The 72089-nt window shown below is 45.3% G+C and overlaps 1 protein-coding gene and 1 long non-coding RNA gene across 2 annotated transcripts; both read right to left on the minus strand.

Moving 5' to 3' along the window:
• Positions 1–10317: 10317 nt before the first annotated feature.
• Positions 10318–25123, minus strand: LOC137316323 (NACHT, LRR and PYD domains-containing protein 3-like). Its single transcript, XM_067980387.1, has 9 exons — positions 25003–25123; positions 24515–24686; positions 24344–24409; positions 13238–14975; positions 11596–11682; positions 11261–11431; positions 10930–11100; positions 10617–10784; positions 10318–10445 (listed from the first exon to the last, which is right to left on the minus strand). The coding sequence occupies exons 2-9, from the start codon at positions 24618–24620 to the stop codon at positions 10358–10360; spliced, it is 2595 nt and encodes an 864-aa protein (XP_067836488.1). The 5' UTR covers positions 24621–24686; positions 25003–25123; the 3' UTR covers positions 10318–10357.
• A 4250-nt stretch (positions 25124–29373) lies between these two features.
• LOC137316324 (uncharacterized) lies at positions 29374–36546 on the minus strand. The gene is made up of 3 exons (XR_010961533.1): positions 36475–36546; positions 34530–34700; positions 29374–29463 (listed from the first exon to the last, which is right to left on the minus strand). It is a non-coding gene; the product is annotated as an uncharacterized lncRNA (long non-coding RNA).
• Positions 36547–72089: the final 35543 nt, after the last annotated feature.

Genomic DNA, 72089 nt, shown 5'->3' on the forward strand with positions numbered 1-72089 from the left:
TAAATGGCCGCCTTGCCCCGCAGTTAAATGGCCGCCTTGCCCCTCAGTTAAATGTCCGCCTTGCCCCACAGTTAAATGGCCGCCATGCCCCTCAGTTAAATGGCCGCCTTGCCCCTCAGTTAAATGGCCGCCTTGCCCCGCAGTTAAATGGTCGCCTTTCCTCACAGTTAAATGGCCGCCTTGCCCCCCAGTTAAATGGCCGCCTTGCCCCTCAGTTAAATGGCCGCCTTGCCCCTCAGTTAAATGACAGCCTTGCCTCTCAGTTAAATGGCCGCCTTGCCCCGTAGTTTAATGGCCGCCTTGCCCCTCAGTTAAATGGCCGCCTTGCCCCTCAGTTAAATGGCCGCCTTGCCCCTCAGTTAAATGGCCGCCTTGCCCCTCAGTTAAATGGCCGCCTTGCCACTCAGTTAAATGACAGCCTTGCCCCTCAGTTAAATGACAGCCTTACCCCTCATTTAAATGGCCGCCTTGCCGCTCAGTTAAATGGCCGCCTTGCCCATCAGTTACATGGCAGCCTTGCCCCTCAATTAAATGGCAGCCTTGCCCCTCAGTTAAATGGCAGCCTTGCCCCTCAGTTAAATGTCCGCCTTGCCTCACAGTTAAATGGCCGCCTTGCCCCTCAGTTAAATGGCCGCCTTGCCCCTTAGTTAAATGGCCGCCTTGCCCCTCAGTTAAATGGCCGCCTTGCCCCTCAGTTAAATGGCCGTCTTGCCCCGCAGTTAAATGGCCGCCTTGCCCCTCAGTTAAATGGCCGCCTTGCCCCGCAGTTAAATGGCCGCCTTGCCTCACAGTTAAATGACCGCCTTGCCCCCCAGTTAAATGGCCGCCTTGCCCCTCAGTTAAATGGCCGCCTTGCCCCTCAGTTAAATGACAGCCTTGCCCCTCTGTTAAATGGCCGCCTTGCCCCTCAGTTTAATGGCCGCCTTGCCCCTTAGTTAAATGGCCGCCTTGCCCCTCAGTTAAATGGCCGCGTTGCCCCTCAGTTAAATGGCCGCCTTGCCCCTCAGTTAAATGGCCGCCTTGCCCCTCAGTTAAATGGCCGCCTTGCCCATCAGTTAAATGACAGCCTTGCCTCTCAGTTAAATGACAGCCTTACCCCTCATTTAAATGGCCGCCTTGCCGCTCAGTTAAATGGCCGCCTTGCCCCTCAGTTAAATGGCAGCCTTGCCCCACAATTAAATGGCAGCCTTGCCCCTCAGTTAAATGGCAGCCTTGCCCCTCAGTTAAATGGCAGCCTTGCCCCTCAGTTAAATGGCCGCCTTGCCCCTCAGTCAAATGGCCGCCTTGCCCCTCAGTTAAATGGCCGCCTTGCCCCTCAGTTAAATGGCCGCCTTGCCCCTCAGTTGAATGGCCGCCTTGCCCCTCCGTTAAATGGCCGCCTTGCCCCTCAGTAAGATGTCCAGCTTGCCCCTCATTATGATGACTGCGTTACTGGTGTCCATTTTGTTTCAGGTTCATGACATTGGAGTTGTTGTTCATAGTTTTAAGGTTTCATGGTAACTATGGCACAAGAGGAGGCCTTTCGGCCCACTGTGCCTGTGCCAGCTCTTTGAAAGGGCTGTCAAATTAGTCCCATTTCCCCCTTTGCTCTTTCCCCACATCCTTTATGGAGGCTTTGTAATAGTAGTTGTATTATGCAAATACATATATATGTAATAATGCAAATTGATGTTGTAGTAGTTGCTGTAAGATATAAATACAAGTTGTTGTCGATAAAGAGTGTCTCTCAATCATTTACAACTTAGATTCTTCTCCTTTATAAACTGGGCTTTGTTTCTGTGTAATTGAATGTTGCTGAGAGATTGTCCCTGTAACTGATGAGGGATCTTGCCGTGCGTTCGGTTTTTTAAAAAACGTTTTGCTTTGGCTCTTTTAAATGTCATGAATTTGTTTGAACTCTTTGGCTGTTTGGAAAAAGCCACAAACTGTAAGTTGACCACAAACTACAGGCTTTCTCTCCAAAGGGCACTGACCGAGGCCTTTAACATAGGCTGCACCCAATGAGACTCACGTGAGTTTTGTCTGGGTCACTGTGGGATCAATGGGAGCACTGTGGGGTCACAGGTTGCTGTGGGATCACTGGGACACTGCAGGTTCACTGGGGTATTTTAGGATCACTGGGACACTGTGGGATCAGTGAGATCACTTTGAGAGAACTGTGGCACTTTGGGATCACTGAGACACTTTGGATCACTGCGGCAATATCACTGGGTGCACTGTAGGATCACTGGGTCACGCTGCGATCACTGTGGGATCACTGGGTGCACTGTAGGATCACTGGGTCACGCTGCGATCACTGTGGGATCACTGGGTGCACTGTAGGATCACTGGGTCACGCTGCGATCACTGTGGGATCACTGGGTGCGCTGTGGGATCACTGGGTCACGCTGCGATCACTGTGGGCTCACTGGGTGCACTGTGGGATCATTGGGTCACGCTGCGTTCACTGTGGGATCACTGGGTCACGCTGCGATCACTGTGAGATCAGTGGGTGCACTATGGATCATTGCGACACTGTGCATGACTGAGGCACTATCACAAATGCACTGTGGTATCAATGGGTCACCCTGCAATCACTGTGGGATCACTGGGTGCACTTTAGATCACTGGGACACTGTGGATCAATGGGGCACTATTACTGGGTGCACTGTCGGATCACTTGGTCACTGTGGGAACACTGTGGGATATTTAATTACCCAGATGGGCCGAATGGCCTGTTTCGGTGACGTGCTGAATTCTAAGTAATATTTGTATAAATATATATTGTATTGTATTTTATATTGAAAAAGTAGCTTTGTAAAGTAGAAATAGTAGTCGGGCCGAATGGACACTGTACTGTGCTGTACTGTACATTCGATGTTAAAAAAATATACACATAATATTAGATTATGTGTTGTATTATATTTTGTACTCCAGAAGTTGTTGTCAAATAAGAAATTCAGGGGAACTTCTTTATCCAGATGGGCTGAATGGCCTGTTTCTGTGCCGTGCTGTATTCCATGTAAAATATATATAAAGATATGTACGGGGTTAAATTCGATAACCCCCGAATCCGGGCGCGGGGGTCGATAAACCCCCGAGTGATTAACCTGCACCCTGTCGTTGAGATGCAGACAGTCCGTGAGATTGGTGCTGCCTGGTGATTCACCTGATTCCTGCGAGCAGTCAGGCCTGGCTGCGCTGTTGAGCAGATTCTCACCAGCAGGGGGGCCCCGATATTGTGTGAGTGGTGAGCACCTCTTCAAGGCAGGCTGCACCTCACAAAGTCAAACATTTGATTCAGATATAATCCTCCGGGGTCATTTCTTCTCGTACAGTTTTGATTGGCAGCTTCTCTTGAATTAAACAGACCATTGCTTAAAATGACTGGCTCCCAGTCACTGTTTTGAAGTCATTTATCAGCCTGTCTTTTTCAAACTGGTGAGTCTGTTTGGAATCTCTGAGAATGTTAATCAAGTCGACAGTTTCCATCGTTCGGGAGAAAAAGAAAACAAAGAACCAGGATGTTCGAAAGTTCGGTCACAGTTTCGTATAGTATTTGTGAATTTTTTTTTTCCCAATAAGGATCTGGTTCAGCTTTACAGTAAAACTGTTGTCTTACTGCGACTATTTGTTTGTTCTCTTACTGTTTCATCAATTTGTTTTGCAGTTAAAGTCTAAAACAAGATCCAGTGTAGTGTGAATCTGTCACCCTCTGAAGAGCAGGCACTATTCGGCACTGGATAGAACGAGTGAGCTGAGACAATCTGAAGGGGTTTCACTGTTCATTACCTGGAGCCCTTCAAATGTTACATTGATATCAGGACAAGCGGAAACACTGAGACATTGGGAGTTATCAAGCTTAGAAATACAGCTGATTTTAAATCAGCAAAATTTCACTTCATTAAAGTTGGCAAAAAGGCAACTATCTCTGAACTGTCGCCACTATCTGAAAAACACGGACATTTTACTGATCGGGGAATAATGATCTTGTTCAAAAAATACAAATTACAAATGAATTGAAATCTTTTAAAAATAACGATCTGATATAAAGCATTCTCCAACCAAACAAAAGCACCAAGCATTCCCAGGACATTAAGAGATTACGTGAGTGGGTAAAACTGTGTCAAATGGAGTTCAATGTGGGGAAATGTGAGGTCATCCACTTCGGATCTAAGAAAGATAGTTCAGAGAGTTTTCTAAATGGTGAGGAGCTCGGAACTGTGGATGAGCAGAGAGATTTAGGGGTCCAAGTACAGAAATCATTAAAAGCTAGTGGACAGTTACAAAAGTAATTGAAAAGGCTAATAGAATGTCGGCCTGTATTTCAAGAGGGCTGGAATATAAAGGGGTGGAAGTTATGTTCCAGCTGTACAAAGCTCTGGTTCGAGCCCATCTGGAGGACTGCATTCAGTTCTGGGCACTGACCCTCAGGAAGGATATTTTGGCCTTGGAAGGGCTGCAGTGCAGATTCACCAGAATTTTATCGGGGCGAAAAGGGTTAAATTATGAGGACAGGTTGCATCGTCTGGACTTGTATTCCTCTGAATATAGGAGATTAAGGGGTGATCTAATCGAGGTGTTTAACATGATTAAAGGAGTTGATAGGGTCGATGGAGAGAAACTATTTTCTCTTGTGGGGAAGTCCAAAACAAGGGGGCATAACCTTAAAATTAGAGCTCGGCCGTTCAGGGGTGATGTCAGGAAGCACTTCTTCACACTAAGGGTAGTGGAAATCTGGAACTCTCTCCCACAAAATTCTGTTGAGGCGGAGGGTCAATACGACATTTCAAAACGGAGACTGATAGAATTTTGTTCGCCAAGGGTATTATGGATTCAGGAACCAAGGAGGGTAGATGGAGTTAAGATACAGTTCAGTCATGATCTATTTGAATAGCGGAACAGGTTCAAGGAGCTGAATTGTGCACTCCTGTTCCTATGTAACAGGCTCGTGGTGCTGAATGACCTCCACCTGTTGCTATGTAACAGCCTTGAGGGGCTGAATGGCCTCCTCCTGTTCCTACCTAATAGGCTCGAGCGGCTGAATGGCCTCGTCCTTTTCCAGTGTAACAGGCTCGAGTGGCTGAATGGCCTTCAGTTCCTGCATCAAGGGCTAATTGGGCTGATTGGCCTCCTCTTCCTGAGTAACAGGCTTGACGGTTTGATTGGCCTACTCTTGTTGCAATCAGACAGGCTTGAGTGGTCGATTGTCCTCCTGTACGCGTGTAACAGGCTTGAGGGGCGAAATGTCCTCGTCCTGTTCCAGTGTCATCGGCTTGAGGGGCTGCATGTCCTCCAGTTCCTGTATAACAGGCTCCAAGGGCTGAAAAGCCTCATCCTGTTCCGACCTAACAGGCTTGAGGGGCTGATTGGCATCCTGTTACTGTGTAACAGGCTCAAAGGGCTGAATGGCCTCCTCCCATTCCTGTCCAACAGCCTTGAGGTGCTTTCAGTCATTTCATCCAAGGTGGCTGCTGTATTCGACGTAATTTTGTCCAAGATGACCGTCATACCTCCGGCCATTATGCCCAAGATGGCCACGGTGCTTGGCGCCATTTTGTCCAAGATACCTACCGTACTTGCCGTCATGTGGTCCGTGTGTAAATACAAACATATTTATATATAAATGTAATAAATACAGGTTGTTGTTTTATAGTACTAGTTGTTGTGGTGGTGGTCTAAACATAAAGACTGCTACTCTGAGATCATTCCGAGGTGACTGGGTGCATTCTGTTATCCCTGGGTGCACTCTGGGATCACTCTGGTGTGAATCGTTGCACTCTGGGATCAATGGGTGTACTCTGGATTCACTGTAGGGTCACTGTGGGATCACTGGGGACGCTGTGAGGGGTACTGGCCGCCATTTTGTCCAAGACGGCCGCATTACTTGCCGCCATTTTGTCCAAGATTGTCAACGTATTTGCCGCCTGCTGGCCGTGTGTAAATACACATATATATGTCATATATATATATATATATATATATGTAGCAGTCTTTATATTTAGACCACAACTACACAAATTGTATTTCAAAGATATATATATGATACATATCTTTGAAATACAATTTGTGTAGTTGTGGTCTAAATATAAAGACTGCTACTCTGGGATCACTCTGGGGTGACTGAGTGCGCTCTGGAATCCGTGGGCGCACTCTGCGATCAATCTCGGGTGACTGGGTGAATTCTCGGAACACTCTGATGTGATTACATTCACTCTGGGATACTGCGAGCAGTCTGGGATCAGGTTGGGGTGACTGGGTGCACTCTGGGATCACTCTGTGGTGACGAGGTGCGCTCTGGAGTCACTGTGTGTTCACTGGAACATTCTGGGGTCACTGTCATATCACTGTCAACAATCTGCGTGGTAATTTCCGCCATTTTGTCCAAGATGGCCGCCGTACTTGCCGCCATTTTGTCCAAAATGCCACCCTGCTGGCCGTGTGTAAATACATTTATACATAGCAGATATATATATATTATATATTATAACTACAAGTTGTTGTTATTGTAGTAGTTGTTGTGGTGGTGGTCTAAATATAAATCCTGCCACTCTGGGATCACTCTGGGGTGACTGGGTGCACTCTGGGGTCCCTAGTGCACTCCGGGATCACTCTGAGGTGACTGGGTGCACTGTGGGATCTCTGGGTGCAGTCTGGGATCACACTGGGGTGATTGAGTCCGCTCTGGTGTCACTGGATCATTGTACGGTCACTGTGGTATCACTGGGGACATTCTGCGCGGTATTTTCCGCCATTTTGTCCAAGATGGCTGCCGCACTCGCTACATTTTGCCCAAGATGGCCACCCCACTTGCGGTCGTTTTGTCCAAGAAGGCCGCCTTCGTTGCCGCCATTTTGTGCAGGATGGCCGCCGTATTTTCCGTTGTGTTGTCCAAGCTGCCACCTTGCTGGTCGTGTGTAAATACACATAAATAATATATATTATGTATATAAGTATTTGTTTTTGCACTAGTAGTTGTTGTGGTGGCAGTCTAAATATAAAGACTGCAACTCTGGGATCCCACTGGGGTGCCTATTGCCTCCCCTACAGGGGACCGACAGAATCCTTCCCCAGAGGGGGCCAACCGAGGCCTCCTCCCGAGGGGACCGACCGAGACCTCCCCAAGAGGGGACTGATCGAGGACTCCCGCAGTGGGCACCGACCGATGTCTCCTCAGGAGGGGACCGACCATGGTTTCCCCCATAGAAGACCGACCGAGGCCTCCCCCAGAGGGGACCGACCGGGGCCACCTCCACAGGCTGCACCCAAACAGGTCCCACCTGTTTATTGCCCTGGGGTTTAATTTCCTCTCTGGGACCTGGTTTTGGGGCCTCGGTTTAACATGTTCCTGTTCGATTGAGACCGATGTCCAGAATTGAATGATGCAAAATATTGCACCCTGAACTGTCCAACATCTCGCAGTTCAGATTGATCAGCTCACCTCACCGACCATTAATTAGGATGGCCACAAGCGACTGAGTGAATGGATTAACGCTTTCTTACCAAATCTTCAAAGGAGAAGTCAGACAGCAAATCATGCACAACAATGTTTTATTAACTTGGAATTCATAATTATCATTATTTAGCCATTGAGTATAACAATAATAATTACATATAAACAGAGCCACCTAACAATGTTAATAATAAATAATTAATAGGCAGATAATTAACACAATGAATAACCAATTGTAAAAGCAGCTGAGAGGATCACCGGAATTCAGCATCAGCTGGATCACTGATTATCACATTATAGGTTAGATCAGTGTCTGACACGGCTGCAGATTGGCGAGACAATTTAACCCCATTCGATCGCCAGCTGAGGCAAGAGATGAGAGCATAAATTCACCTCGGCCATCAGAGCACAACGAGCGATAGCGAATTGGAAGCTCGGTGTCCACTCCGCCTGATTTTATTTGCCACAGACTGTTGCTTTCACCGATGAGATGTTAAACCAGGGTTCCCTCTGTCACCTTCAGTGGACGGAACAGATGCAGCAACAATAACACAAGAAGAGATGGGGAGTCCCTGGTGTTCCGATCAACATTGATCCAATGTTGACTCGGTGTCCCACTGCAGCCCAGACTGAGCCCCACCCTGGGCCCTTCCTGTCTGCACATTGACCCAGTGTCCCACCGCAGCCCAGACTGAGCCCCACCCTGAGCCCTTCCTGTCTGTAATTGATCCAGTGTCCCACTGCAGCCCAGACTGAGACCCACCCTGGGCCGGTCCTGTCTGTACATTGACCCAGTGTCCCACTGCAGCCCAGACTGAGCCCCACCCTGGGCCCGTCCTTTCTGTACATTGACCCAGTGTCCCACTGCAGCCCAGACTGATCCCCACCTTGGGCCCTTCCTGTCTGTACATTGACCCAGTGTCCCAGTGCAGACCAGACTGAGCCCCACCCTGGGCCCTTCCTGTCTGTACATTGACCCAGTGTCCCACTGCAGCCCAGACTGAGCTCCACCCTGGGCCCTTCCTGTCTGTACATTGACCCAGTGTCCCACTGCAGCCCAGACTGAGCCCCACCCTGGGCCCTTCCTGTCTGTACATTGACCCAGTGTCCCACTGCAGCCCAGACTGAGCCCCACGCTGGGCCCTTCCTGTCTGTACATTGATCCAGTGTCCCACTGCAGCCCAGACTGAGCCCCACCCTGGGCCCTTCCTGTCTGTACATTGACCCAGTGTCCCACTGCAGCCCAGACTGAGCCCCACCCTGGGCCCTTCCTGTCTGTACATTGACCCAGTGTCCCACTGCAGCCCAGACTGAGCCCCACCCTGGGCCCTTCCTGTCTGTACATTGACCCAGTGTCCCACTGCAGCCCAGACTGAGCCCCACGCTGGGCCCTTCCTGTCTGTACATTGATCCAGTGTCCCACTGCAGCCCAGACTGAGCCCCACCCTGGGCCCTTCCTGTCTGTACATTGACCCAGTGTCCCACTGCAGCCCAGACTGAGCCCCACCCTGTGCCCTTCCTATCGGTACATTGACCCAGTGTCCCACTCCAGCCCAGACTGAGCCCCACCCTGGGCCCTTCCTGTCTGTACATTGACCCAGTGTCCCACTGCAGCCCAGACTGAGCCCCACCCTGGGCCCTTCCTGTCTGTACATTGACCCAGTGTCCCACTGCAGCCCAGACTGAGCCCCACCCTGGGCCCTTCCTGTCTGTACATTGACCCAGTGTCCCACTGCAGCCCAGACTGAGCCCCACCCTGGGCCCTTCCTGTCTGTACATTGACCCAATGTCCCACTGCAGCCCAGACTGAGCTCCACCCTGGGCCCTTCCTGTCTGTACATTGACCCAGTGTCCCACTGCAGCCCAGACTGAGCCCCACCCTGGGCCCTTCCTGTCTGTACATTGACCCAGTGTCCCACTGCAGCCCAGACTGAGCCCCACGCTGGGCCCTTCCTGTCTGTACATTGATCCAGTGTCCCACTGCAGCCCAGACTGAGCCCCACCCTGGGCCCTTCCTGTCTGTACATTGACCCAGTGTCCCACTGCAGCCCAGACTGAGCCCCACCCTGGGCCCTTCCTGTCTGTACATTGACCCAGTGTCCCACTGCAGCCCAGACTGAGCCCCACCCTGGGCCCTTCCTGTCTGTACATTGACCCAGTGTCCCACTGCAGCCCAGACTGAGCCCCACGCTGGGCCCTTCCTGTCTGTACATTGATCCAGTGTCCCACTGCAGCCCAGACTGAGCCCCACCCTGGGCCCTTCCTGTCTGTACATTGACCCAGTGTCCCACTGCAGCCCAGACTGAGCCCCACCCTGTGCCCTTCCTATCGGTACATTGACCCAGTGTCCCACTCCAGCCCAGACTGAGCCCCACCCTGGGCCCTTCCTGTCTGTACATTGACCCAGTGTCCCACTGCAGCCCAGACTGAGCCCCACCCTGGGCCCTTCCTGTCTGTACATTGACCCAGTGTCCCACTGCAGCCCAGACTGAGCCCCACCCTGGGCCCTTCCTGTCTGTACATTGACCCAGTGTCCCACTGCAGCCCAGACTGAGCCCCACCCTGTGCCCTTCCTGTCTGTACATTTACCCAGTGCCCAATTGGGGACCATCCAGCCCCGGATATCCGGCAGAATCAGCGCTGTGGGACCGGGTGACTGAGTCTCGTGACCCTGTCGCTGGGCCTCTGACGTCACAATGGGAGACGACGCTCGCTCAGCTCGAGCTGGAAACCGTTAAAGGGCCGTTCGGATTTGAACCTGGAGCGCGGCCGGTTAAAGGGGAGGGACAGAGAATCGGCCAAAAATGTTCATGTAATGAGACCAAGAATGGTTAAATATTGAAATGTTCATATAATGAGACCAGCAATGGTTATAAATTGAAATGTTCATATAATGAGACCAGGAATGGTTATAAATTCAAATGTTCACATTTCCACACTCAGTCCGGGTCTCGTTCCCTGCAGCGACTTCAGCTGATTCCTTCCATTTGGACTGAACCGATTCCCACTCAGCCTGAAACAGATTAAAGATTAAATAGGAAATAAACAGATTGAACAACCGTGTAAATTCCAGGGAGACTGGGGTTAATATTTCAATAATAATTACAGACAAATATTACCCATAAAAGGGACTGAATCATATTGATATTTTATTCATTACATTAAACATTAACACAAAACTCACCCGATCCACTCCAGACTCCTGCGGGTCAGTATGAGGGAGCGGAGAGGGGGGACAGATCGGTCTGTGAAGGAGTTTGATCCGAGGGACAGATCCGTCAGTGACCGGTTTGTACTGAGAGCGGAGACGAGATCCTCGGTACAAGAATCTGTGAGATCGTTACCATACAGACTGGGGATCAGAGAGAGAGGGAAATTACAGGAATCAGGGTAAATTCCCAGTATTTATTTGCATTCTTATTACTTATACTGACATTAATATACCGTGTTCAGCATCCAGTTATTATAAACACAATCTCACACAGTCTGATACTTACCGCATTTCCTGTATTTTACAGTCCGAGTTCCTCAGAGCCGCAGACAGCAGATTCACTCCTGAATCTCCCAGTTTATTATTACTCAGATTCAGAACAGTCAGTGACCGGTTTGCACTGAGAGCGGAGGCGAGAGCCTCGGTGCAAGAATCTGTGAGTCCGTTACCCCATAACCTGGAGATCAGAGAGAGAGAGGAGAGAGACGAACAGAGATAACAGGAGTCGAAGTAAATTCCCAGTATTTATTTGTAATATTATTATTTATACTGACATTAATGTACAGTGTTCGACATCCAGTTATTATAAACACAATCTCATACAGTCTGATACTTACCACAGTTTCTGTATTTTACAGTCCGGGTTCCTCAGAGCCGCAGAGAGTAGTTTCACCCCTGAATCTCCCAGTTTATTGTTACTCAAGTCCAGAACCGTCAGTGACCCGTTTGCACTGAGAGCGGAGGAGAGATCCTCGGTGCAAGAATCTGTGAGACCGTTGTACCATAACCTGGAGATCAGAGTGAGGAGAGAGAGACAGAGACGAGCAGAGATAACAGGAATCAGAGTAAATTCCCAGTTTTTATTTGTATTATTATTACTTATATTGACATTAATGTACCGTGTTGGACATCCAGTTATTATTAACACAATCTCACACAGTCTGATACTTACTCCAGTTCCTGCATTTTACAGTCCTGGTTCCTCAGAGCCGCTGACAATAGTTTCACTCCTGAATCTCCCAGTTTATTTCTCCCCAGTCTAAACACAAACAGACAGAGAGTGAGAAACAAACTGAATCCAATCCCCGATCTGATACAAATTTTCACTGATATTACAGGAAACACTGAAAAATCTTCGGGAAATTAATAACCAGATTTCCCTGTCACTGACAATTAATCTTACTCTGCCCAACTCCGCATGTATTCAGGGACTGTCAGGAAATGTATTTAATAAATAAAGTGCTGTCTGTGTGAAGCCATTAAATGTCCCTCAGTCTGTTCTCATTCCCTGATGATCAGAATTACCCTCCTGGAGGTCAGTGACCGTTCCTGTCATGTTTGGGGAAACTTGACTCATTTCTGCTGTTTCTGAAATCCCAGATTTTATGGGAATGCGGCGATTTACCCCGAATTAAATGATAAAACGGTGATTACCTGTACTTTATGCAGTATTATACTAATCTGCATAATATTTCGGGGTGAGTTATGTTATGAAACGGCGTGAACTGCTGGTGCAAAATCCATCCCACGTGATTTTATATAACAAGGAGAGTTTATTCTGTCCAGTTACAAATTTTAAATGTCCCTGTACAAACAGTTTATAGGGAGGGGAGTCTCTCTCTTTATTCCCATTAAACTGGCTCTACATTTATTTCAGGTGAAACGGGCCAGACAGATTATGGGGAATTTTCTGAAGTTCCCTTCCCGAGCGGGGCCTCATACACCGGGGGCAGATTATGGGAAATTCCTGGTTCACTTCCCCTGGTTAATCCAGGAGCCACTCGCTGTGTGTGAGGCCCCACCGCTGGCCGGTGTGTGTCTGTACTCCTGGGCTAATATCCCACAACCCTGTAGATTTGAACCCTTTTACCAGCAGATTTTAGTTCCAAATCCACTGAAGTGTCGGCCTGAATTAATGAGCGAGGGGCCTGAATCCACGACCTTCTGACTCAGAGGCACGAGTGCTGCCAGCTGGGTGAAGAGATGGTGGATGTATTGGAGAGTGTGAAAGGCTGGGTCATTGATGAGTTAAGATAACGGACCGACGTCCTGCGGGGGAAGCTCAGCTCGCCCATTGGAGGTTAACTGCCCGAAAGCTGTGTTTTGCTCTTTGTCAATGAAAGTTTGGTGTTTCAGCTTCCCTCTCCTATACACGTTGACAGTCCGGTGACTGTCACTTGCCCCCACACCTCGGTAAGAGGGTGGGATGCTCCGACACACAAACTGCTACAGTTAGTGTCGGTCTGCGGGTAAGTAACAGTCAGAGAGAGCCTCTTCAATGGACGCATCTCAGGCAGTGAGAAAAACAGCAATAAATATCATTTATTGCAATTAAATTCTCAGACTCTTTCAGTGACCTGTATTTACTGATCCGATAAAGACTGCAAAATCACGACTTGTTCACAAGGATCCATTTTAGATTCTCCAGTCCTCAGGGAATTACTAACCGATCCTCTTATCATTTGTCATATTTGTGTTGAATCTGCTTCTCTCTGGTTTAACTGAACTGTTCGTTTCCCTTCATTACGGAGCAACAATACAATCCATGATTGTTCTACAATTGGCCTAACAGTTAGAGACAAATAAACAGTTACCTCAACACCTGGCATTTGTGCAGCACGGGTCCCAGCCGCTGGAGTCCTTCACACTGAATGGAGCAGTTCCCCAGATCGAGGTGTTTTATTGCATCACAAAGTCCAATGATATGAGACAGCACTGCACAGTCAATCGGGGTCAGTCGCAATCCATTAAATGTAAGTGTTTCCACAGATCCCACTGTGGCCCGAGCCAGTGTTTGATTCTGAGACTCAAACAGGTAGTGGAATGTGTTCATGAGGTCCCTTTTACCAGTTTCACTCGCTATGTTTCCAATCTCTCCTTCAACCTTCTCCTTCACCCAGTCAATCACTCCGCAGATTGTTTGATGAAGAAATGGACCCAGAAACTCCTCCAGGAGCCGAGCTGACTGTGAGGAGGAGAGACCAACAACAAAACGGACAAATATCTCAAATCTCCCATCTTCCTTGCTGTGGGCTTCACTGAGGAGTTTCCGGATGTCCCCTGGATCTGGAGTCAGGAATTGTGCGAGTGCAGCTACAAACTCCTGGATGGTGAGGTGCGGGAATGTGTAAACCACACTCTGGGCAGAATCATCTCTCTCCAAAAGTTCCATCATGAACCCAGACAGGAACTGGGAAGTTTGCAGATTGTACTGGATCAAATCTCCATTTCTAAACACAATCTTCTTCTCGGAGACTCCAGTGAAGGCCATCTCACCGATCTTCAGTAACACATCCCGGGGGGATTCAATCTCTCGGCCATGGTTTTTCAGAATGTTGTAAATATAGTAGGAATATAGTTGGGTGATGGTCCTGGGAACTCGCTGCTGTTTCCTGTCTCTCTGTGTGAAGAAGGGACCCAGTGACAGACCGAGGATCCAGCAGTAGGAAGGGTTGTAACACATGGTGTACAGGAGCTCGTTCTCCTCCACATGTTTGAAAACAGCTGCTGCCACCACCTGATCTTCAAAAAACTTGTTGAAATATTCCTTCCGTTCCTCACCAACAAATCCCAGGATTTCAGCCCAGACACTGATCTCAGCCTTTTCCAATAAATGTAATGCAGTGGGGCGGCTGGTCACTAGCACTGAACATCCTGGGAGCAGCTTGTGCTGTATTAAACTGTACACAATGTCAGACACTTCACACCAGTCTTCAGGATCTGTGCACATGTACTGAGGTTCTGTATTTCTCCGATTATCAGCAAAATCGATACTGTCCTTGAATTCATCTAAACCATCGAATATAAACAGTAACCTCTCTGGGTTCTTCCAGAGCTCTCCCAGAATATTCCCAAAGTAAGGATACAGATCCAGTATCAGATTCCTCAGATTTATTCTGCAGTTAATAGCGTTCAAATCCCGGAATTTAAAACTGAAAACAAATTGAAAGTGTGGGTATATTTTCCCAGTGGCCCAGTCATAAACAATCTTTTGTACCATTGTTGTTTTTCCAATCCCCGCGACTCCGCTCACTGCTGCTGAACTCCCAGATTTGGATTTTCTCCCAGAAAAACTGCTCTGGAACAATTGATCAGTTCGGATTTTTTCAAGTTCTCTCCGGAGATGTTTCTCTCTCCACTCTTCATGGTCTCGGCCTCTTGCCAGCAGTTCATGTTCTACAAGTGTCCGATCTCGAACAGTAGAAATGACCGTTAGCTCAGTGTATAGAGTGACCAGCTGGAAAATCTTAACCTTCTCCTTTATTAGGATCGTGTTCACTCTCAGTGTTTCAGTTTGGACCCGGATTTTTTCCTTGTGTTTCTGTTGAGCATCTTCAATTAGAACAGACACAGAATGGTTATCAATGTTAGTTGTATTGAAATAAAAGCAAATTCTCAATATCACTTTACTATTCAGTAAAATGTTGCGAGATTTAATTCCCAGCTTCAATAGAGGTGCGAGCAGGAAATTAAACTCAGTTACTGAAAACCTCGTTTGAAAGTGAATAATGGTGGAGAAAAGTTTGAAATCCTCACTTGATACTAATATTGACTGAACATGGAGACTTCTATGAACTTGATATTTTCCCTCTGATGCTTAATACTATCAGCCCTGCCCTCGTTACAAATCCAAACGTGATTCTGGTATACAAAACTTGAGGTTCTAGTGGAATAATTTATGAAACCGTCAGTGGTGCTGACCCTCTGTGGAAATGGGAAATAGGTTATTCTGTGCATTAGGAGAGGGGCAGACTGTGAATGAACAGAAGTTCCACTGTTATTCTATCAGACCTCGGGCAGGTTATCTGGGATATTGTGGGCACTGGGAGAGGGACAGACTGTGAATGGACAGAAGTTCTACTGTCATAGCATCATGTTTTGGTCAGGTTATCTGTGGTATTTTATGTACTAGGAAAGGGACAGTCAGTGAATGGACATAAGTTCCACTGTTATTGTATCAGACCCTGGGCAGGTTAACTGGGATATTGTGGGCACTGGGAGAGGGGCAGACTGTGAATGGACAGAAGTTCCACTGTTATTGTATCAGACCCTGGGCAGGTTAACTGGGATATTGTGGGCACTGGGAGAGGGGCAGACTGTGAATGAACATAAGTTCCACTGTTATTTTATCAGACCTCGGGCAGGTTATCTGGGATATTGTGGGCACTGGGAGAGGGACAGACTGGGAATGGACAGAAGTCCCACTGTTATTGTATCAGACCTCGGGCAGGTTATCTGGGATATTGTGGGCACTGGGAGAGAAACAGACTGTGAATGGACAGAAGTTCCACTGTTAGTGTATCAGGTCCTGGACAGGTTACCTGGGGTATTGTGGGCACTTGTAGTCACTGGAGGAATATTATTGCAAGTGTGAAGCCACGGAGAGGAATAAGACGATGACAGAAGTTAAGTTGCTGTTGATTCAGGACTGGTGCAGGTTATCTGGGGTGTTGTGTGTATTGGGAGAAGGTTAGATTGAATAGGCAGGAGTTAAGTTGCTATTGATTCAGGACTGGTGCAGGTTATCTGGGGTGTTGTGTGTATTGGGAGAAGGTGAGATTGAATAGGCAGGAGTTAAGTTGCTGTTGATTCAGGACTGGTGCAGGTTATCTGGGGTGTTGTGTGTATTGGGAGAAGGTTAGATTGAATAGACAGGAGTTAAGTTGCTATTGATTCAGGACTGGTGCAGGTTATCTGGGGTGTTGTGTGTATTGGGAGAAGGTTAGATTGAATAGGCAGGAGTTAATTTGCTGTTGATTCAGGACTGGTGCAGGTTATCTGGGGTGTTGTGTGTATTGGGAGAAGATTAGATTGAATAGGCAGGAGTTAAGTTGCTGTTGATTCAGGACTGGTGCAGGTTATCTGGGGTGTTGTGTGTATTGGGAGAAGATTAGATTGAATAGGCAGGAGTTAAGTTGCTGTTGATTCAGGACTGGTGCAGGTTATCTGGGGTGTTGTGTGTATTGGGAGAAGGTTAGATTGAATAGGCAGGAGTTAAGTTGCTGTTGATTCAGGACTGGTGCAGGTTATCTGGGGTGTTGTGTGTATTGGGAGAAGGTTAGATTGAATAGGCAGGAGTTAAGTTGCTATTGATTCAGGACTGGTGCAGGTTATCTGGGGTGTTGTGTGTATTGGGAGAAGGTTAGATTGAATAGGCAGGAGTTAAGTTGCTATTGATTCAGGACTGGTGCAGGTTATCTGGGGTGTTGTGTGTATTGGGAGAAGGTTAGATTGAATAGACAGGAGTTAAGTTGCTATTGATTCAGGACTGGTGCAGGTTATCTGGGGTGTTGTGTGTATTGGGAGAAGGTTAGATTGAATAGGCAGGAGTTAAGTTGCTATTGATTCAGGACTGGTGCAGGTTATCTGGGGTGTTGTGTGTATTGGGAGAAGGTTAGATTGAATAGGCAGGAGTTAAGTTGCTGTTGATTCAGGACTGGTGCAGGTTATCTGGGGTGTTGTGTGTATTGGGAGAAGATTAGATTGAATAGGCAGGAGTTAAGTTGCTGTTGATTCAGGACTGGTGCAGGTTATCTGGGGTGTTGTGTGTATTGGGAGAAGATTAGATTGAATAGGCAGGAGTTAAGTTGCTGTTGATTCAGGACTGGTGCAGGTTATCTGGGGTGTTGTGTGTATTTGGAGAAGGTTAGATTGAATAGACAGGAGTTAAGTTGCTGTTGATTCAGGACTGGTGCAGGTTATCTGGGGTGTTGTGTGTATTGGGAGAAGGTTAGATTGAATAGGCAGGAGTTAAGTTGCTATTGATTCATGACTGGTGCAGGTTATCTGAGGTGTTGTGTGTATTGGGAGAAGGTTAGATTGAATAGGCAGGAGTTAAGTTGCTATTGATTCAGGACTGGTGCAGGTTATCTGGGGTGTTGTGTGTATTGGGAGAAGGTTAGATTGAATAGACAGGAGTTAAGTTGCTATTGATTCAGGACTGGTGCAGGTTATCTGGGGTGTTGTGTGTATTGGGAGAAGGTTAGATTGAATAGGCTGGAGTTAAGTTGCTGTTGATTCAGGACTGGTGCAGGTTATCTGGGGTTTTGTGTGTATTGGGAGAAGATTAGATTGAATAGGCAGGAGGTAAGATGCTGTTGATTCAGGACTGGTGCAGGTTATCTGGGGTGTTGTGTGTATTGGGAGAAGGTTAGATTGAATAGGCAGGAGTTAAGATGCTGTTGTTTCAGGACTGGTGCAGGTTATCTGGGGTGTTGTGTGTATTGGGAGAAGGTTAGATTGAATAGGCAGGAGTTAAGTTGCTGTTGATTCAGGACTGGTGCAGGTTATCTGGGGTGTTGTGTGTATTGGGAGAAGGTTAGATTGAATAGGCAGGAGTTAAGTTGCTATTGATTCAGGACTGGTGCAGGTTATCTGGGGTGTTGTGTGTATTGGGAGAAGGTTAGATTGAATAGGCAGGAGTTAAGATGCTGTTGATTCAGGACTGGTGCAGGTTATCTGGGGTGTTGTGTGTATTGGGATAAGGTTAGATTGAATAGGCAGGAGTTAAGTTGCTGTTGATTTAGGACTGGTGCAGGTTATCTGGGGTGTTGTGTGTATTGGGAGAAGGTTAGATTGAATAGACAGGAGTTAAGTTGCTATTGATTCAGGACTCGGGCAGGTTATCTGGGGTGTTGTGTGTATTGGGAGAAGGTTAGATTGAATAGACAGGAATTAAGTTGCTGTTGATTCAGGACTGGTGCAGGTTATCTGGGGTGTTGTGTGTATTGGGAGAAGATTAGATTGAATAGGCAGGAGTTAAGTTGCTATTGATTCAGGACTGGTGCAGGTTATCTGGGGTGTTGTGTGTATTGGGAGAAGGTTAGATTGAATAGACAGGAGTTAAGTTGCTGTTGATTCGGGACTGGTGCAGGTTATCTGGGGTGTTGTGTGTATTGGGAGAAGGTTAGATTGAATAGGCAGGAGTTAAGTTGCTGTTGATTCAGGACTGGTGCAGGTTATCTGGGGTGTTGTGTGTATTGGGAGAAGATTAGATTGAATAGGCAGGAGTTAAGTTCCTGTTGATTCAGGACTGGTGCAGGTTATCTGGGGTGTTGTGTGTATTGGGAGAAGATTAGATTGAATAGGCAGGAGTTAAGTTGCTATTGATTCAGGACTGGTGCAGGTTATCTGGGGTGTTGTGTGTATTGGGAGAAGGTTAGATTGAATAGGCAGGAGTTAAGTTGCTGTTGATTCAGGACTGGTGCAGGTTATCTGGGGTGTTGTGTGTATTGGTAGAAGGTTAGATTGAATAGGCAGGAGTTAAGTTGCTATTGATTCAGGACTGGTGCAGGTTATCTGGGGTGTTGTGTGTATTGGGAGAAGGTTAGATTGAATAGGCAGGAGTTAAGTTGCTGTTGATTCAGGACTGGTGCAGGTTATCTGGGGTGTTGTGTGTATTGGGAGAAGGTGAGATTGAATAGGCAGGAGTTAAGTTCCTGTTGATTCAGGACTGGTGCAGGTTATCTGGGGTGTTGTGTGTATTGGGAGAAGATTAGATTGAATAGGCAGGAGTTAAGTTGCTGTTGATTCAGGACTGGTGCAGGTTATCTGGGGTGTTGTGTGTATTGGGAGAAGGTTAGATTGAATAGACAGGAGTTAAGTTGCTGTTGATTCAGGACTGGTGCAGGTTATCTGGGGTGTTGTGTGTATTGGGAGAAGGTTAGATTGATTAGGCAGGAGTTAAGTTGCTGTTGATTCAGGACTGGTGCAGGTTATCTGGGGTGTTGTGTGTATTGGGAGAAGATTAGATTGAATAGGCAGGAGTTAAGTTCCTGTTGATTCAGGACTGGTGCAGGTTATCTGGGGTGTTGTGTGTATTGGGAGAAGATTAGATTGAATAGGCAGGAGTTAAGTTGCTGTTGATTCAGGACTGGTGCAGGTTATCTGGGGTGTTGTGTGTATTGGGAGAAGGTTAGATTGAATAGGCAGGAGTTAAGTTGCTATTGATTCAGGACTGGTGCAGGTTATCTGGGGTGTTGTGTGTATTGGGAGAAGGTTAGATTGAATAGGCAGGAGTTAAGTTGCTGTTGATTCAGGACTGGTGCAGGTTATCTGGGGTGTTGTGTGTATTGGGAGAAGGTTAGATTGAATAGGCAGGAGTTAAGTTGCTGTTGATTCAGGACTGGTGCAGGTTATCTGGGGTGTTGTGTGTATTGGGAGAAGGTTGGATTGAATAGGCAGGAGTTAAGTTGCTATTGATTCAGGACTGGTGCAGGTTATCTGGGGTGTTGTGTGTATTGGGAGAAGGTTAGATTGAATAGGCAGGAGTTAAGTTGCTGTTGATTCAGGACTGGTGCAGGTTATCTGGGGTGTTGTGTGTATTGGGAGAAGGTTAGATTGAATAGGCAGGAGTTAAGTTGCTGTTGATTCAGGACTGGTGCAGGTTATCTGGGGTGTTGTGTGTATTGGGAGAAGGTTGGATTGAATAGGCAGGAGTTAAGTTGCTGTTGATTCAGGACTGGTGCAGGTTATCTGGGGTGTTGTGTGTATTGGGAGAAGGTTAGATTGAATAGGCAGGAGTTAAGTTGCTGTTGATTCAGGACTGGTGCAGGTTATCTGGGGTGTTGTGTGTATTGGGAGAAGATTAGATTGAATAGGCAGGAGTTAAGTTGCTGTTGATTCAGGACTGGTGCAGGTTATCTGGGGTGTTGTGTGTATTGGGAGAAGGTTAGATTGAATAGGCAGGAGTTAAGTTGCTGTTGATTCAGGACTCGGGCAGGTTATCTGGGGTGTTGTGTGTATTGGGAGAAGATTAGATTGAATAGGCAGGAGTTAAGTTGCTGTTGATTCAGGACTCGGGCAGGTTATCTGGGGTATTACATACATTTCTATAATCACTTTTTCACAGGTAACGATTACTGCCATTCTGTAGGTACAGAGGAGAATCAGAATGATGATGTAAGGTATTCGGACTTTAGGTTGAGGGAGTGGTGAGAGGGTTTCGTGGATTTTGTTTGGGCAAGCGAATTCGGGATTGAAATGTTTCAATGGAATTCCCAACATTAGTAAGAACATAAGAAATAGAAGCAGGTGTAGGCCATACGGCCCCTCGAGCCTCCGCCGCCATTCATTAAGGTCATGGCTGATCTACCTTAAATCCACTTGCCCACCCTGTCCACATATACATTGATTCCCTTCGTGTCCAAAAATCTATCGATCTGATTCTTGAATATACTCAACAGAAACAGGAAACAGGCTCACAATCAACAAAATAATTAATAACAGAGAAGGGAAGTCAGGATAATTGTCTAATCCAAAGGGCCAGAGATCCTGGCAAGGACACAAAAGGGGCAGAGTCAGTGGGGTCAAGAGATAATTGAACGTGATTTTGTGGATACACTGAGAGGAGGGGTCGTTGGGGTCATCTCTCTGAAAGGGACAGGCTTATTTGGGCCAAATGGCTTTTTCCTGTCTCTAATCATTCTCCTGTTATATTGTGTTTCAGAAATTGCGAACATTTTTTCAGCCGTTTGCACCTACATTGAATGTGCTTTTATAACAGTCCTGTCATATCACCGATTAGAATTAATAATACACATACTGCCCGCATCACTCAGTGTAATGTTAGAGCAGACAACATTCACATTTCTTTTCAAATGTTTTCCCAGTAATTATATTCCGTTGTTTCATTTTGGTTTGAACTTCATACAATGCAGTTTTGGGAAATTAGATTGGGTCTAAAACACCTCTGAGTTAAAGGACAATTTTTTGAGTGGAATAAGTTCTCTCTTTTACTGCCATTAGGAAGCGAGCCGATAACTTCCGAATCACCTTGAACATTGTCTTTCCCTCACATTTCTCAACGGATTAATGATCCTTCGTGTGAAAATCCGCACATCATCTCAGATCAGATCGAACACTTTGACGTCTGTGAAATTATAACATTTTTAACCTTTCGCATTTCTCACCTCGTTCCCAACAGGTGATTGAGAGCAGATTTTTGGGGGCGCAGTTAAACTGTGACTTCTGGCTAAGAGCACTCCTCATTAATTCTGAGCCCAAAGCATCCGTGGGGCATATTGGAGTTGTGTGCGGGGATTCACCGTATATCAGGATCGTGCTTAGTGCACATGGCAATTCACAGTGTATCAGGATCCTGCCAGTTGTGTACGAGGATTCACAGTGTATCAGGATCCTGCCAGGTGTGTATGGGGATTCATAGTTTATCAGGATCCTGCCAGGTGTGCAAGGGGCTTCACAGTTTATCAGGATCCTGCAAGGTGTGTGTGGGGATTCACAGTGAATCAGAATCCTGCCAGGTGTGTATGGCAATCCACAGTGTATCAGGATACTGCCAGGTGTGTAGGGAATTCACAGTGTATCAGGATCCTACCAGTTGTGTACGAGGAATCACAGTGTATCAGGATCCTGCCAGGTGTGTATGGGGATTCACAGTGTATCAGGATCCTGCCAGGTGTGTATAGGGATTCACAGTGTATCAGGATACTGCCAGGTGTGTATGGGGATTCACAGTGTATCAGGATCCTGCAAGGTGTGTATGGGGATTGACAGTGTTTCAGTATACTGCCAGGTGTGTATCGTTTTTCACAGTGTATCGGGATCCTGCTACTTGTCTATGAGGATTCACAGAGTATCAGGATCCTGCCAGATGTGTATGGGGATTCACAGGCTATCACTATCCGGCCAGGTGTGTAAGGGTTTTCACAGTGTAACAAGATCCTGCCATTTGTGTATGAGGATTCACAGTGCATTACGATCCTGCCAGGTGTGTATGAGGATTCAGAGTGCATCAGCATCCTGCGAGGTGTATATGGGGTTTTAAGGTAGACCAGAACCTTGCCAGGTGTGTATGGGAATTCACGGTGTACCAGGATCCTGCCAGGTGTGTATGGGGATTCACAGTGTATCAGGATCCTGCCAGGTGTCCATGTGGATCACAGTGTATCATGAACCTGCCTGGTGGTGTATGGGGTTTCTCAGTTTGTTGGGATCCTTCGAGATGTGTATGGGGGTAAACAGTGTAACAGGGTGCTGTCAGTTGTGTATGATGATTCACGGTGCATAAGCATCCTGTCGGGTGTGTGAGGGGATTCACAGTGTATCAGGATCCTGCTAGGCGTGTATAGGGTTTGACAATGTATCAGGATCCTGCCAGGTGTGTATGGGGATTCACAGTGTATCAGGACCCTGTCTGGTGGTGCATGGGGTATCACAGTGTATCAGATTTCCGCGAGATGTTTACGGGGATAAACAGTGGATCAGGATATGGTCAGGTGTGTATGGGGATTCAGAGTTTATTCGGATCCTGCCAGATGTGTCTGGGGACGCAGTGTATCGGGACACTGCCAGATGTGTTCGGATATTCACGGTGGATCAACATCCTGCCCGGTATGAATGGGGATTCAAAGCGTATCAGGATGCTGCCAGGTGTGTATGGAGATTCACAGTGTATCGGGATCTGCCAAGTGTTTATGTGGTTTCGCATTGAACAAGGATCCCGCCAGGTGTGTACGGGGAATCACAGTCTTTAAGGATCCTGCCTGATGTTGATGGGGATTCACAGTGTATCAGGATTCTACCTGATGGTGTATGGGGTTTCACAGTTTATTGGGATCCTGCGAGATGTGTCAGGGGATATGGAGTGTATCAGGTTCGTGCGAGTTGTGTATGGGGATACACAGTGTATCAGGATGCTGTCAGGTGTGCATCGGGATTCAAAGTGTACCGAGATCCTGCCAGGTGTGTATGGGAATTCACGGTGCATCAGGATCCTGCCAGGTGTGTATTGGCATTCACAGTGAATCAGGATCCAGCCTGGTGGTATAGGGGGTATCACAGTGTATGAGGAACCTGCGAGATGAGTACCGGGATACACAGTGCATCAGGATGCTGTCAGGTCTGTATCGGGTTTCAGAGGGTATTCGGATCCTGCCAGGTGATCAGGTGTGCACGTGGATTTACAGTGTTGCAGGATCCTGCCAGCTGTTTATTGGGATTGAAAGTAGACAAGGATCTTGCCGGTTGTGTATCGGGATTCACAGTGTATCAGGATCCTGCCAGGTGTGTATGGGAATTCAAAGTGTATCAGGATACTGCCAGGTTTGTATGGGGATTCACAGTGTTCCAGCGTCCGGCCTGGTGTGTGTGGGGATTCACAGTGTATCAGGATCCTGCCAAGTTTGTATTAGGACACACAGTGTATCAGGATGCTGTCAGGTGTGTATGGGGTTTGACAGTGTATCTTCATCCTACCAGGTGTGTATGGGGATTTACAGTGTATCAGGATCCTGCCAGGTGTGTATGGGGATTTAGAGTATATCAGGATCCTGCCAAGTGTGTATGGGGATTTGCAACATATCAGGATTCTGCCAGGTGTGTATGGGGATTCACAATGTATCAGGATCCTGCCAGGTGTGTATGGGGATTCAGTGTATCAGGAGCCTGCCAGGTGTGTATGGGGATTTAACAAGTGATCGCAATCAGCAGCTTGATTAAGTGAAAAAATGCAATCTCCGCATATTTACAGGATGTGTCAAAAATCTTATCAATTGTAACTTGAATCTACGCAGAATAGTTGAGTATTGATGTCGAATCCAAACGAGGTTCATTTCTGTTCCCTCCACCCTTTGAACTTCTGATTGCCAGGTTCTGACAATCTCTAAACAAACAATTACAGTCAAACATTCTGATTCTCAGAAGTGAAATAAACGGTTTAAAATCTCAATTTCATCACTTACCTTTCAGGTGACTGGGTATTTCAGATAAACCTCGTCCGATGTTCATATAATCAAATGGATCAGGACCTGTTTAAATCAATGAGCTTTCGTGAAATCAGATCTGTGTAATATTATAGTAAATTCTGCAGTGTTTCAATCTGAAATTGAATTCAGTGTGTGATTTTACTGTACCAAGTTCCTGCATCTCTTTCAGTATTTTTTCCAACTTTGGTACCACATGGTGCATTTTCACAAAGGATTCCCACATCACCCTTCGGGCCCGAGAGCCTTTCTCCATCACCAGATTTAGGAGAAGGTCGGAACTGTCCGCCCTGTTTCCCTTCTCCACGAGATCAACGACTTTCTGTAAAGAATAATAATAAATATATTGGTCTCTCCTTTTCCCACTCCCAATAAAAATGATTCCCTTTTGTTTTCAGTCCACACAAGAGTTATACCTGAACCGTTCCCCTGTCCTTTGTACAGACACTGTCCGATCCACTGGGTATTTTCACCTCTTCGTAACATTGTTTCAGATTCACTGTAATTTTAGTTTTATCCATTTCTTTATTATTTGACCTGTTTCTATTTTGTAACATTCTATGATTCTGAGATTTGATACCCTGCTAGTTCAGTGATGTTTAAATAATCCAAACTCATTCTGTGTCCCTCCCACTTACCCGATGTTCCTGTCCACTGAAATGCCTCCCGTACGTTAACAACGAGCTGACTCCGTCCACCCCTTCTTCAATCGCCTGTTCTAATCTGTCCCGGTAGAATTTCGTCAATTGGAACAGTTGGTAATCGTCGCACTTTGTCAGGAACTCAGTGATTGCAGTGTTCGGATCTGTGAACAAAAATGGAGAAAACTAAACACATTATCGACTTTCTATCCGGGCGGCTTCATTTCCTCTTATACCAAACGGCTGAAGCCTCCTGTGAGCCACATTGTCAAACACCTTCTGAAAAACCATAAACACTGCGTGTGCCACTTCCCATCGATCTATATAGTCACCTCTCAACAAAGCTCTATCAGATTTGTCAAATACGACTTGTCCACAGCGTATCAGTTCCAGCCTCCCCTGATCATCCCCTGTATCTCTAAATGTTCAGTAATTCGACGTGGAATTAAAGATTCGAGGAGTTTGCCCTCTACTGATGGAGACTAATTGGTCGCCAGTTACCCGTCGATCCTCTCTCCCTATTTCAACAGAGACATTACTTGGGCTCCTTCAGTCCACTTGGATTTTTTTATATCAAACGAGGATTGAGAAATTCTGATCAGAGTCCCTTCAATCACCTTTCTGACTTCCTTTTACAGCCTCGGGTGTGTTATCTCTGGGCCCAGTGATTTTCCCACCTCGGCGATGTTTCTCACATCCAAATCCTTATAGAATTATAGAATCATAGAAGTTTACAACATGGAAACAGGCCCTTCGGCCCAACATGTCCATGTCGCCCAGTTTATACCACTGAGCTAGTCCAATTGCCTGCACTTGGCCCATATCCCTCTATGCCCATCTTACCCATGTAACTGTCCAAATGCTTTTTAAAAGTCAAAATTCTACCCGCCTCTACTACTGCCTCTGACAGCTCGTTCCAGACACTCACCACCCTTTGAGTGAAAAAATTGCCCCTCTGGACCCTTTTGTATCTCTCTCCTCTCACCTTAATTCCATGCCCCCTCGTTATAGACTACCCTACCTTTGGGAAAAGATTTTGACTGTCTACCTTATCAATGCCCCTCATTATTTTATGTACTTCTATTAGATCACCCCTTAACCTCCTACTCTCCAGGGAAAAAAGTCCCAGTCTATCTTACCTTTCCCTATAAGTCAAACCATCAAGTCCCGGTAGCATCCTAGTAAATCTTTTCTGCACTCTCTCTAGTTTAATAATATCCTTTCCATAGTAGGGTGACCAGAACTGTACACAGTACTCCAAGTGCGGCCTTACTAATGTCTTGTACAATTTCAACAAGACATCCCAACTCCTGTATTCAGTGTTCTGACCAATGAAACCAAGCATGCCGAATGCCTTCTTCACCACCCTATCAACCTATCACTCCACTTTCAAGGAGCTATGAACCTGTATCTTAGATCTAATTGTTCTATAACTCTCTCCAACGCCCTACCATTAATGGAGTAGGTCCTGGTCCGATTCGATCTACCAAAATGCATCACCTCACATTTATTTAAATTAAACTCCATCTGCCATTTATCGGCCCACTGGCCCAATTTATCAAGATCCCGTTGCAATCCTAGATAACCTCCTTCACTGTCTACAATGCCACCAATCTTGGTGTTATCTGCAAACTTACTAACCATGCCTCCTAAATTCTCATCCAAATCATTAATATAAATAACAAATAACAGCGGACCCAGCACCGATCCCTGAGGCACACCGCTGGTCACAGGCCTCCAGTCTGAAAAACAACCCTCTACAACCACACTCTGTCTTCTGTCGTCAAGCCAATTTTGTATCCAATTGGCTACCTCACCTTGGATCCCGTGAGATTAAACCTTATGTAACAACCTACCATGGGGCACCTTGTCAAAGGCTTTGCTAAAGTCCATGTAGACCACGTGTAATGCACAGCCCTCATCTATCTTCTTGGTTACCCCTTCAAAAAACTCAATCAAATTCGTGAGACATGATTTTGCTCTCACAAAACCATGCTGACTGTTCCTAATCAGTCCCTGCCTCTCCAAATGCCTGTAGATCCTGTCTCTCAGAATACCCTCCAACAATGTACCCACTACAGATGTCAGGCTCACCGGTCTGTAGTTCCCAGGCTTTTCCCTGCCGCCCTTCTTAAACAAAGGCAAAACATTTGCTGCCCTCCAATCTTCAGGCACCTCACCTGTAGCTGTCAATGATTCAAATATCTCTGCTAGGGGACCCGCAATTTCCTCCCCAACCTCCCATAACGTCCTGGGATACATTTCATCAGGTCCCGGAGATTTATCTACCTTGATGCGCGTTAAGACTTCCAGCACCTCCCTCTCTGTAATATGTACACTCCTCAAGACATCACTATTTATTTCCCCAAGTTCCCTAACATCCATGCCTTTCTCAACCGTAAATACCGATGTGAAATATTCGTTTAGGATCTCACCCATCTCTTGTGGCTCCGCATATAGATGACCTTGTTGATCCTTAATAGACCCTACTCTCTCCCTAGTTACTTTTTTGCCCTTTATGTACTTGTAGAAGCTCTTTGGATTCTCCTTTGCCTTATCTGCCAAAGCAATCTCATGTCCCCTTTTTGCCCTCCTGATTTCTCTCTTAACTCTACTCTGGCAATCTCTACACTCTTCAAGGGATCCACTTGATCCCAGCAGTCTATGCATGTCACATCCCTCCTTCTTCTTTTTGACTAGGCCCTCAATGTCCCGAGTCATCCAAGGTTCCCAACTTCTACCAGCCTTGCCCTTCACTTTATAAGGAATGTGCTTACCCTGAACCCTGGTGAACACACTTTTGAAAGCCTCCCACTTACCAGACGTCCCTTTGCCTGTCAACAGACTCTCCCAAGCAACTTCTGAAAGTTCCTGTCTAATACCTTCAAAATTGGCCTTTCCCCAATTTAGAATTTTAACTTTTGGGCCAGACCTATCGTTCTCCATAGCTATCCTTCTCTGCACATATCTCTAACTTTGGTCCCACATCCTCCTCCAGTACACCAACATTTTCACTTCCACCATCATTTTTAGAAACTAAATAAATTATTTTGTATCTCCCGAAAACTTCATCCACAACTAGTTTCCCCAGTTCCCCCTCTATCTCACCTCCACTGATTGCTGATTTGCAAAACCCACAGGGAATTGTGCTATTTCCCTTCCTATTGCTTAACTGCGTTCATATGGATTCTATCTTAACTTCGCTCCCTGGAAGATCCTTACGTTGTAAACCTATCCTTCTCTCTCCCTCTCTGTTCTCTTTTAAGACTTTCCTTGAAACCAACCTCTTTGCCCAAGCTTTTGGTCAACCATCCCATTATCTCCTTATTTGTCTCGGTGTCAAATTTTGTTTGATCACCGCTCCTGTGAAGCGCCCTGGGTCATTTCACTACATTAAAGGTTCTACAAAATGCAAGTTGTTATTGTTCCAGCTCTGTCATAGAACCTTTCTTGATACTGGCGTCCAGAACTATTTTTCTCTCCCCTCAAAATGTTATAACCAAGAACATTTCGCTCTGAGCCCTGTGTGAAGTCAGGCCCTGTCTTACATATAATGGATCACATCTCTTACGATTCTGACTTTCCAAATGTGTTTGGAATGATTTGTAGATTCACAGACATCAAACTCAACCATAACTCCGATCTTTTAGAATGTTGTTCCGTTTTCGCTTCTTCGTTTTTTTTAATATCAAGTGCCTTTACCTTTTAATATTTCAAAACCACCTTCCTTTTTACCTGATAATAAGTTTTCACTATTTCATAAAACTTCTGCTCCTGCTAGAACAGTTTTATTAATTCCACTCTTTTGTCTCAGGTCCGGATATTTCCCACCCTCCAGACATATCAGCTGAAACCCTCCCCACTGCTCCATTCACCCAGTCTGTAAAACCATTGTTGGTCGGTTCAGATCGTGACCGTCCCTTCCCTTCTCCCTGAACTCACTCTAGTCCCCAAGACCGTGAACCCTTCCCTCCTGCTCCAGCCCTGCAGCCACAAATATACCTGCCTCATATTTCACTCCTTAAATGGCCTAGCGTAAAATAATCCGTAGATCACTACCTTGTTTTTTTTAATCTACTACCTCAGTCTTAATATTCCCTCTATATATGTACTTCCAGCCGTTTTATTGGTCCCGATCATGGCTATTCTCTGCTCTCCTTTCCTTCCCAGAGATGGTCCCACATGTTCCAGGATGGTCATCCCTTTGACACCAGGGAGGTAACTTACCATTCGGGACCTGCTCAGGGCTGCAGAAGAGTCTCTCTATTCCCCTGACTATGGAATCTCCCACTACTATCGTTCTCCATTCCTTCGTTCCACCTCAGGACACAAGTGATATTGTAAACAATTTTGTGAACCTACCTGTGTCCAATCTCATTCTTGTTGAAGATGTTGGATCTTCTCCCCTGTTTGAACCTTCAGCCATGGTGGTGACAGACGTTCCCAGATTCTGATGCTCTGCAATAAATATAATATTAATAAGAGGGTTAGGCAGAAATATTAAAATGAGCAGGAGAGCGTCCCCTTGTTAAACATGATACCAAGTCCCTCCTCTCCCATCAGTACAACAGTTGTTAGCTCTGGGATCGAGCATTTCCCGAGTGTTATGATCAACTCTCCACATCATGTGTGACACGGACAGCTGCCCAGTGAAACCCAATGACTCCCGCTGATCTCCACAACCCATTTCCCGTCGGCCGAGACTCTGCAATGGAAGGGCCCATTGGTAAGATCAACTCACACAGGGCAGGCCCGAAACAGCCATTTTCCAGAGGTAGTGAATATTCTGGAAGTAAATATGGAGCAGGGTGATCATTGATGAATTAAATGAACCTTTGCACGATATTATACAGTCTGGGGCTATTGGATTATTTTTATTCACAGATTTGTGTTCAATATTTTCGATTTGTTGAGATTCGTGATTAAATTCAGATACTTTAGCTGTACGATAAATATCCACACACACGATATACAGCTGAGTGTGATTCCTCTTGTAACGATGGGCAGTGGCAGTGTCCTAGTATTCATGGTGATGTGTCCTGGTTGGTGCTTCAATTAGAATATATTTACCAAATATCTCATGGTGTCAGCACCTGACTAATGAACACTTTAGGAGGTGACGAGGTTTACAACTGTTGTGATGTTAACATTAATGAGCACATTAGGTGAGGAGATTTACTACTGTTCCAATATTGACAGTAATGAGCACTGCAGGAGGTGAGGAGATTTACCACTGTTCCAATATTAACACTAATGAGCATTGTAGGAGGTGAGCGGATTTACCAATTGTTCTAATATTAACGCTAATGAACACTGTAGGAGGTGAGGAGATTTACCACTGTTCTAATATTAACATTAATGAGCACTGTAGGAGGTGAGAAGATGTACCACTGTTCTAATATTAACACTAATGAGCACTGTAGGAGGTGAGGAGATTTACCACTGCACTAATATTTACACTAATGAAAATTGAAGGAGGTAAGGAGATTTAATACTGTTCCAATTTTAACACTAATGACCACTGTGGGAGGTGAGGGGATTTACCAATTGTTCTAATATTAACGCTAATGAGCACCGTAGGGGGTGAGGAGATTTACCACTGTTCTAATATTAACACTAATGACCACTGTAGGCGGTGAGGGGATTTACCACTATTCTAATATTAACATTAATGACCACTGTAGGAGGTGAGGAGATTTACCACTGTTTTTATATTGACACTAATGAGCACTGTCGGTGGTGAGGAGATATCCCACTGCTATAATATTAACACTTATGAGCAATGTCGGAGGTGAGGAGATTTTCCACGGTTCTAATATGAACATTAATGAGCACTGTGGGTGGTGAGGGGATTTACCACTGTTCTAATATTAACACGAATGAACACTGTAGGAGGTGAGGTGATTTACCACTTTTCTAATATTAACATTAATGAACACTGTAGGAGGTGAGGAGATTTCCCACTGTTCTAATATTCACACTTAGGAGCACTGTAGGAGCTGAGGAGATTTCCCGCTGTTCTAATATTAACACGAATGAGCTCCGTAGGAGGTGAGAGGATTTAACACTGTTCTAATATAAACAGTAATGAGCACATCATGACTAATATTAACACTAATGAGCACTGTAGGAGGTGAGGAGATTTACCACTGTTCTAATATTAACACTAATGAACACTGTAGGAGGTGAGGTGATTTACCACTGTTCTAATATTAACACGAATGAACACTGTAGGAGGTGAGGAGATTTCCCACTGTTCTAATATTCACACTTAGGAGCACTGTAGGAGCTGATGAGATTTCCCGCTGTTCTAATATTAACACGAATGAGCTCCGTAGGAGGTGAGAGGATTTAACACTGTTCTAATATTAACAGTAATGAGCACTGTCAGAGGTGAGGTGACTTACTTCTGTTCTAATATTAACACTAATGAGCTCTGTAGAAGGTGAGGACATTTCCCACTGTTCTAATATTAACACTAATGAGCACTGTAGGAGGTGAGGAGATTTCCCACTGTTCTAATATTAACACTAATGAGCACTGTAGGAGGTGAGGAGATTTACCACTGTTCTAATATTAACACTAATGAGCACTGTAGGAGGTGAGGAGATTTACCACTGTTCCAATACTATCAAAAAGGAGCACTGCAGGATTTGAGGAGGTTTACCACTGTTCTAATATTGACACTAATGAGCTCTGTAGAAGGTGAGTAGATTTACCACTGCACGAATGTTAACACGAATGAGCACTGTTGGAGGTGAGGAGATTTAACACTGTTCGAATATTAACAGTAATGAGCACTGTAGGAGGTGAGGAGATTTACCACTGTTCTAATATTAACACTAATGAGCACTGTAGGAGGTGAGGAGATTTACCACTGTTCTAATATTAACACTAATGCGCACTGTAGGAGGTGAGGAGATTTACCACTGTTCTAATATTAACATTAATGAGCACTGTAGGAGGTGAGGAGATTTACCACTGCTCTAATACTATCACTAATGAGCTCTGTGGAAGGTGAGGACATTTACCACTGGTCTGATATTTACATTAATGAGCATTGTAGGAGGTAAGTAGATTTACCACTGCACGAATGTTAACACCAATGAGCACTGTTGGAGGTGAGGAGATTTACCACTGTTCCAATATTAACACTAATGAACACTGTAGGAGGTGAGGAGATTTACCTCTGTTCTAATATTAACACTAATGAGCACTGTAGGAGGTGAGGAGATTTACCACTGTTCTAATATTAACACCAAAGAGCACTGTTGGAGGGGAGCAGATTTCCCACTGTTCTAATATTAACAGTTAGGAGCACTGCAGGAGGTGAGGAGATGTCCCGCTGTTCTAATATTTACAGTAATGAGCACTGTCGGAGGTGAGGTGACTTACCACTGTTCCAATATTAACACTGATGAGCTCTGTTGAAGTTGAGGACATTTACCAATGTTCTAATATTAACACTAATGAGCACTGTAGGAGTTGAGGAGATTTACCGCTGTTGTAATATTAACACTAATGAGCACTGTAGGAGGTGAGGAGATTTACCACTGCTCTAATATTAACACTAATGAGCACTGTAGGAGGTGAGGAGATTTACCACTGTTCTAATATTAACATTAATGAGCACTGTAGGAGGTGAGGAGATTTACCACTGTTCTAATATTAACACTAATGAGCAGTGTAGGAGGTGAGGAGATTTACCACTGCACGAATGTTAACACTGATGAGCACTGTTGGAGGTGAGGAGATTTACCACTGTTCCAATATTAACACTCATGTGCACTTTAGCAAGTCGGGAGATTTACCACTGTTCTAATAATAACACTAATGAGCACTGTTGGTGGTGAGGAGACTTCCCACGGTAAAGTCTTAACACTGATGAGCACTGTAGGTGGTGAGGAGATTTACGACTGTTTTAATATTAACTCTAATGGGCACTGTAGGTGGTGAGGAGATTTACCACTGTTCTAATATTAATACTAATGAACACTGTAGGAGGTGAGGAGATTTACCACTGTTCTAATATTAACACTCCTGACTACTGTAGGTGGTGAGGAGATTTATCACTGTTCTAATATTAACACTCCTGACTACTGTAGGTGGTGAGGAGATTTATCACTGTTCTAATGTTAACACTAATGAGCACTGTCGGAGGTGAGGAGATTTACCACTGTACAAATATTAACACTTATGAGCATGTAGGAGGTGAGGACATTTACCACTGTTTTAATATTAACAGTTTCGAGCACTGTAGGAGGTGAGGAGATTTACCACGGTTCTGATATTAACAAGTTCAAGCACTGTAGGAGGTGAGGAGATTTACCACTGTTCTAATGTTCACAGTAATGTGCACCGTCAGAGATGAGGAGATTTACCACTGTTCTAATATTAACACTGATGAGCACTGTAGAAGCTTTGGAGATTTACCAATGTTCTGTTATTAACACTGATGAGCACTGCAGGAGCTTTGGAGATTTACCACTGTTCTATTATTTACAGCAATGAGCACTGTAGGATGTGAGGAGATTTTCCACTGTTCTAATATTAACAATTATGCGCACCGTCGGAGGTGAGGAGATTTACCACTGTGCTAATATTAACAGTAATGAGCACTGCATGGGGTGAGGTGATTTACCACTGTTCTAATATTAACACTAATGAACACTGTCGGATGTGAGGAGATTTACCACTGTAATAATGTTAACACTAATGAACACAGTAGGAGGTGAGGAGATTCATCACTGTTCTAACATTAACACTGATGAGAATTGTACCTCTTCTCATTAAGATTTCTAAATTTCTCCTCACCTGACCCCTCCCCCCTTTTTAGTTTAAAGCCTTCTTAAGGAGAACAGATGATGAAAATACTGACTGTGTAAAGTACAAATTAATTTTCTATTTCTAATGATGAACAAAATATAAATCGTTGAAATGTAGCTGATTCTTTAGCCTGCCATCTCCCGAAGGAAACAAACCACAGATGCAGTCCCACACCGACACCCCAGTGACCCAATCCTACACCCCTCTGATCTGGTCCGACAACAACACCCCACTGACCCAGACTCACAGCGACACCCCGATGACCCGGTCCGACACTGAAATGTTGCGTTGCTAAATGTAGTAAACACTTCCTTACCATTTAAAATTGTGATACTCCTCGCCCGTGACACATGATCCGCACCCACGAGGGTATAAACATCAGTAATTCTCCAGGGTGCTCATTGTTGTATTTTTTACAACATGGCGCTGTGTGAACGTCAAGAGTTTAATCTACGCAAACTGCACTGAAAGCAACAGGAACTTTAGTTCATCGTCACTTTCCCATCTTTTTTGAGTGAGGTCATTGGGGAATAAATAATTGATTTCTAAATTTTGCACTGAATAAAAATATATTTCATGATCGTCCTGTTGATTTCATTTTACCACATGATCTCGTTCACAAAAAGAAATTACGATATCGAACATCGTTCAGCAATAATGTTAAAATAAATCAAAATCATTGTGTTGTTTCAATTTACCCGATATCCTTGATCACTGAAAGGTTTCTTGTTTGTTAACACAAAGCTGCCTCCCTCCACATATTCATCAATTGCCTGTTCTCTTCTATTCTATCCTGGGTGGACATCTTGATATTTAACAGTCGGCAATCGGCGGAAATTGAAGGGTCTCGGAAATTGTGGGGTTTCGATCTGTGAAGAGAAAGTCAAGGAGAAACAGGCAGTGTACATTACCCATTTGGTGTTAGTTTATTAACGCTGGAGGGGTAGAATATCAGCAGATTAGTGATGGACCTTCCTACATGTTGGTAATTTGTGTCGTTACTTTTTATATAAATATTAGTGATGGACCCTCCCCTACCTGTTGGTAATTTGTGTAGTTACTTTTTATATAAAGATTAGTGATGGACCCTCCTACCTGTTGGTAATTTGTGTCGTTACTTTTTGTATAAAGATTACAGATGGACCCTCCGACCTGTTGGGAGTTTGTGTCGTAACTCTATAGATGAAGATAACTGATGGACCCTCCTACCTGGTGTTAATTTGTATAGTTACTTTTATTATAAAGGTTAGTGATGGACCCTCCTACCTGTTGGTAATTTGTGTAGTTATTTTTTATATAATGATTTGTGATGGACCCTCCTTCCTGTTGGTAATTTGTGCAGTTATTTTTTATATAATGATTAGTGATGGACCCTCCTACCTGTTGGTAATTTGTGTTGTTATTTTTTTATATAATGATTAGTGATGGACCCTCCTTCCTGTTGGTAATTTGCGTAGTTACCTTTTACGTAAATATTCGTGATGGACCCTCTTACCTGTTGGTACTTTGTGTCGTTACTTTTTATGTGAAGATTGGTGAGGAACCCTCCTATCTGTTGGTAATTTGTATAGTTGACGTTTATGTAAAGATTAGTGATGCACCCTTCTGCCTGTTGGTAATTCATGTAGTTACTTTTTATATAAAGTTTCGTGATGGACCCTATTACCTGTTGATAATTTGTGTAGTTACTTTTTTAGAAAGATTAGTGATTAACCCTTCTACCTGTTGATATAAAAAGTAACTACACCAATTACCAAGATTAACGATCAGGAGTCTCCTATCTGTGTGAAAGATCGTTTCAGCCCTGAACCGGTTTCCATCTGAAACATTCCTGAAGTTTGTTTCTCGTTGAAGGGAGCGGCCTCTCTCTGTTTCAGTTTCGGCAGTTTGGCAAATAACTTCCTCATTAACATGAACTTATTTCGGTAAAAGCAGAAGTCCCTGCTCTATTTTCCCACATAATGCGCATTCGTTTTTTACTGACATTATCGCATTAAACACTAATTCATTATTGCAATTAATCGTGGGCAAGTTTTATCTCCGAAATTGCTCCTATCCTGTGAGTGGATCGCGTTCAGTCCGGCCTCAGGTTATCAGAGGCTGATTTTCCAACTGCCAGGCAGAGATCGATAATCGGCCAGTGCGAATGTGTGAACCCTTCACTGAGCTGAATTGTGTGTTCGGTCTGAACAGCTGGTCCCGCCTTTGATCAGTTAAATAAAAGTGCACCGGGCACCAAACGGTTCAGTGAGTAAAAAGAGCCAGTGTTACATTAAAAATCCGTACGGAGTTAGACGGACCCAGGTTCAACATCTATTTACTGAACTGCAAATTCTAAAATGGGGCGGATGGTAAATTCCCAGTGTCCATGTTCCTGCTTTCTGTCCCGTAACCGCTCTTATAATATTGTGTCTGTGGGGAGACCGGTGGAGACCAGGAGAGGGTTCAGCCCTGAAATCCCCGGTGTAAAAAATCCCGCCTTCCGAGCGAACACTTAGTGAACTGATACACCCGCGAGGAATACAGAGCTCCGAACGCCGGGAAACATATCTGACCGCGGGAAATCGGGTTTAGAATGAAAGAGGAAGGGGAGAAAACGATAATAAAATAACAAAATGAAGCTGAGAAGCGACAATAACTTACCTAAATCCCGCAAGGATTTTCTCTCTCTCAATGTCCGTGTCGATTTTACAAATTATATCCTTTTAATTCCATGACAACCAATCAGGTGGAAGCTCCTTGTTTTATTTTAGCAAGGCACGAATTGTGATTTGATCTGAACCTTGTGATGTGAGTTTCTCAACTCCACCCGATGTGTGCAAGCTGCTGTCAAACCTCAGGATGGATTTCAACTCAAACATTCCTCGTTTGTTTCAGAACAGGGAGCGGCCTTTCTGGTGAAATCTAATCGAACCAGTTTGGCAATTTGCTGCCACTTCAACTGTGAACAGAGTTATTTGTTTTAAACTGCACTCGGATCCCCAAGACCGTGAGTTCAAATCCCAGAATGGCCGCTGTGAATCAGAAAAAGCTGATATTAATGAAAATATCTGTACTGATATAACTGACAGTATCTGTATTGATTATCGAAATTATATTACTGACAGCATCTGTACTGATTACAGAGCTGATATTACGGAGAGTATCTGTATTGAATATAGAAATTATATTAATGACAGTATCTGTAGTGATTATAGAGCTGAGATTCATTGTCAGTGACAGGGAAATCTGGTTATTAATTTCCTGAAGATTTTTCACTGTTTGCTATAATGTCAGAGGGAAAAATGTGTCAGATCGGGGATTGGATTCAGTTTGTCTCTCACTGTCTGTCTGCTTGTGTTTTGACTGGGGAGAAATAAACTGGGAGATTCAGGAGTGAAACGACTGTCTGCGGCTCTGAGGAACCCGAACTGTAAAATACAGGAACTGGGGTAAGTATCAGACTGTGTGAGATTGTGTTTATAATAACTGGATGCCGAACACTGTATATTAATGTCAGTATAAGTAACAATAATACAAATAAATACTGGGAATTTACATTGATTCCTGTTATCTCTGCTCGACTCTGTCCCTCTCCTCACTCTCTGATCTCCAGGTTATGTGATAACGATCTCATAGATTCTTGTACCAAGGATCTCGTCTCCGCTCTCAGTACAAACCGGTCACTGACGGTTCTGAACCTGGGTAATAATAAACTGGAAGATTCATGAGTAGAACTGCAGTCTGCGGCTCTGAGGAAACCGGACTGTAAAATACAGAAACTGGGGTAAGTATCAGACAGTGTGAGATTGTGTTTATAATAACTGGATATCTAACATTGTACATTATTATTAGTATCAGGAATAGTGTTATTAATAAACACTGAACATTATTATTAGTATCAGTAAAAGTGTTATTAATAAACACTGTACATTATTATTAGTATCAGTAATAGTGTTATTAATAAACACTGTACATTATTATTAGTATCAGTAATAGTGTTATTAATAAACATTGTCTATTATTATTAGTATCAGTAATAGTGTTATTAATAAACACTGTACATTATTAGTATCAGTAATAGTGCTATTAATAAACACTGTACATTATTATTAGTATCAGTAATAGTGTTATTAATAAACACTGTACATTATTAGTATCATTAATAGTGTTATTAATAAACATTGTCTATTATTATTAGTATCAGTAATAGTGTTATTAATAAACACTGAACATTATTATTAGTATCAGTGATAGTGTTACTAATAAACACTGTACATTATTATTAGTATCAGTAATAGTGTTATTAATAAACTCTGTACATTATTATTAGTATCAGTAATAGTGTTATTAATAAACATTGTCTATTATTGTTAGTATCAGTAATAGTGTTATTAATAAACACTGTACATTATTATTATCAGTAATAGTGTTATTAATAAACATTGTCTATTATTATTAGTATCAGTAATAGTGTTATTAATAAACACTGTACATTATTAGTATCAGTAATAGTGCTATTAATAAACACTGTACATTATTATTAGTATCAGTAACAGTGTTATTAATAAACACTGTACATTATTATTAGTATCAGTAATAGTGTTATTAATAAACACTGTACATTATTAGTATCATTAATAGTGTTATTAATAAACATTGTATATTATTATTAGTATCAGTAATAGTGTTATTAATAAACACTGAACATTATTATTAGTATCAGTGATAGTGTTATTAATAAACACTATACATTATTATTAGTATCAGTAATAGTGTTATTAATAAACATTGTCGATTATTGTTAGTATCAGTAATAGTGTTATTAATAAACACTGTACATTATTATTATCAGTAATAGTGTTATTAATAAACATTGTCTATTATTATTAGTATCAGTAACAGTGTTATTAATAAACACTGTACATTATTATTAGTATCAGTAACAGTGTTATTAATAAACACTGGACATTAACCCTGATTCCTGTTATTTCTCTCTCTCTGATCCCCAGCCTGGATGGTGTCGGTCTCACAGATTCTTGTACCGAAGATCTCGCCTCCGCTCTCAGTACAAACCGATTACTGACGGGTCTGTCCCTGGGATAAAATTCCTTCACAGACCGAAGTTTCCCGCTCTCTGCTGCCTCTACTGACCTGCAGCAATATGGTGAGAATTTTTGATAATGTTTAATCTAACAAATAACATATCAATGGGAGTCAGTCCCTTTTATTGGTCATATTTGACTGCAATTATTATTGAAATATAAACCCCAGTCTTTCTGTTATTCAACTGTTGTTCAATCTGTTTATTTCCCGTTGAATCTTTAATCTGTTCCAGGCTGTGGGGGAATCTGTTCAGTTCAAACGGAAAGAGACACCTGTAGTCACTGAGGGAATCCAGACCCAAACTGAGTGTGGAAGTGTGAACATTTCAATATCACAATTACTGGGCTGGATCGTCACCAATGGGACACTGGGTCAATGCACAGGCAGGAAGGGCCTCGGGTGGGGCTCAGTCTGGGCTGCAGTGTGACAGCGGGTCAATGTGCAGACAAGAAGGGCCCAGGGTGGGGCTCAGTCTGGGCTGCAGTGGGACACTGGGTTAATGTACAGACAGTAAGGGCCCAGGGTGGGGCTCAGTCTGGGCTGCAGTGGGACACTGGGTCAATGTACAGACAGGAAGTGCCCAGGACAGGAAGTGTCCCTCTGTACAGTGTGTGTCCGTCCAAGTGAGGAGCCAGACTCTGTAACAAAGCACCTTGTAACAATACAAAATCTCCGCGCTCCTCCAATTCTGGCCTCTTGCACATCCTCACTGCCATTGCTCCACCACTGGCGGCCGCACCTTCAGCTGCCTGAGCCCAAGGTTCGGGAATTCCTCCCTAAACCTCTCCGCCTCTCTCCCCTTTTTTAAGATGCTCCTTAAAACCTACCTCTTTGCCCAAGCTTTTGTTCACTTGTCCTAATACCTCCTTGTGAGGCTCGGTGTCACATGAATCGCTCCTGTGAAGCGCCCTGTGACGTTTTACTGCTTTTAAGGTGCAATATAAATGTAAGTTGTCTGTGTGCTGTGTTAATAAAACTCCACCTCTTCCTTCGGCTCAGGCCTGGTCTCGTTATTTTTTCAAAAATGGTGTTAGTGTTTTAAAATATTGAAGAAAGGATCCTGGAAATTCCATCCTTTCTCCTGCAAGCGGCATCGCAGACGTAACTGTTTGGTTTAGTGAACTGTGTGTGTGTGTGTGAATTGCAGATCATAACAAATCGCTGCATAAAATTAATCCTTCCTCATGTCACCTCTGGCTCTTTTGACAATTATTTTGAATCTGTGTCCTCTGGTTACCGACCCCCTGTCACTGGAAACAGTTTCTCCTTATTTACTCCATCAAAACCACCTCAAATGGCCGCTCTGTCCCTTCAAAGTTGTCCAATCTCCCCGAAACACAAGCATCATTTTGAAATTATAACAAACCCTCGAAGCCCGTACAGGGGTTCATGTTTCCGAAGTTAATCTCCTCTCGGCCCCTATTTGCCTCACACTGGGTTAATGTGTTTGCATAACATTGCAGGCCGGGCTACTTTAACCCCAGGCTTTAACCAGGTTAAATCACAACGGTCACAATCGAACAGGAACATTTTAAACCGAGGCCCCAAAATCAGGGCCCAGAGAGGAAATTAAACCCGAGGGCAATAAACAGACCGAACTCTCGTGGGCCCTGTTTGGGTGCAACCTGTTGAGAAGACCTCTCTCCGTCCCCTCTGGGAGAGGAGGCCTCGGTCGGTCTCCTCTGGGAGAGGAGGCCTCGGTCGGTCCCCTCTGGGGGAGGCATCGGTCTCCCCAGATGGATCCCAAAGTGGCAGTCTGTATATTTAGACCACCACCACAACAACTACTTCTGCAACAACAACTTGCATTAGTTGAGTATCCATCTTGGATAAAATGACGGCAAGTACGGCGGCCATCTTGGACAAATGGCGGCAAGGAGGGCGGCCATCTTGGATGAAATGTCAGCTATCTTGGTCAAAATAGTGGCAAATTCTGCGCAGAGTGTCCCCAGTGATACCACAGTGACCTCAGATTGACCCAGTGATCCCACCAGTAAACCAGAGTGCACCCAGTGATCCCAGAGTGCACCCAGTCACCCCAGAGTGATCCCAGAGTGCTGCCAGGGATCCCTGAGTGCACCCAGGCACCCCAGATTGCACCCAGTGATCCCAGACTGGACCCAATCACCCAAGAGTGATCGTAGAGTGGTAGTCTTCATATTTAGACCGCCACCACAACAATTACTCAAACAACAACAACAACAACAACAACTTGTGATTTATTTTATATATATATATCATATATCGGTATATTTGATACATGTATGTGTATTTACACACGGCCAGCATGGCGGCAAGTACGGTCGCCTTCTTGGACAAAGTGGCCGCAAGTGTGGCGGCCATCTTGGACAAAATAGCGGCAGTCGCTCAAGGCTGTTTGACAGGAACAGGAGCAAGCCATTCAGCCCTTCGAGCCTGTTATAAAGGAACTGGAGGCCATTCATCACCTTGAGCATGTTATATGGGAACTGAAGGCTATTCAGCACCTCGAGCCTATTAAACTGGAATAGGACGAGTCCATTAAGCCCTTCTACCCTGTTACACTGGAAAAGGAGGAGGTCATTCAGCCCTTCGAGCATGTTATAGAGGAACTGGAGGCCATGCAGCCCCTCGAGCCACTTAAGTACGAACAGGAGGAGGTTGTTCAGCACCTCGAACCTGTTGTACAGCAACTGGAGGAGGCCATTCGGACCCTCGAGCATGTTACATGGGAACAAGAGGTGGCAATTAAGCTCCTCGCGCCTGTTCCGCCATTCAATTAGATCATGGCTGATCTGTATCTTAACTCCATCTATCTACCTTGGTTCCTTAATCCTTAATACCCTTGCCTAACAAAAGTCGATCAATCTCCGTTTTGAAATTTCAGATTGACCACCCGCCTCAATAGACTTCTGTGGGAGAGAGTTCCAGATTTCCACTACCCTTTGTGTAAGAAGTGCTTCCTGACATCACCCCTGAACGGCCAAACTCTAATTTTAATGTGATGCCACCTTGTTCCGGATTCTCCAACCAGAGGAAGTAGTTTCTCTCTATCTACCCTATCAACTCCTGTAAACATCATAAACACCTCAATTAGATCACCCCTTAATCTCCTATATTCACGGGAATACAAGCCTTGTCTATGCAACCTGTCCTCATAATTTAACCCTTCGAGCCCGGATATAATCCTGGTGAATCTGCACTGCAGCTCTTCCAAGGGCAATACATCCTTCCTGAGGGGCAGTGCACAGAACTGAATGCAGTCCTCCAGATGGGCTCTAACCGGAGCTCTGTACAGCTGTAACATAACTTCCACCTCTTTCCAGCCCTCTTGAAATAAAGGCCGACATTCTGTTAGCCTTTTAAATTATTTTTGTAACTGTCCACTAGCGTTAACTGATTTCTGTACTTGGACCCCTAAATCTCTCTGCTCCTCCACAGTTCTGAGCTCCTCACCATTTAGAAAACTCTCTGATCTATCTTTCTTAGATCCGAAGTGGATGACCTCACATTTCCCCACATTGAACTCCATTTGCAACAGTTTTATCCATTCACATAATCTGTCAATGTCCTGGGAATGCTTCGTGCTTTTGTTTGGTTGGAGAATGCTTTATGACAGAATGTTATTTTAAAAAGATTAGAATTGATTTATATTTTGTATTTTTTGAACACGATCATTATTTTCCGATCAGTAAAATGTCCGTGTTTTTCAGATAGTGGCGACAATCCAGGGGTATTGCATTTTTGCCGACTTTAATGAAGTGAAAGTTTGCTGATTTAAAACCAGCTGTATTTCCAAGCTTGAAAAAGCAGCTCCTCTGTTAGGTGAGGCTTTACTCTCAATGTCGCAGTGTTTCCGCTTGTCCTGATATCAATGTAACACGTGAAGGGCTCCAGGTAATGAATAGTGAAACCCCTTCAGATTATCTCAGCCCAGTCGTTCAATCCAGTGCCGAATAATGCCTGCTCTTCAGAGGGTGACAGATTCACACTACACTAGACATTATTTTACACATTAACTGCCATAGATATTGATGAAACAGTATGAGAACAAACAGAATAGTGGCAGTAAGACAACAGTTTTACTCTAAAGCTCAACCAAATCCTGATTGGAAAAGAAAATAATAAATAATTCACAAATACTATACGAAACTGTGACCGAACTTTCGAACATCCTGGTTCTTTGTTGTCTTTTTCTCACAAACTATGGAAACTGTCGACTTGATTAACATTCTCAGAGATTCCAAACAGACTCATCAGTTTGAAAAAGACAGGCTGATGAATGCCTTCAAAACAGTAAGTGGGAGCCTGTCATTTTAAGCAATGGCCTGTTTTGTTCAAAAGAAGCTACCAATCAAAACTGTACGAGAAGAAATGACCCCAGAGGTCTGTATCTGAATCAAATGTTTGACTTTGTGAGGTGCAGCCTGCCTTTAAGATGTGCAGGCTTCCTTTAAGAGGTGCAGCCTGCCTTTCAGAGGTGCTTACCACTCACGCAATATCGTGGCCCCCTGCTGGTGAGAAGCCGCTCAACAGCGCAGCCTGGTGATTCACCTGACTGCTCGCAGGAATCAGGTGAATCACCAGGCAGCACCAATCTCACGGGCTGTCCGCATCTCAACGACCGGGTGCAGGTTAATCACGTGGGGGTTAATCGACCCCCGTGTCCGGATTCGGGGGTTATCGAATTTAACCCAGTCCACTTAACTATATATATATATATATTACATGGAATACAGCACGACACAGAAACATGCAATTCAGCCCATCTGGGTGAAGAAGTTCCCCTGAATTTCTTATTTGAAAACAACAACTTCTGCAGTAGAAAATATAATGCAATATATAATCTAATGATATATTAATATATATTTAACATCGAATGTATAGTACAGCACAGTACCGAGGCCAATCTGCCCAACTGCTATTTCTATTTTACAACAACTACTTCTTGTATGTATAACACAATATAATATATCTTTATATAATTATTGCATAGAATACGGCACGGCACAGACAGAGGCCATTCTGCCCATCTGGGTAAAGGAGTCTCTCTGGGATTCCCTGTTTGACAACAATAACAATATTATATATATTTGTATACTCTATAGAATAACTTCGATTGTACAGAAGAGAAACAGGGGCCTTTCGGCCCAACTGGGTAAATAAATATCTCACAGTGTTCCCACAGTGTCCCATTGATCCACAGTGCACCGAGTGATAGTGCCACATTGATGCACAGTGCACCCAGTGATCCACAGTGCACCCAGTGATCCCACATTGACCGCAGAGAGACCCAGTGATCCCAAAGTGCACCCAGTGAGAGTGTAGCATTCATTCACAGTGTCCCAGTGATCCACGGTGCACACTCTGATCCCACAGTGATCGCAGAGTGACCCAGTGGTCCTACAGTGCACCCAGTGTTTCCACAGTGCACCCAGTGATTTCAGTCTCCCAGTGATCCAACAGTGCACCTAGTGATAGTGCACCAATGATCCGCAGTGTCCCAGTGATCCTCAGTGCACCCAGTGGTCCCACAGTGATTGCAGAGTTACCCAGTGATCCTACAGTGTCACATTGATCCACAGTGCATCCAGTGATCCCACAGTGTTCGCAGAGTGACCCAGTGATCTAACAGTGCACCCAGTGATAGTGCCCCAGTGATGCACAGTGCACCCAGTGATGCACGGTACACCCAGTGATGCACAGTGCACCCAGTGGTCCCAGAGTGTCCCTGTGAATCACAGTGTCCCAGTTATCCACAGTGCATCCAGTGATCCCACAGTGATCGCAGAGTGACCCAGTGATCCAACAATACATCCAGTGGTAGTACAACAATGGTCCACAGTGTCCCAATGATCCACAGTGCACCCCGTGATTCCACAGTGCACCCAGTGATTCCACAGTGCACCCAGTAATCTCAGTGTCCAAACTGCACCCATGTAAAAGATTGTGAGACAGTCTTTATATACAACAACAACTTATGTATATAAAATAACGTGTATATATTATATATTTATACACTACATAGAATGGGTGAAGAAGTTTCTCCTCTAACGCCATGAACCTGAAACAAAATTGCGGCCATCTTAAACAAAACGGCCACATTGCCCCACTAATCCCGCAGTGTCCCAGTGATGCAACAGTGTCGTTACATTTCATCTGCCACGTGACCGCCCATGCCACCGGCCTGTCTATATCCTCCTCACTTTTTACTACCCTTCCAAGTTTTGTTTCATCTTTAAATTTCGAAATTGTGCTCTGTACAACCAAGTCCAATTCACAAATATATATCAAGAAAAGCGGTGGTCCCAGCACTGACCTCTGGGGAACACGACTGTGCACCTCCCTCCAGTCCAAAAAGCAACCATTCACCACGACTCTCTGTTTCCTGTCCCTTAGCCAATTCTGTATCCATGTTGCTATTGCCCCCTTTATTCCATGGGCCGTAATCTTGATGATAAGCCGACCATGCGGCACGTTATCAGCCGCCCTTTGAAATTCCATATACACAACATCAACTGCATTGCCCTCATCTACCCTCTCTGTTTCCTCATCAGAAAACTCTATCAGGTTAGTTAAACACAATTAGCCTTTAACAAACCCGTGCTGGTTTTCCCGAATCAATCCACACTCGTCCAAGTGACTATTAATTCTGTCCCGGACGATCGATTCTAAAAATTTCCCCAACCTCTGAGGTGAAACTGACTGGTCTATGTTGTGGGTTTATCCTTGCACCCTTTATTGAACAAGGATGTATCATTTGCAATTCTCCAGCCCTTAGGCACCACCCCCGTATCTATGGATGTTTGGAAGATTATGGCCAGTACCTAAGCAATTTCCACCCTTACTTCCCTCAGCAACGTCGGATGCATCCCATGCGGACCGGGTGACTTATCTACTTTAAGTACAGCTGGCCTTTCAAGTATTTCATCTTTATTAATTCTTAGCCCATCCGGTATCTCAACTATTTCTTCCTTTACTGAGACTGTGGCAGCATCTTCTTCCTTGGTAAAGACAGGTGCAAAGTATTTATTTAGTATCTCGGCCATCCCTTCTGCCTCCATGAGTAGATCTCCTTTATGGTCCCGAACCGGTCCCACCCCTCCTCTTACTACCCGTTTAATCTTTACATGCCTGTAGAAGACTTTTGGATTCCCTTTTATGTTGGCTGCCAGTCGATTATCCAACTCCATCTTTGCCTCTCTTATTTCCTTTTTCACATCCCCTCTGAACTTTCTATATTCTGCCTGGTTCTCACTTGTGTTACTAACCTGACATCTGACATACGCCCTGTCACCGTTTCATCTTACTCTCTATATCTTTTGTCATCCAGGGAGCTCTGGCTTCAGTTGCCCTACCTTTCTGCCTCGTGGGAATGTATCTAGACAATACCCGAACCAACACCTCCATAATGCCTGCCCACTGTTCAATCACAGCTTTGCCTGCCAATCTTTGATTCCAATTTATCTGGGCCAGATCTGTTCTCATCCCATTGAAATTGGCCCTTCTCCAATTGAGTACTTTTACTTAGGAGTGGCCCGTGTCCTTTTCCATTGCTATTCTAAGCCTTATGATACTATGATCGCTTCTCCCTCAATGATCCTCCACTGACACATGCTCCACTTGGCCCGCCTCATTCCCAAGAACCAAGTCCAGCAATGCCTCTTTCTTCTTTGGGGGGTGGGGGTGAACGTACTGGTTACTAAAGGTATCCTGAACACATTACAAAAATTCGTCCCCCTCTGTGTCCCTTATATTATTATTATTATCCCAGTCTATATTGGGATAGTTGAAGTCACTACTCTAGGGCTTTTGCACCTCTCTGTAATTTGCCTTTCAGATTTGCTCCTCTATACCCTTCCCACTAGTTGGTGGCCTATAGAATACAGCAAGTAGTTTAATGGCACCTCTTTTATTTCTTAACTCTAACCAAATAGATTATGTCCTTGACTCTCCAGGAAGTCCTCTGTCTCCAGCATTGCAACATTCTCCTTAATCAATACTGCCGCCCCTCTCCTTTGTTTCGCTCTCTGTATTTCCTGAACACCTTGCATCCTGGATCACTTGCTCCTCCTCTCCCCCTTGTTCCTGTATGCACCTCTAGTGGGGGATGCTCTTGTGCTGGATGATGGCAAACAGTTGACAATTGGGATTTGTGAGGATTGCAGAGCAATGGTATTGGCTGGAAACTGCCCCAAACAAGGAAGGCAAATAGATTATTCGTCACCATCCATTAATGTGAAGGTAAACAGTTTGTTTCTTTTAGATGTGATGGCCCAGTAACTTACATCTGATCACGTTCTGGATCACGGTCTCCTACTCTCCCCCTTAGACCGGGATTACTTTCCCCTCCTCTCCTCCTTCGACCCGGATCACGTTCTTCTGCTCTCCTCCTACGACACGGATGACGCTTTCCTCACTTAGACACATGGAAAACCATAATATGATTAGGCAAAGTCAAATCGTTTTATGAAAACGAAACCGTGTTTGACAAATCCATCAGAAATTTTTGAGGGTAAAATGAAGGGGATCCAGTGGAAGTAGTGTATTTGGGTTTTCACAAGGCATTCGATAAGGTGCCGCACTAAAAGTTGTTACACAAGATAAGGGCTTATGTGATTGGTGATAGTACATTTGCATGGATAGAGGATGTGTTAACGGACAGAAAGCAGAAAGTAGGGATGAACGGTCATTTTCAGGCAGGCTGTAACTAGTGGGGTGCTGCAAGGATCGGTGCTTGGACCTCAGCTAATTACAATCTATATCAATGACTTAGATGAAGAGACCGAGTGTAATGTATCCTAATTTGCTGACGATACAAAGCTAGGGGGAAAAGTAAGCTGTGAGGAGGATGCAAAGAGACTGCAAAGAGATATAGACAGGTTAGATGAATGGGCAAGAATGTGGCAGATGGAGTATAATGTGGGGAAATGTGAGGTTATTCACTTTGGTAGGATGAATAGAAAAACAGAATATCTTTCGAATGGTGAGAAACTATTCAACGTTGTTGTTCAAAAGGATTTGGGTGTCCTTGTGCATGAAACACAGAAAGTTAACATGCAGGTACAGCAGGCAATTAGAAAGGCAAATTGCATGTTGGCCTATATTGCAAGGTTGTGAGAATACAAGAGTAAGGATCTCTTGCTGTAATTGTACAGGGCTTTGTGAGACCACACTTTGAGTAGTGTGTACAGTTTTGGTCCACTTATCTAAGGAATGATATATTTACCTTAGAGGGGGTGCAACAAAGGTTCACTGGATTGATTCCTGTGATGAGAGGGTTGTCCTATGAGGAGAGATTGAGTAGATTCGGCCTTTACTCGCTGGACTTTTGAAAGTGAAAGTTGACCTCATTGAAACATATAAGATTCTGAGGGTGCTTGTCAGGGTAGATGCTGAGAGGCTGTTTCCCCTGGCTGGAGAGTCTCGAACTAGTGGGCATAGTCTCCGGATAAGGGGCTGGCCATTTTGAACTGTGATGAGGAGGAATTTCTTCACTCAGAGAGTTGTGAATCCTTGGAATTCTCTACCCCAGAGGGCTGTGGATGCTGAGTCGTTGAGTATATTCAAGACTGAGATCGATAGATTTTTGGACTCTAGGGGATTCACGCGATAAGGGGATCGGGTGGGAAAGTGGAGTTGAGATTGAAGATCAGTCATAATTTTGTTGAATGGCGGAGCAGGCTCGAGGGGCCATATGGACTACTCCAGCTCCTATTCCTCACGTTCTTTTGTTCTTTAGTTTGATGGGAATGATTAGTGACAGTGTGGGGACTTCCGGTTTCCGTTCAACACGTGACGTCCACATACGCCGGGCCACTCGATGACATCACTCTCATCTCATGTTAAAAAGCTACGGCTCTGTTAGTGACGCAATTTCCAATGACATCACTCTCACCCTTTCTCGTTGAACGAAATGCGCTCTCACTAAACCAAACTTGCAGATCACATTATGTAAAATAGTCACTGCTGTAGATTTATCAGATTCAGCCTCACATAAATGGTTATAGCTCCCCGCATGATCTTGGAGTGCCCGTTCATGGGGCCACATATTTGAAGGAGCCCACAAATCAATTGCTGGGTTTGCCTGTCTTGGAGTGTTTTCAGAGTCAAAGCGAGGTGGGAGGCTGCTCAATGTGGAGGCCTCACTCCCCCAGCAGACGGGAGTTTGGTCGGAATTTTTACAGATCATGCTGACAACATTCGACAAGGTGCCACATAAGGGATTGTTAACAAAAATGAGAGCACATGGAATGACAGGCAACCAATTGGATTGAATTGGGGAATTGATTAGTCGGTAGGACACAGAGAATAGGAAAAATGGATATGTTCTCAAATTGGCACGATGTGACTAGTGGTGACCCCCAGTGATCTGCACTGGGGCCACGGCTTTTCACTATATTTATAAATGACTTGGATGAAGGAATAGCTGTATATCTAAGTTTGCGATGACACGAAGTTAGGTGGCACAGTAAATAATGTAGATGGGAGCAGAAAGTTGCAAAGGGACGTAGATCGATTAAGTGAGTGGGCAAAACTATGACAAATAGAGTTCAATGTGGGAAAGTGTGAGGTCATCCCCTTTGGACCTAAGAAAGATAGATCAGAGAATGTTTTAAATGGTGAGAAGCTCGGAACTGTGGATGAGCAGGGAGATTTAGGTCCAAGTACAGAAATCACTGAAAGCGAGTGGACAGGTACAAAAAAATAATTTAAAAGCCGAACGGAATTTTGGCCTTTATCTCAGTGGCTGGAATGTAAAGAGGTAGAAGTTATGTTACAACTGTACAGAGCTCTGGTTAAACACCATCTGGAGTATTGTGATCAGTTCTGGGCACCGCACCTCAGGAAGGATATATTGGTCTTGGAGGGGGTGCAGCACAGATTCACCAGAATGATACCGGGACTAAAAGGTATAAATTATAAGGACAGATTGCATAGACTGGTGTTGTATTCAATTGAGTATAGAAGATTAAGGGGTGATCTAATTGAGGTGTTTAAGATGATTAAAGGATTTGATTGGGGTAGATGGAGATCCAGAACACGGGGCCATGACCTGAAAATTAGAGCTAAAGCGGTCAGGGGTGATGTCAGGAAGCACTTCTTCACACAAAGGGTAGTGGGAATCTGGAACCCTCTCCGCCCTAAAAATCTGCTGAGTCTGGGGGCTAATTGATAATTTCAGCACAGAGACTGATAGATTTTTGTTAGGCAAAGGTATTAAAGGTTCTGGAACCAAGGCAGGGAGATAGAGTTAAGATACAGATCAACCATGATCAACAACAACAACAACTTGCATTTATATCGCGCGTTTAACGGAGTAAAACGTCCCAAGGTGCTTCATAGGAGCGATTATCAAACAATATTTGACACCGAGCCACATAAGGAGATATTAGGACAGGTGACCAAAAGCTTTTTCCAAGAGGTAGATTCTAAGGAGCGTCTTAAAGGAGGAGACAGAGTAGAGAGGTGGAGAAGTTTAGGGAGGGAATTCCAGAGCTTGGGGCCAAGGCAGCTAAAGGCACGCACGCCAATGGTGGAGTGATTGAAATCGGGGATGCAAAAGAGGCTAAAAATTGAGAAGCGCCGAGATCTCGGAGGGCTGTAGGGCTGGAGGAGGTTACAGAGATAGGGAGGGGCGAGGCCATGGAGGGATTTGAAAAAATGATTTGAATTTTAAAATCGAGGCGTTCGCCAAGCGGGAGCCAATGTAGGCCAGCGAGCACGGGCTGCTGGGTGAACGGGACTTGTTGTGAGTTAGGATACGGGCAGCACCGTTTTGGATTAGGTCACGTATATGAAGGGTGGAAGATGGGAGACCGGCCAGGGGAGCATTGGAATCGTCAAAGCTAGAGGTAACACGATCATGGATGAGTGTTTAAGGAGCTGATGAGCTGAGGCAGGAGCGGAGACGGGCGATGTTATGGAGGTGGAAGCAGGCGGGCTTGGTGATGGAGCAGAAATGTGGTCATAAACTCACCTCAGGTCGCCAAGGTTGTGAGCAGTCTGGTTCATCCTCAGACAGTTGCCAGGGAGAGTGATGGAGTCGGTGGTTCGTGAATGGAGTTTGCAGCGGGGACCAAAGACAATGGCTTCAGCCTTCCCAATATTTAGTTGGAGGAAATTTTTGCTCATCCAGTACTGGATGTCGGACAAGCAATGTGACAAATGAGAGACAGTGGAAGGGTCGAGGGAGGTGGTTGTGAGGTTAAGCTGGGTGTCGTCAGTGCATGTGTGGAATCTGACGTTGTGTTTTCGGTTGATGTCGCCGCGGGGCAGCATGTAGATGAGGAATAGGAGGGGGTCAAGGATAGATCCTTGGGGAACTTCTGAGGGAACAGTGCGAAAGCGGGAAAAGAAATCATTGCAGGTGATTCTTTGGCTACGACAGGATAGATAAGAATGAAACCAGGCGAGCGCCGTCCCACCCAGCTGGACGATGCAGGAGAGGCGTTGGAGGAGGATGGTGTGGTCAACCGTGTCAAAAGCTGCAGACAGGTCGAGAAGGATGCGGAGGGATATTTTACCATCATCACCGTCATAGGATGTCATTTGTGACTTTTATGAGGTTCGTTTCAGTACTATGGTAGGGGCGGAAACCTGATGGGAGGGATTCAAATATGGAGTTGAGAGAAAGATGGGCACGGATTTGAGAGGTGAGAATACGTTCAAGGAATTTGGAGAGAATGGGGAGGTTGGAGATGGGGCGTTAATTTGCAAGGACAGTAGGTACAGTTTGGGTTTTTTGAGGAGGGGGGTGATGATGGCGGATTTGAAGTGAAGGGTGACAGTAGCTGAAGAGAGGGAACCGTTCATAATATCAGCAAACATGGGGCCCAAGAAGGGAAGTTGGGTGGTCAGCAGTTTAGTGGGAATAGATCGAGTGAGCAAGAGGTGGGTCTCATGGTCAAGATGAGCTAGGAGAGGGTATGAGGGGAAACAGGAGAGAAACAAGACAAAGATGCGAGTTCAGGGATAGGGCAGGGGGAGCCATTGGAGAAGTTTGGCTTGGTGGGTTAGGGTAAGGGAGGCAGCTGAACGGATGGTCTCAACCTTAGTGACAAAGAATTCCATGAGCTTCTCACACTTTACGTTGAAGGTGAGGGTGGAGGGGGCAGGGGTTTAAGAAGATGGTTTGTAGTGGTGAAGAGAAGCCGGCGGTTATCTTTACATTCCAGGATGATCCTGGAATATTGAGCAGTTTTGGCAGAGGAGAGCAGGACCCGATAGTGCCCGAAAGAAGGCCCAAAAGATGGAGATATTAGGAGGGATGACAAAAGCTTGGAGCAAGAGATGGGTTTCATGAAAGGTCTGAAAGAAGGAAAGAAGTTGCCTTTATATAGCGCCTTTCAAGACCTCAGGACTTCACAAAACAGTCAATGAATTACATTGTGAAGTGTAGTCACTGTGGTAATGTAGGAAACGCGACTGCCAATTTGCACACAGCAAGATCCCACACATTTCACTGAGATAAATGACCAGAAAATCAGTTTTAGTAATGTTGGTTGAGGGAAAGTTATTGGCCAGGACACCGGGGAGAACTCCCCTGGACTATTTTGAATATTGCCAGAGGATCTTTTACACCCACCTGAGAGGGCAGATTAGCCCTCGCTTTAATGTGTCCGACAAAAGTCGGCGCCTCCTTCATTGCTGTGCTGCCTCAATACTGACCCTCCGACAGCACTGCGCTCCCTCAGTATTGACCCTCCGACAGTACTGCGATCCCTCAGTAGTTACCCTCCGACAGTACTGTGCTGCCTCAATACTGACACTTCAACAACACTGCCCTCCCTCAGTACTGCACTGCAGTGTCAGGGAGTGGTGAGGCCAAATGGATTTTAAGTGTAAGAAAGGAAGAAATAAAATACTGGGTTTTGAGACTGGAATCCAATGCAGTTCAGTAAGGGATTGGGTGATTGGTGAACGACTCACCAATCAAAAAAAAACAGGGGTGGATTGTGTCACCAAAGGGCAGAATGTAGATGAGGAAGAGGAGGGAGCCAAGGATTGAACATTCGGAGACATCAGAGATAACGGTGATAGGGTGGGAAGAGACGCTTCACCTGGCTCTGATCAGATTGGTGAGTGGAACCAAGTGAGGGTACTCCCACCAACAGAGGCCAGTGTCCGATGAATGAGGAGGTGATGGTGGGCTGTCTGAAGGTATGGAGACGGGAAGGGGTGGGCCATGGAGGGATTTAAATCCAAGAATGAGAATTTTAAATTTAAGGGACATGGAACTTGGAGCCAGTGAGGGTCAGTGAGGCCGAGCAAGACCTGGTGCTGGTAGTCGTGGACAACACAATTTTGGACGAGTTCACGTTGATGGAAGGTAGAGGTTGGGTGTCCGGCCAGAAGCGCATTGGAGCAATGGAGTCTGGAGGGGACAGAGGCATTGATGATGGTTTCAGTGGTCAATGGGCTGAGGAAGGAATGGAGGCGGGTGAGGGAATAACGGGGCATTTGTGAAGGAGGTCAAATCGGGCCAAGAGCTCAGCTCGGTGTTACACGGGACCAATTTTACTGGAGCTGTTAACCAATGTAGAATAAACGGGTAAACATCTTCATTAAAATAGCGGAGAGAGGAATGTCAATGGGACACGTTCAGTGTCCGTCCCCTAATATCACCCACAGTCATTTCCAGGCTGCAATCCCCAACCTGCCCTTGAACTGTCCTCGTGTCAGAGACTCACAATTCATATTTTAACTGGGAAACTGCAGGAACAGAGTGAAACGGGTCTGTTTGTGTCCCTGGATTCAGGCTGCACTGCGGAGAATCTGGAACATTTATAAATGAATCACCAGGAGTGATCATGGTCAATACATTTATATAAAAACTGTAAATGGAGCCGCTCGTTATTGTTGGATGAGTCCGGTATGAGAACAGATTTAACCTTTAATCCTGAGAGAGGTGTGATCAAGATAATCAGCTGGACTTTGAGATCTTTTTGTTTTATTCACCACATTATTTACATCGGAGTCAAAGCTGCTGATGTAATGTGTTTGTTAAACTGACTGTAACTAATAGCAATGATCAGGGGTATAACCGTGTCAGTGGAGACTTATCCCCTGTATAAATCAGGGCTTGTTGGAATGGATCAGCTCAGAGTGTCTGCTGGAGCTGTGGTTTCCAGGCCAACAGAAGTCAGTGCTTCTCACAGAAATGGGATATCCAGTAATAATTCAGATACAACGCATGTCTTATCCTGTTCTTGCAGCCGTTGGAGTTCCAGGTAAGCCATTATCCCAGCTGTTAATGGTTTAAATCAGTGTTAAGTCTAATGCTGTAATTGGCAAATTACATTTTCTACCCACATATTTTACACAGTGACCTGTTCTGTTCTATTGGTTGAATGATGGAAAGTGTTAAGTCTCTGCTCTTTCGGTCTCATAGGAGCTGCATTATATCCGTAATGAACTTTGTCTATCCAACACTGGCATTGTTACTGGATTATTCTCTGTATTAATATATTGTTGAACAATGCTATGTCCTTAACTTCGAAACACTTGGACTTGTAGGAGTTATATTGTATCTGTAGTGACCTTTGTATATACAAACCTGGCATTATTACTGGATTATTCCCTGTAATGAATGTATTGGAATCAGACGCTGTCAGGACTGAGAGCTGTTAGCAGACCATCAGGAGCTGTTAATATTTCCATCGTGTGCAACGAACCTGTTCTGGTACATGTTTTCATCAATGTGTTTTCAGTGATTGATAATGAGACAGCTCACGGTCTCAGTGTTACAAGGAGGCAGTGCAGTGTCCTCCCTCCCCAATAACATGCTTCAGTTTAACTGGGGTTTCAATGTATTTATTGGTGATCACTGTTATGAAATATTATTTCATTATGTGTGTATCTGACGCCGCTTCAGATGTCTGGTTACTGAACTGAGTTTTCTGCTGACTCTTTCACATCTCCTTCTCTGCTTCACTGTGGATGAATTCACTGACTGTCACTGGACTTCATTGTAAAATGAAATGATTTGATGCGATCTTGTATCAGTTCGCACTGTCCCTGTTGGAATCAGGAGCCCTTCTATGTATCCGTAGAATATAAGTGTGATTTTGGCGTTTTGTTAATTGAACAATCCCGCCATCTATCACTTTACTTTATAATTACAGCAGAAGGAATCTTAATTATTGTGAGAGCTATCTGGGAGAGGAAATTGATTCTGTTTATTACATGATTTGTAGATGAAGTGAACAGTGTAGGTGAACAAGTGGAGAATCGGATGATCTGTAGAAACATTAAACTATTCCACAGAGGCTTCACTATTTAACAAACTGACACTGAGAATAGGATCGGTGGAACACGGGGCTGGTGAACAGAATGCAGGCACAAGCTGATGGGATTTAATCGCATATAAAAATGGACTTGAGAAAGAGAGTAGATTGAGTGATGGAGAGGGCGACTGAGAGGGAAAGCGAGAGGCTGTGGTGTGAATAATTAATCAGAATGAACTGCTGAAACTTCCAGTACAATTAAATATAGAAAATGTGACTTATGATATGGTCAGATTGGGTGAGTTTTTATTGTGGGACTCGCTCCTTGTGTTTATATCCCTGTCAGGCCCTCAGTCTGATTTTGTGAATGTTCCTTGTTTTCCAACGGATAACTAAACATGATTAAAAGTTACTTCAAGAAGAGAATCAATAATTTCTTGATCGTAATGAATTATTCGGATACTGTACGTTAAAGTTGGGGTGAATTCAATGAACAACGAGGTTGATTTAATTAATACATATCAATTTAATTTTAATTGAATGCACAAAGTAAATTTATTGAACATATTTTAAACACAACTCTGGTTCCCTGACACCTATAACCGCAGAAATGAACTGTTGAATGTATTAGTTGGATTGTGTTAGTGGGACCTATAGATTAGATTTCCTCTAACACTCTGCTGCAGTCTCTCCCTGTGAATCCCAACCTCTCCTCCCATTGCATTGAATCCTCTGTCTCCTCATCCGTTCCTTCAGTTTGTCCACTTTCCCAAACCATCTGCTCCTGACTCCCCTCCAGCTCCTACATGTCCTCTTCCTTATCTCCCTCCCAATCTCACTCACTGGCTCGGTCTCCAGCTGCCTTTCCCGTTTAGTGCCAGCCCCTGTCGGCTCTCTTAACCCAGAGCAACAAACCAGCTGCACCTCCTCCTGTCCCCTCACGTTCCGACCCTTCCCTCTCTTTCCCGTCAGTCTGGAACCTAACTCCTGCTTTAATCCGCTGTATTCCCATTGTGTAAAACCCATTCTCCCTTCCCCACCGGCACTGTGCCCTCACTCAGCCCTTCCAGTGGATCCGGTGCTCATTTTATTCACTTTCTGTATCCATCCCCCGATTCATTATTGATCATTGTGTTTAAAAACATCTCTCTGCCCGAAAGCGCTGCCCAGGTCAATCAATCACTTTCCATCCTTCGATGCAGCAACAAAGCTGGAAATTTCACCTCAGATCCTCTCAAACTGCTGCTTTGGCTCCAGGACTGATCAGTAATTTCTCTGCTTCCTTTTCTCTCTCTTACAGTTAACTTGGTGGCGATTGTGATCCTGTCCCGAGGAAAGTGCGGTCTCTCCAAATGTATCAGTCGATACCTGGTGGGAATGGCAGTGGCCGATCTCATGGTCGTTATCGCTGATCCGATACTGAGAGAGATTCCTTTGATGTATCTCCCAATTTCATTCCTGAACATTACTCCCGTGTGCAGTTTTATTATATTCTTGGGATTTGCAGCTGCGAATGTTTCTGTCTGGTTCACAGTCGCTTTCACCTTTGATCGATTTGTGGCCATTTGTTGTGAGAAGCTGAAAACTAAATATTGCACCGAAAGAACGGCGGCTGTGGTTCTGGGAACAGTGAGTGTGCTGGGCTGTTTGGTGAATGTCCCCTGGTACTTTACACTTGAAAACCAATTAATAATTGATAATGTTTCCTTCTTTTGTGGGACTAAATTGATCTTCCGTACTTCCCCCGCATGGGCAGCATTTGACATGTTTCACCTCATTTTAACCCCTTGTGTCCCGTTCTGTCTCATTTTGCTGCTGAATGTTCTGACTGTCAGGCTTATTTTTGGTGTCCAGTCGAGTCCGCAGGGGGCTCCGCGTCCGCAGCAATGGAGAGAATCAGAGTGATCCAGAGATGAAGAACCGAAAGAAATCCATCATTTTACTCTTCAGTATATCGGGCAGTTTTATACTGTTGTGGCTGACATGGGTTGTCTTTTACATTTATGTGCGAATTGCAGACATTCGGTATTATTACTCCTACACTGACCCTGGTTATATCACAGAACACACATCAAAGATGCTGCAGCTTCTCAGTTCCTGCACAAACACGTGTATTTACGTCCTGACCCAGACGAAATTCAGAGAGGAGCTGAAGAACGTTGCGAAATACCCACTCAATCTAATTATTAAATTAGTGAAATCATAGAACGAGCTGAAGGGTTTCAAGCACTAGAACTAAATCCCATTTCATACTCCATCCCCTACACTTCCCGGGGAATGGAAAGTACATTTTATATTAGCAGCACAGAATCACGAAATGATCATAAATCAGATTCTGATATATTTTATTGACAATCTTTCCTGTTGAGGCAGGATTTACTCTGCAGACGACACATGAATTGTTGCTCGAAATGGCGGCTCTAAAGAGCTCAGCTGGACTTCAACCAATTGGCCACCGGGCAAATTTTGAAAAGTTGGTAATAAAACTAGCTGCTGTGGGCCTGATCAGAATGGATGCAGTCCTCATAAATGGAAAAGGAGAGAGCGAGGGAGAGAGAGGGAGAGAAAAAAAATGACAGAGAGCTTGAGAAAGAGGGAGAAAGAGACAGAGATGGGGGAGAGGAAGAGAGGGAGAGCGAGACAGGGGAGGGAGAGAGACACACACAAACAGCGGGAGAGAGAAACAGAGAGAAGGGGGGGAAAGCGAGAGATTTAGACAGATGGGGAGAGAATACAGGGACAAAAGAAATATCATGATTAAAAAAGCGCAGAAAAATTTCAGACAGATTCACATAAAAGCGAGGGTGTGTGTGTGAAAGAGAGAGAGTGAGACACAGAGAGAGAGACACACACAAAGAGGGAGAAAGACAGAGCTACTCGGAAAAGGAGAGATATAAAGACAGTTTGTAAGAAAGGAGAGAAAAATAAAGAGTGAAAGAAATCATCTATACAATGAGAGAGAGCAAGCAGACATGGATGGAAGGACAGAGAGAGACTGACAAAAAGTTACAAAGTGATGGAAGTGGAAGTGGAAATAATAAGATAGAAAAACAGGCAGAAAATAAACAGAGACAAACGACATAAACAGAGAACAGATACATTGAAAGACGGACAAACACATAAAGAGATCGGAGGGTAGAGACAGGAGTGAGAATAGAACACAGAAAGCATTGAATAACCAAACAAACTGTGTAATCAGCCTGGAGTGTGTGAGAGTGCTGACCAGCAGAACAGCAGTAGATGAAGCAGGCCAGACAGTTCATGTTTGTTCTGGGGTAACACTCTTGTGGATTTAATTTTGACATTTGTAAAGGTGATGCTTGGAGGCTGCACAATAAAGTCACTCAGTCTTGTATACCTGGCCCTGACCATTACTTACTGGAGGAGTTTCCCAGCTGCTCTGTGTAGTATAAAATCATCTGATAAACGAAAGCCTGAGAATAAATCGGCTTCAGCTTGTCATTCGGAAAAGGACTCTTAAAAGGTGGAAGGTGTGTAAAAAGGATTGTTAATGACGTATTGTAAAAGATCACACAGCAGAGGATAGATCACCATAGCAATAAGAACGATTCCAGGAGGGCGAGAGCTGGTTTGAACATCTGCCGACTTAACTCGGTTACGTTGTGGACACTGGGAGAAAACAAGTGAAGTGTCAATCAATCGTGGGTTGTATTTTTATGAACCTATTGTTGATAAGTCACCGTCCCAGAGATGTGATTCTGTGTTAAAAATCTGTTTTAAAAGCTGGGCAGAAGTTGAGTGGAGAGAGACACAGATCCACCATAACTGTTCCAAACTCACCTTTCGCTTCCTGGCAGCACCACCTCACCTGGAATTTTCCTGACTACTCGCTGCCTCCCAGCTTGATGCCATGATGCAGGTTTACAGATTGCCTGTGAAGCGGATGACCTGGATACAAGAGAAAGCCTCGCTACATTACACCTGTATCCATCAAAATACCTGGAATCTTCCTGGCAGGCTTGAGCCAACCATGAGGATATAACTTTCATTATGGGCTTATTCTAAGATAGACATTTGATTTCCAAACGGTTATGCATTTTAGGAATTCAGAATGTGTTGTTTTATTGGTGCTAAAGCAATTCTAAATCAGATATAAACCCAAGGTGCTGTTTAAATTTTAATGCCAATTTTTCCAGTGTGTTAATAATAATAAATGATTGTTTTCTTTATGAAGCCATGGTATGTGCCTGAAGTTTCTTTAAGAAAAAGAGCTCATTAAGTTAAATGTAAAATTAAATTTCGTGGAGATAAAATGTCATTGCCCCAAATTAAAGTGTAAAATCACTTTGCACCTTTTTGCTCCTCCATCTGTACCATGTGTAACTTTCCCAGTGAGCTGCTGGATTCTGTAATAAATCACAATGTACTCTTACCCCTTCTGCTGTGTTACTAAACTGGACAGGGTCCCGCAGCACTCTCCTGATCTGTTACTGTTACAAATACTGTTATTGTTTCAGATTAAAGAAAAATATGAACAAAGGAGAAATTAACCAAATCCCAGATCAGAACTACATTCAGATTGAGTCCAATTTTACTCTGATTTATTCAATAGAAGCTCGAATTACATTTTCGACACAGAATGGCTAATTGGACCTTCCCTCCAAATGTCTGGTCTCTCCTTCTCCGTAAACATTACGTCCAAATAACCAAATGCTAATCCAATTTTTGCTGAAATTCACTTTTTGGTGTTTAATTCCCTCACTGCACCGCTGTCTTTGTGTTAAACACCAGCCAATGCGAGTTTCACACAGTTTGTATCTTTAACTATAGTGCAACAGTGATATAACAGCAACAGCAAATGAACCCCCTCCGTCTCTCTCAACACAACAAGCTCGACCTTGCCCCTCACCCTGACTGCTGCCCATTTTACTTCCGGTACAATGCAGCCATTTTGAATGAACTTCATGGCCGCCATTTTGCTGACGATGCCCTCCTTGTCCCTCACTAAGATGGCCGCCCTACCCATCATTAAGATGGCTGCCTTACTGGAGGCCATTTACTTTTAGGTTCAGGGCAGCCATTTTGTTTAAGCTTCAGGGCAGCCATTTTGTTTAACATGGTTACCTTGACCCCAATAAGATGGCCACCTTGGCACCAAGTATGATATCCAGCTTGCCCCTCAGTATGATGTCTGCCGTAGAGGCGGCTATCTTGTTTCCTGTCCCAGACTTTGAAGTTGTTGTTCATGGTATCATAGTGGGTTCAACGCAGGAGAAGGCCATTCGGCCCACTGTGCCTGCGCTAACTCTTTGAATGGGTGATCTCATTTCCCTCTCAGCTCTCTCCCCACAACCCTTATCTGGGCCATGTAGTAGTGGTAATGTGTAAATATATATATTTATATATCCAAGTTGTTGTTGTAGTTGCTGTAATATATAAATACAAGTTATTATGTCTATAAAGATTGTCTCTCAATCTTTACATTTATCTACTTTATAAACTGGGCTTTGTTTCTCTGTAAATGAATGTTGCTGAGAGATTGTCCCTGTAACTGAGTGAGGGATCTTGCTGTCTATTTGGTTTTTTTTAAGTTCTTTGCTTCAGCTGTTTTAAATGATATGAATTCATTTGAACACTTTGGCTAATTGGAAAAAGTCACAAACTGTGAGTTGACCACAAACTACAGGCTTTTTATCCACTGCTAATTAAAACAAGAGAAAAGAGCAAAGGGAAAGTTCGTTCACCTTGTTGTTCCCTGTTCCAGGAACAGAAGAGAAAACGAACTCGGGGTAGTTTGGACCCTGCAGCAAACATTGACCAGGACAGACAGTCAGACCGGCACCTTTTAGGGGGAATGAGTGAGTGGGAAAGCAGGAGAGAAAACCTGGAAACTTGCATTGGAGAAAGAGTGAAACAACATGCGCTCTTCAGTCTGTCCCGAGTGTGTGTGTCTCTCTCTCTCCCAACATTCCTCTCTTCTCTTTAGAGTCTCAGATTTGTAACTGGGGATTTTATCAATGGTGTTTGCTGAGAGATTGCCTGTGGAACGGAATGAATGTGAGTGAGTGTGAGTGTGAGGGAACTCTGGGCTCTCGCTGTGCTTTTTTCATCTCTTGCTTTGTTTTTAATCCATTCCTTATTTCTCTCTCTCTAGTGCATTATTTTTGTGCAAATGCCGTAACATGAAGATGTCGAAAGATAAATTTTGGGAGGAGGAGGAATCCTTGGAGAAGAAGCTTTGTCTCCAGAGGGGACTGACCGAGGCCTTCACCACAGGCTGCACCCAATGGGGCTCACGTGAGTTGTGTCTGGGTTACTGTGGGATCACTGGGAGCACAATGTGGTCACTGTGCGATCTCTGTGGGGTATTGAGGGATCACTTGGTCACTGTGATCACTGGGTCACTGTGGGATCATTGGGTCACTGTGGTGTCACTGGGTCACTGTGGGATCATTGGGTCACTGTGGTGTCACTGGGTCATTGTGGGATCATTGTGGGACACTGTGGGATCACTGGGATCACTGTAGGTTCACAGTCAGATCATTGGGTCACCGTGGGATGACTGTGTTTTTGAGGAATCACTGTGGGACACAGCGGGATCACTGGGACACCATGGAATCACTGGGGCTCAATGGTATCACTGGGTCACTGTGGGATACTGTGGGATCACTGGGAAACTGTGCGATCACTGGGTTATTGTGCGATCACTGGGACATTGTGGGATCATTGGGTCGCTGCGAGTTCTCTGTGGAGCATTGAGAGTTCACTGAGATCACTGAGTCATTGTGGCCTCCTCCTGTTCCTGTGTAAAAGTGTTGAGGTGCTGAAAGGTCTTCTCATGTTCCTGCTTAACCGGCTCGAGGGGCTGAATGGACTCGACTTTCCAGTGCATTTGGCTCGAGGGGCTGAATGGCCTTCGGTTCCGGTATAACAGGCTCGAGGGGCTGAATGGCCTCCTGTTGCGAGCGAACAAGCTGAGTGGCTGATTGGGCTCAGCCTGCTACAGTGTAACAGGCCCAAGGTGCTGAATGGCCTCTCCCCGTTCTTATGCGACAGGCTCGAGGGGCTAATTCGCCTCCTCCTGATCCTACATAACAGGATCGAGAGGTTGAATGGGCCTCGCAGTTCTCCAGTGTAATAGGCTCGAGGGGCTGAATGGCCTTCTCCTGTTCCGATGTAACAGGCTTGAGGGGCTAAATGGCCTCCTCCTGTTCCTATGCGACAGGTTCGAGGGGCTGAATGGCCTCCTCCTGCTCCTATGCGACAGGGTCGATGGGTTAAATGGCCTCCTCCAGTTCCTGTGTAACAGGCTCGAGGGGCTGAAGGGTCTCCCGCTTCTCCTATGAAAAAGCCTTGATGGGCTGAATGGCCTCCTCCAGTTCCTGTTTAACAGCCTGAAAGGGATGAATGGCCTCCTCCTGTTCCTGTGAAACAGCCGTGAGGGGATGAATGGCCTCCTCCTGTTCATTTGTAACAGCCTTAAGGGGTCGAATGACCTCCCCCTTTTCCTATGTAACAGGCTTGAGGGACTGATTGACCTCCTGTTCCTGTGTAACAGCCTTGAGAGGGAGAATGGCCTCCTCCAGTACCTGTGCTAAAGCCTTGAGGGGCTCAATGTCCTCCTCCTGATCCTACATGACAGGCTCGTGCGGCTGAATGGTCTTGTCCTTTTGAAGTGCAATATGCTCGAGGGGCAGAATGGCCTTAATTTCCTGTATAACAGGCTCGAGGGGCTGAATGGCCTCCTCCTGTTCCTATGAAGAAGTCTTGAGGGGCTGGATGGCCTTCTCCTGTTCCTGTGAAACAGCCTTGATGGGCTGAAATGCCTCCTCCTGTTCATGTGTAACAGACCCTATGGGTTGAATGCTCTTCACCTGTTCCTGTTTAACAGCCTTGAGGGGTTGAATGGCCTCCTCCTATTCCTATGTAAAAGTTTTGTGGGGTTGAGTGGCCTCCTCCTCTTCCAGTGTAACAGGCTCGAGGGGCTGAATGGCCTCCTCCTGTCCCTGTGTAACAGACTCGAGGGGCTGAATGGCCTCCTCCTGTTCCTGTGTAAAAGCATTGAGGGGCTCAGTGACCTCCTCCTGATCCTACATAACAGACCCCAGGGGCTGAATGGCCTCCACCTCTTCCTATGTAACGGGCTTGAGGGGCTGAATTGTCTCTTCCTATTCCTATGCAACAGTTTTGAGAGGTTTGAATGGCCCCCTCCTCCTCCTGTGTAACAGCCTTGAGCGGTTGAATGGCCTCCTCCTGTTCCTATGCAATAGGCTTGAGGGACTGATTTTCCTCATGTTCCTGTGTAACAGCCTGGAGAGGCAGAATGGTCTCCTCCGGAACCTGTGATAAAGCCTTGAGGGGCTCAATGGCCTCCTCCTGATCATACATGATAGGCTCGAGCGGCTGAATGGCTTTCATTTCCTGAATAACAGGCTCAAGGGGCTGAATGGCCTCTCCCTGTTCCGATCTATCAGGCTTCAGGGGCTGATTGGCATCATCCTGCTTCTGTGTAACAGGCCCTAGGGGCTGAAAGGCCTCCTCAAGTTCCTATGTGACTGGCTCGAGGGACTGAATGACCTCCTCCTGTTCCTGTGTAACAGGCTTGAGGGGCTGAAAGCCCTGCTCCTAATCCTACATAGCAGGATCAAGGGTCTGAATGGCCTCATTCTTTGCCGGTGTAATAGGGTCCGAAAGGCCTTCAGTTCCTGTATAACAGACGCGAGGGGCTGAATGGCCGCCTCCTGTTCCTATTAAACAGGTTTGAGGGGCTGATTGCCCTCATCCTGCTCGTGTGTTACTGGCTCGAGGGGCTGAATGGCCTCGTCCTGCTCCTGTGTAACTGCCTTGAGGGGCTGAATGGCCTAGTCCTGTTCCTGTGTAACTGCCTTGAGGGATTGAATGGCCTCCTCTTGTTGCAGTGTAACACGCACTTGGGGCTAAATGGTCTCCAACTGTTCCTAAGTATTAGCGTTGAGGGGCTGAATGGCCTCCTCCAGTTCCTGTGTAACAGCCTTGAGGGGCTCAATGGCCTCCTCCTGATCCTGCATAACAAGCTCAAGGGGCTGAATGGCCTCGTCCTTTTCCAGTGTAATATGCTTGAAGGGCTGAATGGCCTTCAGTTTCTGTATAACGGACTCGAGGGGCTGAATGGCCTCCTCCTGTTCCTGTGTAACAGGTTTGAGCGGCTGATTGCCCTCATCCTGCTCCTGTGTTACAGGCTTCAGGGGCTGAATGGCCTAGTCCTGCTGCTGTGTAACAGGCCCGAGGGGCTGAATGGACTCCACCTGTTCCTACGTGACAGGCTTATGCGGCTGAATGGCTTCCTCCAGTTCCTGTGTAACAGGCTCGAGGGGCTGAATGGCCTCCTCCTGTTCCTATGTAACAGACTCGAGGGGCTGAATGGCCTCCTCCTGTTCCTATGTAACAGACTCGAGGGGCTGAATGGCCTCCTCCTGTTCCTGTGTAACAGGCTCGAGGGGCTGAATGGCCTCCTCCTGTTCCTATGTAACAAGCTTGAGGTGGTGAATGGCCTCCTCCTGTTCCAATGTAAAAGGTTTCAAGGGCTGATTGGCCTACTCTTCCTGCGTAACAGCCTTGAGGGGCTGAATGGCCTCCTCCTGTTTCTACTTAAAGGCTCGAGAGGCAAATGGGCCTCGTCCTTTTCCAGTGTAATAGGCTCTACGGGCTGAATGGCCTTCAGTTCCAGTACAACAGGCTTGACGGGCTGTATGGCCTCCTCCTGTTCCGATCTTACAGGCTTGAGGGGCTGATTGGCCTCATCCTGTTCTTGTGAAACAGCTTTGAGGGGCTGAATGGCCTCCTCCTGTTCCAGTGTTACAGACCCTAGGGGCTGAACGGCCTCCTCCTGTTCCTTTGTAACAGGCCCTAGAGGCTGAATGTTCTCCTCCTGTTCCTGTGTAACAGCCTTAAGGGGCTGATCGGCCTCCTCCTCTTCCTGTGTAACAGGCCTACGGGGCTGAATGGCCTCCTCCTGTACCAACGTGACAGGCTTGAGGGGCTGAATGGCCTCCTCCTGTTCCTATGTAACAGGCCCTAGGGACTGAATGGCCTCCACCAGTTCCTGTGTAACAGGCTTGTGGGGATGAACGGCCTCCTCCTGTTCCTATGTGCCAGCCTAGAGGGGTTGAATGGCCTCCTCCTGTTCCTATGTAACAGGCTTGAGGGGCTGAATGGCCTCCTCCTGTTCCTACATAACAGGCACGAGGGGCTGAATGGCCTCCTCCTGATCCTACATAACAGGTTCGAGGCGCTGAATTTTCTCGTCCTGCTCCTGTGTAACATGCCCCAGGGGCAGAATGGTCTCCTCCTTTTCCTGTATAACTGCCTTGAGGGGTTGAATGGCCTCCTCTTGTTGCAGTGTAACACGCACTAGTGGCTGAATGGTCTCCAACTGTTCCTAAGTATTAGCGTTGAGGGGCTAAATGGCCTCCTCCAGTTCCTGTGTAACAGCCTTGAGGGGCTCAATGGCCTCCTCCTGATCCTACATAACAGGCTCAAGGGGCTGAATGGCCTCGTCCTTTTCCAGTGTAATATGCTTGAAGGGCTGAATGGCCTTCAGTTCCTGTATAACGGACTTGAGGGGCTGAATTGCCTCCTCCAGTTCCTACATAACAGGCTCAAGGGGCTGAATGGCCTCGTCCATTTCCAGTGTAATAGGCTCGAGGGGCTGAATGGCCTTCGGTTCCTCTATAACAGGCACGAGGGGCTAAATGACCTCCTCCTGTTCCTGTCTAACAGGCCCTTGGGGCTAAATGGCCTCCTCCTTTTCCTGTGTAACAGCCACGAGGGGCTGAATGGCCTCCTCCTGTACCTGTGCAACAGCCACGAGGGGCTGAATGGCCTCCTGTTAAAATGTAACAGTCTTGAGTGGCTTATTGGCTTTCTGTTCCTGCGTAACAGCCTCAATGGGCTAATGGCATCCTCCTGTACCTGTGTAACAGGCTCTCAGGGCTGAATGGCCTTCTTTTCCTGTGTAACAAGTCCGAGGGTTGAATTACCCCCTCCTGTTCCGATGTCAAAGTCTCGAGGGGTTAATGGCCGACTTCTGCTCATAAGTACATAAGAAATTGCAGCAGCAGTAGGCCCTCAAGCCTGCTCCGCCATTTAATATGATCTTCAATCTCAACTCCACTTTCCCGCCCAATCCCCATATCCCTTGATTCCCCTCGAGTGCAAAAATCTATCGATCTCAGCCTTGAATATAGTCAATGACTCAGCATCCACAGCCCAATGGGGTCGAGAATTCCAAATATTCACGACCCTCTTAGTGAAGAAATTCCTCCTCATCTCAGCCCTAAATTGGCGACCCCTTATCCTGAGACTATGCCCCCTCGTTCTCGATCATCCAGCCATGGGGAAACAGCCTCTCAGCATTTACCCTGTCAAGCCCCCTCAGAATCTTGTATGTTTCAATGAGATCACCTCTCATTCTTCTAAACTCCAGAGAGTATAGGCCCATTCTACTCAATCACTCCTCATAGGACATGAGAACATAAGACATAGGAGCAGGAGTCGGCCATCCGGCACCCCGAGCCTGCTCCATCATTCAACTGAATTCCACTGATCTTCTACCTCAACGCCATTTTGCTGCATTATTCCCAAATCCCTTGTTGCCTTTAATATCCAGAAATCTATCGCTCTCTGTTTAGAATGGACAACCCTCTCATCCCAGGAATTGATCGAGTTAACCTTCGGTGCACTGCCTCCTAGGCAAGTATATCCTTCCTTGGATAAGGGGACCAAAACTGTACGCAGTACTCCAGGTGAGTTCTCACCAAAGCCCTGTATAATTGCAGAAATACTTCTTTAGTCTTATACTCCAACCGTCTTGCAATAAAGGCCAACATTGCATTTGCCTTCCTAATTGCTTGCATGCCAACTTTCTGTGTTTCATGTACGAGCTTTAGTTTGTATCGAACCGGTGCTGTAACTGCCCTCGGTGTGTTTGACAGGACAGTGTAGAGGGACCTTTACTCTGTATCTAACCTGTGCTGTAACTGGTCTGGGAGTGTTTGACAAGACAGTGTGGAGGAAGCTTTACTCTGTATCTAACCCGTGCTGTGACTGCCCTGGGAGTGTTTGACAGGACAGTGTCGAGGGAGCTTTACTCTGCATCTAACCTATGTTGTAGGAATAGTTTATCGTGCCCTTAACAGTTGTTATCGTGTTGGACAGAGTATAAATCAGGAAATTAGAGGAGCATGCAATAAGGGTAATGCAATAATCGTGGGGGACTTTAATCTTCATATAGACTGGGCAAACCAAATCGGCAAAAGTAGTTTGGAGGACGAGTTCATGGAATACATTCGAGACAGTTTTCTCGAACAATTTGTCGAGGAACCGAAAAGGGAACTGGTTATTTTAGATCTAATATCGTGAAATGATAGTGTTTACTGGTTAATTGAAATGCTCAGTCGTCGAACATATTCAAGGCTGAGATTGATAGATTTTTGGCCACTGAGGGAATCAAGGGATATGGGGATCGGGCGGGAAAGTGGAGCGGAGGCAGAAGTTCAGCCCTGATCTTATTGAATGGGGAACAGGCTCGAGGGACCGTATGGCCTACTCCTGCCCCTATTACTTACGTTCTTATGCACCTGCCCAGGAAGTGTTTGATGGGACAATGTGGAGGGAGCTTTACTCTGCATCTAACCCATGCTGTATCTGCCCTGGGTGTGTTTGATGGGACAATGTAGAGGGAGCTTTAATCTGTATCTAACCCGTGCTGTATCTGCCCTTGGAGTGTTTGACGGGACAGTTGTATTGGGAGCGTTTCTCTGCATGTAACCCATGTTGCACCTGCCCTGGGAGTGTTTGATGGGACAGTGCAGAGGGAACTTTATTCTGTATCTCACACGCACTGTACCTGCCCTGGGAGTGTTTGATGGGACAGTGCAGAAGTAGCTTTATTCTGTATCTCACACGTACTGTACCTGCCTTGATGGGATGGTGTAGAGAGAGATTTACTCTGCATCATACCCGAGCTGTGGGATTAGTTTATAGTGCTCCTAACAGTCGTTGTAGGATTTGACAGAGTATAAATCAGGAAATTCGAGGGGAATGTAACAAAGGCAATGCAGTAATCGTGAGGGAATTAAATCTTCATATCGAATGGGCAAATCAAATTTTCAAAAGTAGTTTGGAGGACGATTTCATGGAATACATTCGAGATAGTTCTTTAGAACAATATTTGGAGGAACCGACTAGGGAACAGGTTATTTTAGATCTAATATTGTGTAATGTCAGTGTTAATTAGTAATCTTAGAGTTAAGGATCCTCTGGGACACAGTGATCATAATATGATAGGATTTCATATTGAGTTTGAGAGTGATGTAGTTATATCCGAAACGAGGGTCTCAAATTTAATCAAACCCAATTACTTTGTAACGAGGGGCAAGTTGGCTAAGGTAGATTGGGAAATTAGATTAAAAGATATGACAGTAGATAATCAGTGGCCAACATTTCAAGAAATAATTCATAATTCCCAATGAATATACATTCCCTTGAGGAATAACAACTAGATGGGAAAAAATATTCAACCTTGGCTAATTGAGAAGTTCAGTTTAAAGAAGAGACATACAATGTTGCCAAAAAGAATAGTTAGCCCGAGGATTGGGAGAGTTTTAGAAATCAGCAAAGGATGACCAAGAAATTGATAAAAGGGAGAAAATTGAATATGCAAGTAAACTTGCAAGAAATATAAAAACAGATTGTAAGAGCTTCTACAAGTATGGAAAAAGTAAGAGATTAGCGAAGGTAAACGTTGGTCCCTTAAAGGCTGAGACGGGAGAAATTATAATGGGGATAATTTCAAAATTTGCAGATCACACAAAGCTTGCAAGTATAGTTAGGAGTGAGGAGGATAGTAATAGACTTCAAGAGGACATAGACAGGCTGGTGAAATGGGCGGACACATGGAACATGAAATTTAACGCAGAGAAGTGATACATCTTGAAATGAGGAGAGGCAATGTGAACTAAATAGTACAATTCTAAAGGGGATGCAGGAACAGATAGACTTGGGGGTGTATGTAAACAAATGTTTGAAGGTTGCAGGACTGGTTGAGAAACCGGTTTAAAATTATAGAGGCATCGAGTATAAAAACAAGGAGGTTGTTTACATAGGACCAGGAGGAGGCCGTTCAGCCTCTCGAACCTGTTATGCAGTAACAGCAGGAGACCATTCAGCCCCTCAAGCCCATTATACAGGAACAGGAGTAGCCATTCAGCCCCTCAAACCTGTTGCACAGGAACAGGAGGAGGCCGTTCAACCCCTCGAGCCTGTTACACAGGAACAGGAGGAGGCCATTCAGTCCATCGAGTCTGTTACAAGGGAACAGGAGGAGGCCATTCAGCCCCTCGAGTCTGTTACAGAGGAGTAGGAGCAGGCCATTCAGCCCCTCGAGCCGCTGACACAGAACAGGAAGAGGCCTTTCAGCCCCTCGAGCCTGTTATCCAGGAAGAGGAGAAGGCCATTCAGCGACTGTAATATGTTTTGTAGAAACAGGAGGAGGCCATTAAGACCATCGGTCCTGTAACATGGGAACAGAAAAAGGCCATTCAGTGCGTCGAGCCTGTTACACTGTAACAGCAGGGGACCATTCAGTCTCTTGAACCTTTAACTCAAGAACAGAAGCACACCATTCATCCCCAGGAGTCTGTTACACAGGAACAGGAGGAGGCCATTCAGCTCCAGGAGTCTGTTACATAGGAACAGGAGGAGGCCATTCAGCCCCTGGAGTCTGTTACAGAGGAACAGGATGAGGCCATTCATCCCCTGGAGTCTGTTACATAGGAACAGGAGGAGGCCATTCATCCCCTGGAGTCTGTTACACAGGAACAGGAGGAGGCCATTCAGCCCCTGGAGTCTGTGACACAGGAACAGGAGAAGGCCATTCATCCCCTGGAGTCTGTTACATAGGAACAGGAGGAGGCCATTCAGCCCCTGGAGTCTGTGACACAGGAACAGGAGGAGACCATTCATCCCCTGGAGTCTGTTACATAGGAACAGGAGGAGGCCATTCAGTCCCTGGAGTCTGTGACACAGGAACAGGAGGAGGCCATTCATCCCCTGGAGTCTGTGACACAGGAACAGGAGGAGGCCATTCAGCCCCTGGAGTCTGTGACACAGGAACAGGAGGAGGCCATTCAGCACATGGAGTCGGTTACATGGGAACAGGAGGAGGCCATTCAGCCCCTGGAGTCTGTTACTTAGGAACAGGAGGAGGCCATTCATCCCCTGGAGTCTGTTACACAGGAACAGAAGGAGGCCATTCAGCCCCTGGAGTCTGTGACACAGGAACAGGGGGAGGCCATTCAGCCCCAGGAGTCTGTTACATCGGAACAGGAGGAGGCCATTCAGCCCCTGGAGTCTGTTACACAGGAACAGGAGGAGGCCATTCAGCCCCTGGAGTCTGTTACACAGGAACAGGAGGAGGCCATTCAGCCCCTGGAGTCTGTGAAACAGGAACAGGAGGAGGCCATTCAGCCCCTGGAGTCTGTTGCATAGGAAAAGGAGGAGGCCATTCAGCCCCTGGAGTCTGTGAAACAGGAACAGGAGGAGGCCATTCCGCCCCTGGTGTCTGTTACACAGGAACAGGAGGAGGCCATTTAGCCCCTGGAGTCTGTGAAACAGGAACAGGAGGAGGCAATTCAGCCCCTCGAGTCTGTTACATAGGAACAGGTGGAGGCCATTCAGTCCCTGGAGTCTGTTACATAGGAACAGGAGTAGGCCATTCAGCCCCTGGAGTCTGTTACACAGGAACAGGAGGAGGCCATTCACCCCCTGGAGTCTGTGAAACAGGAACAGGAGGAGGCCATTCAGCCCCTGGAGTCTGTTATTCAGGAACAGGAGGAGGTCATTCATCCCCTGGAGTCTGTTATTCAGGAACAGGAGGAGGCCATTCATCCCCTGGAGACTGTTATTCAGGAACAGGAGGAGGCCATTCAGCCCCTGGAGTCTGTTGCACAGGAGCAGGAGGAGGCCATTCAGCCCGTGAAGCCCGTTACTTAGGAACAGGAGGAGGTCATTCAGCCCCTCGAGCCTGTTACATAGGAACATAAGGAGATCATTCGGCCTCTCGAGTCTGGTTTACAGGAACAGGAGGAGACCAGTCAGCCCCTGGAAAGTTTTACTTAGGAACAGGAGGAGGCCATTCAGCCCCACCTGCCTGTTACATGGTAACAGTTGGAGGCCATTCCTCCCCTCGAACCTGTTGCACAGAAACATTCTGCCTCTGGAGCCTGTTATGTAGGAACAGGAGGAGGCAATTCAGCCACTCCAGGAAATGATTTTAAATAAGACGAGGTCATTCAACCCCTCGAGCGTGCTACACATCAGAAGCAGACTTCAGGAGGACATAGACAGATTGTTGAAATGGGCACACACAAGGCAGATGCAATTTTACACGGATAAGTGTGAAGTGATGCACTTTGGGTGGAACAACATGGAGAGACAGGATAATCTAAATGGTATTTTGAGGGAGGTGGAAGAACAGAGGGACCTGGGGGCGCATATTCACAAATCTTTGAAGGTGACAGGGCAAGTTGGTAATGCGGTGAAGAAAGCGCCTGGGATAATTGGTTTAATAAGTAGGGACATTGAATACAAAAACAAGGAAGCCAAGCTAAACCTTTACAAATCACTGGTTAGGCCCCAGCTGGAGTATTGTTTTCAATTCTGGGTATCACACTTTAGGAAAGATGTCAAGGCCTTGAAAAGGGTGCACAGGAGATTTACCAGAATTATACCATGGGTGAGGGACTTCAGTTGTGTGGAGAGATTGGAGAAGCTGGGATTGTTCTCTTTAGACCAGAGAAGGTTACGGCGAGATCGAATAGAGGTGTTCAAAATTATGAGGGGTGTTGACAGAGCAAATAGGGAGAAACTGTTTCCTTTGGCAACTTGGTCAGTGACCAGAGGTCATCGATTTAAAATAATTTCAAACGAACTCGAGGGGAAATGAGGAGAAATCCTTTCACAGAG

Source organism: Heptranchias perlo, unplaced genomic scaffold, assembly GCF_035084215.1.
Source record: "Heptranchias perlo isolate sHepPer1 unplaced genomic scaffold, sHepPer1.hap1 HAP1_SCAFFOLD_59, whole genome shotgun sequence".
In the NCBI taxonomy this organism is placed as follows: Eukaryota; Metazoa; Chordata; class Chondrichthyes; order Hexanchiformes; family Hexanchidae; genus Heptranchias; species Heptranchias perlo.

Excerpts from the sequence above, each read along its gene's own strand:
- LOC137316323 (XM_067980387.1), bottom strand. The coding sequence starts at position 24,620 with ATGGAGAAAGGCTCTCGGGCCCGAAGGGTGATGTGGGAATCCTTTGTG. Across the intron at positions 11,683-13,237 it reads CACAAATGCCAGGTGTTGAG|ACTGGGGAGAAATAAACTGG; the intron begins GTAACTGTTTAT and ends GTTTGTGTTTAG. Across the intron at positions 10,785-10,929 it reads TGTAAAATACAGGAAATGCG|TCTGTATGGTAACGATCTCA; the intron begins GTAAGTATCAGA and ends TCTGATCCCCAG.